At 40.0% G+C, this 63,629-nt stretch overlaps 1 non-coding gene across 1 annotated transcript; it reads right to left on the bottom strand.

The window, feature by feature from the left end:
* Positions 1-33,736: 33,736 nt before the first annotated feature.
* On the bottom strand, positions 33,737-33,843 carry LOC141654163 (small nucleolar RNA R71). The gene has a single exon (XR_012547729.1). It is a non-coding gene; the product is annotated as a small nucleolar RNA R71 (small nucleolar RNA).
* Between the last annotated feature and the right edge of the window lie 29,786 nt (positions 33,844-63,629).

The raw sequence follows: 63,629 nt of genomic DNA, 5'->3' as shown, positions 1-63,629 counted from the left end.
ATGTTTGCACATTGTGTAATGCACGTAACCTTCGTTCATCCAAGAGGACGAGTTCTTCATATCTATCTCTCTTCCAATCAGCTTCCGGGATTTGACTTTCGAGTAGAATACGCAAGGATGGGATTTCCAATTCAACTGGTTGCACGACTTCCATGCCGTAAGTCAAATAGAAAGGAGTAGCCCCGGTGGGCGTCCTAACGGATGTGCGATATCCCCATAAAGCAAACGGTATCTTACTTGGCCAATCTCGATAATTGTCAATCATTTTCTTGAGGATTGTGACAACGTTCTTGTTGGCTGCCTCTACCGCGCCATTAGTTTGTGGTCTGTATGGCGAGGAATGGTGGTGTTTAATCTTGTACTTGTCTAGCAATTATTCAGTCTCAGCCAGGAAATGTGATCGATTGTCACCGATGATCTCATGTAGGCAACCATATCGACATATGATATTGGTTTGTATGAACTTTGCCACGATTTTGGCTGTGAGACTAGTGTAGGACGCTGCTTCTACCCATTTGGTGAAATAATCGATTGCCACCAAAATGAAACAGTGACCTCCTGTTCTGGCTGGGGTGATCTTCCCGATGATGTCGATTACCCAAGCAGAAAATGGCCAAGGAGATGTCATGGTGTAGAGTAATGAAGAAGGGACATGTTGCACATTCCCGAAGATTTGGCAGTTGTGGCAATGTCTGACATATTTGATGCAATCGTATTCTATTGTGGTTCAGTAATATCCCTAACACATGATTTTCTTTGCCATCATTGGTCCACTCATGTGAGGGCCACATTCTCCATCATGGACTTCTTCCATCACTTTCTGTGCCTGTGAACGATCAAGGCAACGCAAGATTACACCAAGAGGTGTTCTTTTATACATTTCTCCCTACATAAGGACGTATTGAGAGGCGAGTAGGCGTATAGCACGTTGTCCTCTCTTATCCATATCTGGTGGATAGGTGCCATTGAGCTTGGAACCAGGGCTCCCCTGGGTTTTCTTCTTCGTCTGTGATTTGTTGCACATAAGCTGGTTCTGACCGTCGTTCGATGCATAAAGGCCTTTTTACCATATCATCTGGCATATTTATCAAAGATGCGAGTTTTGCAAGAGCATCTTCAAATTGATTCTCTTCTCGAGGTAGGTGTAGATAAGTCACTTGATCGAAGAATTGGGCAACTTGGTCTATTCTGGCCTGATAGGGTGCTAGACTTTCACTTCGAATTTTCCAAGACCCCGTAATTTGGTTGATGATCAAGGATGAATCTCCATGTACTCGAAGATTCTTGATGCCTAAGCCTACTGCCGCGTGTAGTCCAATGAGGCAAGCTTCGTATTCTGCTGCGTTATTTGTCACCTCGAAGTCGAGCTTGACAGAGAGTGGTGTATGATCACCTTCAGGAGAAATGAGCAACACTCCTATTCTAAATCCTCTTAGGTTCGACGCTCCATCAAAATAAAGGTCCAATGAGTCTACATTGGTTTGGAGTATATCCTCATCCGGAAATGACCAGGTATCTATCGTTTTGGTATCGTTGATGGGATTTTATGCGAAGAATTCGGCGACGGCACGCCCTTTTATGACTTTCAGAGGCATATATTTGAGGTCGAACTCTAAGAGCATCATGGTCCATCTTGCTAAGCGTCCATTGAGGATGAGTTTTTCGAAGAGGTACTTGACAGGATCCATTTTTGAGTAAACCTTGACTGAATAGCTAAGCATGTAATGACATAGCTTCTTTGTTGCCCACACAAGAGAGAGGCATGTCTTTTCAAGTGGTGTGTACTTGCATTCATACTCCAAGAACTTCTTGCTAAGGTAGTAGATAACTCTCTCTTGTTTTCCGACGGTTTGCGCTAGCATAACCCCTATGGCTGTTTCAGTTACTGTGAGATATAAACCAAGAGGTTGATCTCATTGGGGAGGCATGAGCACTGGTGGTTTGGCTAGTATCTCCTTGATTTCGTCGAACGCCTTTTGACAGTCGTCATGCCATATGGTGTGATCTGTTTTCTTTAGCTTTTTGATGATGGGTTCACAGATCATGGTGAGTTTCGATATGAATCGACTTATATATTGCACCTTGCTTAGAAATCCTCTAATCTCCTTCTATGTCTGAGGCTGTGGCATTTAAATTAGAGCTTTGATTTTGGAAGGGTCGATTTCTATACCTTGTTGACTGACGACATACCCCAGAAGCTTGCCTGATGTCACCCCAAATGCACAATTCTGAGGGTTGAGCCTCATGTTGTACTTTCGTAGTCTTAAGAATAATTTGCGAAGGTTATTAATGTGCCCCTCTCTATCCTTAGATTTGACAATCATATCGTCCACATACACCTCGACTTCCTTATGGATCATGTCATGTAGGAGTGTAGTTGCGGTGCGTTGATATGTAGCTCCAACATTGATTAACCCAAACGGCATAACTGTGTAGCAATAGGTGCCTCATTGAGTAACAAAGGCAGTCTTATGCATGTCTTCTACGGCCATTTTGATCTGATTATATCCTGCATACCCATCCATGAAGGACAACAACGCGTGATCTGCTGTATTATCCACCAATATGTCGATATGTGGTAGAGGAAAGTCATCTTTGGGACTCGCTTTGTTCAAGTCTCTGAAATAAACACAAACACGGATTCTCCCATCCTTTTTGGGCACGGGTACTATGTTGGCAACCCAGTCTGAGTACTCAGAAACATTGATGAACCCGGCTTTGAATTGTTTATCGACTTCTTCTTTGATCTTAAGAGCCCATTATGTCCTCATTCGACGAAGCTTTTGTTTTACAGGTTTGAAACCTGGTTTGATTGGAATTATGTGTTCGGCAATATCCCTGTCGATCCCTGGCATGTCTTTGTAGGACCAAGCAAAAACGTCTTTGAACTCGTGTAGGAGGTCTAAAAAATTGGCCCTTTCAGTGGGGCTCAAGGTTGTCCCTAGCCCGAGTTCTTGGGGTTCTAGTTCGGTTCCTACGTTGATGGGTTCAGTGTTCTCTATAACTGGTGCCCCTTCCCCCTCTTGTAGTATTTCTTTAGCTATGTAGGGAGGTAGTTCGATTGAGTCTGGGTCTGGGTCATCCTCATTATCATCGTAAATAGAATTGCATTCAGAATAACACAAAGAGTAAGCAGAATCTGATTTATTCATATTAAAATTTGAAAAGAGTTGAAACAAAGAAGCCATCTGTTCAGTAGTCAGTGGCGGCAAAGGGACAGCTGTCGGGACATTTCTCAAACTATTGTTACTACATGATGCTATGCTAGGAGAAACAAGGGGAGTGGGAATGACGACAGGAGGAGAATCTCTTGGGACTTCTCTAGACTCCGACTCTGATTCCGACTCTGACTCTGACTCGAATTCGTTGTCTTCTGGTTCTCCTTTGAACATCTCTCCTCCTCCAGTGGTGAGCTTGAAGAGTCTCCCTTGGTTGTTGGTCCATTTAATCGACCTTCTCTATCCTTTTTGCTGATTCGAATTGGTTTCAGTGCCTAGCGTGGCAATGATCTCATCTATGATGCTTTCGACTTCTTTGATTAAGGGAAGATCCTGGAGGTAGACGTCTTCCTCGCTATCTGTCCATATCCCGTTGATTACCTCCTCTTTTGGGGAGATAAGATGTGAGCAATCTAAGGTAGATTCGTCACTTGTAATCATCAGAACTCCAAGAGGATTCTGAGTATTGTTAGGCTTACCTCCAGGCGGTATTGGTAGGCGACCGTCTTCAATCATGTCCTGAAGTACATGTCTTAGCTTGTAACATTTTTTGTATTGTGTCCCTTACTTCTATGATATTCACAGTACGAATTCTTGTCCCAGAACTTGGACTTCTTTTCTGGATCAGGTGAAGGCCCTATGGGTTGGAGCTTACCCTGTTTCATCAATCTCTTCAAAGCATTGGAGTATGTATCGCTAATGTTCGTGAATTTCCTTTGTGAGTTATTCTTCTTTGACGATTCGAGGAGGTTAACCTCATCAGTCTTGCTAGTAGAGCCGTAGGAACGACTTGTTGAGCCTTGATATCCACGACCTACCGTTTTGGACAAGAGTCCTTTACGGATGCCATCTTCAATTCTTGTCCCTAGTACAGTTAAATCCTTGAAGGTCTTAATGTTTTGGTACCTCAAGTCACTTGCATAAATGGGCCTCAGGTTGTCCACAAATTTTTCTACGAGGGTAGCTTCATCTGGACGCTCGACAAGTTGGGTACTAGTCTTGCTCCACCTACTTAGGAAGTCGGTGAAACCTTCTTTCTCATTTTGGGTAAGAACCTCTAAAGTGCGCATATTGACTTGGATTTTGGCGTTATCCGCGTATTGTTTAGCGAACTCGATTGCGGCATCATCCCAGGTGGCAATTTTCTTGTGCTCTAAGGAATAGAACCATGGTATAGGAATGGTGTCGAGAGATGAAGGAAAGATCCTTAAGAACATCTCGGGTTTGATGCCTTTTATAGACATGTAATCTTTGAAAGCACGAATATGGTTTAAAGGGTTTTCATTTCCCTTGAACTTCGGGATATCAGTCATGTTGAAGTTGGTTGGTAACTTGGCACTCACGGCCTCATACTTGCGATTGTTCTCCCTATAAATATCATCTCCTTTGAGGTACATCAATTGTTCCTCCAAGTATTGGAGTCGCTTCTCAGCTTCAGTAAGACCTACTGGAGGGTTGGTTTCTGGTTGTCCAACATAAGGTGGAAGGTTGTCATTCACACATTGGCTGGGAATGTCATCTTCTAAAGGAGGTAGTCTAGTTTCTACCGCAACAATTCGGTTCTCGATGGCATTAAGGCGTTCATAAGCTTGTTCTTGATTTTTTTTGGAGACGAGCGAGCGCAGCTAGGATCAGATCATTACCATTCGGTGGTTGTCCATTGACACTTGCGTGACAAGTTACGGGCATCTTGGAAACTGGATAGGAGATTTATGATGAATCAAAACACGATCGACCATTCTAGCACACTTACTCAAAGAAAAGACTCGAACTGTGAAGTGAGAGTGTGCCACTTGTGTAAGCGAGGTTTGAAAAATGGCAAAGTTTTGAAATGTTGGTCCTAGTCAACTATAATGTAGTTGTAGGAGTGGACTCGAAGTGAGGCTTTGAAATGGGCTTTAAGGCCCGCATTTTGACTCGATTTTTGGACAGCGTTTTGACTGGTTTTGCGCTAATTTAGGCCTTTTTCGAAAATATTTACGTTTTAAAAGAGTTTTTTTGATTTTACAAAATTCGTCATGGTTTTGTTTAGAAAATGGTGATCACATATGTACAAGCATTCATACAGGCATTATAACGGTATGCTGAGTGCATTTAAAGGGTTTTGGCTGAAAGGGTGGGTTGCCATACCGAGCAATCAAACCCGGGGTCTGTGGCGAGGCTCGTACCAAACAGGAGTAAGGCCGACTCCTAGTCCATTTCCTCGAGAAGTGAAAGCCTTTGATACAAATAGGAGTAAGCATCATGGTATGGTTGACGTCAATCGCTATCCATCCTTAGGCCCAAATAAGAATTTGGACCGTCCAGACGGGACGATTGGTCGAATGGGTTTGGTTGGGCCTAGGAAGGCCGAATAAAACGATCTAAGAAGACCGAGTCATGAAAACCGACAACTGTCTCATATAAACTATTCCCTAACCTTGTTCAAGTTTCACCCTTGGCAACACGTAAGTGTATTACTCCCCAGCGGAGTCGCCAAACTGTGGACACGGGGGCCCACGGGGTCGCTTGGGAAAACAAGCGTTTGCATTTGTGGAGTCGCCACCAATTTATTGTGGAAAATTGGAAACCGTTCGAATACTTCGCGTCATGTCAAGACACAAAGTAGTGACATAGACACTAAGAACTCGTTACCCTTAGCATTCTATGTCTAGAATGACTCTCGTGGATGCCAATGAACACGGATGTTCACAGAGATCTGGAGTAAGGGGTGAGGGTACGTATTCGGAAGCTCTTTTGATCGAACACCTAATCCCGCCCGCCTCGATAGCGGCCTCTACTAATTATTAGGGAAAATCATCTATACTTGATATGTTGTCGATTATATGCATGCAATGCAACATCCAATAAATTAATTCTAGCACGTCAAGATTAACTAAGTCGGTGAACAAGTAATTAACACTTATTAATGTCGAAGTAGGGTTTAGAATTAGTTATATGTGAAAACAAGTAAATAATCATACAATACGGTAATTAAATAAATAACGATAATTAAAATTACAATAATTACAATGGATTAATTGATTTACGTCAAAATTACATTTAAAACGGATAATTTTAGAAAAAGAAGAAAAATAAATTAAAGAACAGATTAACGGTGATAATACGATTAATAGTCGATTAATACGTAAACTACCGAATTAGGTCAAAGCAAGAACGGAAGTTCAGAGACAGAACTCAACCCGGAACAGGCGCAGCAGAGCTGCGTCCCTTGGAAGAGGCGCAGTGGTCACTGCGTCTGTTCGTGAGGTGGGTTCTGGCTGTGAAGCTTGAACTGCATATCGTTAATGTTCATTGGTGAATTTAATGATCGGTTATTGATATCCGACTCGAGTAGAAGTAATTTAACAGGTTATTTACATGTGAATGGGTCATAAAAGCGATAAAGAACGGACTCAAATTAATTAGAATGAATTAAAGACAAATTACAAATTAATTACGAATTAATTACAACTCAAGCAAGTTATTGTTGGTTAAAACGAATTAGGTTAATTTAAAGATGGAGACGGTGTGATAAATAGATGAAGAACATGTACCAAAATTCGAATTCCAGAAACTTGATATGAATAAATCGAGCTTCTAAAATCCGGGTTTGATTTAATGACGGAAACCCGCAAATATTGACTATTTGGGATCTAAGTCGGGTTAAAAGTGATAAATTATTAATGAACTATGTATTAAAATTAGTATACGAACGAAATAAAGGAAAAATAAGAAAAGACGAAAGAAAGTAGACGAGTTAACAGAGGACGAAAGAAGAAGAAGAAAAGCAGGAACTGCGGCAACCTCAGGAAGAGGCGCAGCAAATGCCGCGGCTCTTCGAAGAGGCGCAGCAGTTGCTGCGTTTCTTCTCGACATCTGTCTCCCGTTAATCCGTAAAAGGGTTTGAATAAAAGGTTTTATAAATCGGTTTTAAATATGCTTTCGACGTAAATCTTACAATAACTGATACAAAAATAAAATACAATAATAAAAGTAGGATTTACACCCTCAGACTTACATGTTTGATGAAACGAGATTGACTAAGTTAACGATTAGTGATTGCTCGACTCGAATGTACGACGAAAGTGCCCTCGTAAGAGGAATTTAAACTAAATTGATTAAGTTGATTGAGTGGAGTTGGTCAAATTGGTCGGTCATGCAAAACGAGGGTGGTACTGACAAGGATCTGAGCTTACGTGGTCGAAAGTTCAAGCACGTAGACGCCAATAAGCAAGAGCGCGGTCTTAGAATGAAAAGGGAGAAGAGAAGGGCGGACACTCGCGTGAGAAATATGAGGAACAAAGGTCCCTATTTATACTAATCAAACGGAGGAATTAGGGTTTTGGTAAAACTTTGGAAACAAATCTCGAAAAGATCTTAAAATACGCAGAAAGGAACTAGTGAAGAGGCGCAGCAACCACTGCGGCTCTTGGAAGAGGCGCAGCAGGTTCTGCGTCCTTTCCCCAGAGGTTTCCTCCTGCGGAAGAAAGATTTTCCGCGTTTCTATTATGGAATTGCGGTAGATCTCAATTTCCTTATTATTTGAAATATAATTTCGGGAAATATTTTGGCAAAAGATTAAAAGATTGAAATATGGAATAGAAATATTCGGAACATTCCAGAATATTCTGACTCGACATTTTAAACGGTTATTAGAAAATAAAGACGGTTTTTTACACGGAGTCCAAATGAACTCTAATTACTGTCAAAACGACCGTAACGGCACGTAGATGACGACCAAGGGGTAGACACAAGTATATGAGCTATCACTTGACGTTAAACTTACGAATTGTCATAAATCGTTCCGCGTACCAAACATATGGCCCAATCATCACCGGGTGGCTTGCGGGAGGTGCAGAAATGAGGTATCTACAGTTGGATAATTTGCTTCATACGGTTTCAGCTGTCTTGAGGCATAGGCTATCACCTTCCCATTCTGCATCAGTACACACCCCAATGCATTCTTCGAAGCATCAGTATAAACTTTAAAATTCTCACTCCCTTCAGGTAAGGCTAGAATAGAAGCTGTAGTCAGGCGCTCCTTCAAGGTTAGGAATGCCGTCTTACAACTCTCATCCCACTGGAACTTATTTTCCTTCTTCATCAAAGTAGTCAAAGGCTTAGCTATTTTTGAGAAGTCTTTTACAAACCTCCTGTAATAGCTAGCCAATCCCATAAAACTTCTAATATCATCCAAATTCTTCGGTCTCTCCCACTTGGACACCGCCTCAATCTTACTTGGATCCACTGACACTCCCTCCTTAGACACCACATGCCCTAGAAAGGCAACTTTCTCCAACCAAAACTCACATTTACTCAGCTTAGCATACAGGTTATTCTCCCTCAGGGTCTACAACACAATCCTCAAATGCTTCTCATGTTCTTCCTTATCCTTAGAATACACTAGGTTATTATCAATAAAGACAACTACAAACTGATCCAAATAGGGACTAAACACGCGGTTCATTAAGTTCATGAAGACTGCCGGTGCATTAGTTAACCCAAATGGCATAACAACAAACTCATAGTGTCCGTATCTAGTCCTGAACGCAGTCTTTGGAATATCTTCATCTTTAATTCTCAATTGATGGTATCCCGATCTCAAATCAATTTTAGAAAATATCCCAGCCCCACTCAACTGGTCAAATAAATCATCAATTCGAGGCAAAGGGTACCGATTCTTTATTATCACATTATTTACCTCCCTATAATCAATACACAACCTCATGCTCCCATCTTTATTCTTAACAAATAACACAGGTGCTCCCCAAGGTGACACACTCGGTCTCACATAGCCTTTATCCAACAACTCCTCTAACTGCTTTTTAAGCTCCTCTAACTCCTTAGGTCCCATCCTATAAGGTGACTTAGAAATTGGTCCCGTCCTAGGTTTCAAGTCAATGCCAAAATCAATATCCTTATGAGGTGGTAACCCCGGAATCTCGTCTGGAAAAACGTTCTGGAATTCTTGCACGACGGGCACAGTTGTCGCCCGTGGCACTTCCTCCCTCGTGTCCCTCACATGACATATAATCAACTGTCCTCCCTTCCTCAACAAGATTTTAAGGTGATTGTTGAGTTAGGTTTTATTTTTGGTTTAACTAAAAATCCCTTATAAGACACTTTTACTCCCTCAGGTCCACTCAAGGTGACCTTCTTTTGATGACAATCTATAAAGGCTTTATATTTACCCAACCAATCCATCTCTAAGATTACCTCAAAACCTCCCAATGGAAACTCAATTAAGTTTGTAAGAAAGACAACTTCCCCTATTTTAACCGACACATCTTTATAAACACGATTACAAGGTATAGAATCCCCTGAAGGTATATCAACTAGGTCTTTTATCTCATTAAATATTTCTAATTTCATAGTCCTAGCATGCTCACTTTAAATAAAAGAGTGTGTAGCTCCCAAATTAAATAAAACAAAGGTAGGCTCAGAATTAACAAGAAAGGTACCCGTGACAACATAAGTATCCTCCTCAGCACCTTCCTTTCCCATCATAAATAATTTCCCACTACTCTTAGCTCCACCCTGGCTTGCTGATGCTGACCTATTCTACTGATTTCCACTGTTCATTATCTTCTGAAAATTACCACTTCCATTGCCTTGGTTGTTGTTGAAGCAATTCTGATTAGAATAATTATTGATATTTATTTGATTGCTCCTACCACCTGATATTTGATTATTCCCATAGCCTGATGTAGGAGTACGGTAACCTGCACCCTGATTCCCATTTCCAAATCCTCCTCCCTGCCTCACCAAATTAGTTCTACAATCAAACTTCTTGCGACCCATCCATCCACACCTAAAACAAGTTACATTGGTTGCTCCACTCTGACCAAACCGCCCACCACTGGCACGGTTCCCATCGCTTGATGTCGTGCCTCCTGAGAAAAAGGAATGGTATTGGTTTGCATTATGTTTCTTCCCACTTCCTGCACTATCATTTGTAGTCTCAGTCTTCCTCTTTTTACCCTTCTCTTTCTTCTCTTCCTTTAGCATATCTACAATTCTTTCAGCGTGCCCAACTCTCTAATATACATCTTCCATTTTACTTGGTTGACCAGCTCCGAACCTCTTCTTGATTGTTGTTGTTAATCCCATTTCAAATCTAAATGCCAATATCTCATCACTAAAATTTAAATCATCTACATACTCTACAATTCCATAAACTTGTTATTGTAAGTCTCCATTGTCATCTCATCGGTCATCCTAAAGGAATCAAATTCGTCCCTCATCTTGCTCCTGATATGCTCTGGAACAAACACTACTCTCATCAACTTCTTGAATCCTGACCACTTCACATAAGCACTTTCATTATTGGCAGCAGCTTCTCTTACAACCTCTTTGCTACGATTCCACTATAAACCAGCTTTTCCCCTCAGATAATAAGCAGGTTGATCTACTTGCAACTCCGCCGGACACTTTAGCAGCTCAAAAAGGTTATCAAACTCCCTGTGCCAATCTCCCAGTAAAGATGGTTCACTTAAACCGTCATACTTCGTCGGGCTGTGCCTCGCAATAGAAGCACTCACCTTAGCTGGATCCTGAGCTAACCCCTTTGACTTTAATGCAATAGTCAAAGCTTCATTCATAGCAATAAGAGGATCCACTTCCTCCTGAGACATAGTGGTAGGTGTAGATGTAGCTTTGTTTGGAGGCATGGTTCTGATATAAAAATAAAATGAAACACATAAGCTTCTGCTTAGGAATTTAGGCATAAGGTTTTTAAATATTATCCCTGCAAAGAAAACAACATGTGGTTGCTTGGACTGGCCTAAGACCAGCCAACCACGTTACTCTACTCATGGCCAACACCGTCATGCTCCCCCACGGCCTAGTCGTACATTTTTTTATTTTTGGTGAACTGTGAATATATTATATAGATAATCATTCAAGGATTACATCAAAATCACCACCATTACTGACATACACATTACAAGCAAATAAAAGATCTAAATTGCAAGTAACTGACATTCCCAAACATATTTTTGCACAAGTTCAATCTTGATAGGCCTTCGAAAACGTGCTTGTAGCTCAACCCATCAAACGAAAATCTATCACTTTTATCTTTAAATTACAACGACTAATCATGGTTTCGGGATCACATAAACCGCATATCACTAGACATAATATTTCTACTTCATATAACACCCATTCATGTAAATCATTCATGCCATCAACATATTCATGCTTGTATATACAAATTCATTCAATAATTTAATTCACCACTTGATGCATATGATCATCCAATTTACGAAAATTCCAAGAAATATACCATATCACACGGCCCTAGGCCCAAACATCGTCACATATTACTTACCTCAATCCGCATCCTGCAACAAAGTTAGAAATTTCTAATTGACCCTTAAGACAGAAAATACTTTCTAACTACCCCACTCGTTCAATTTCTCTCAAGGTAACCGGTTAAAAACTGAAAGGGCCAGAAGTTCGGTGTGAGTGGGCCCTTTTCTCAACCCAAGCCTAAGGAGGCTCCTAACAGGTTCTATCTGGGTTCATTTTATTAGACTCATCCTAAGTTCATTGGGTTCATTTGTTTTAGGCCTGAGGAACTTGGCTCTGATACCACTTTGTAACACCTCCATTTATTTAAGAGCCTTCACTAGGCATTCCTAGATAAATGAAAATATTACCATCTCAGTTGCCTGAGGTAGTGATTATAAAGGTAAACGAAACCACAATACTTTAAATAAATATAACGTTAAATGGCCTTATACATTATTCCAAATTAAATAACTGTAATTAATTAAAATACAACTTCAGCGAAAACTAATTAAAAATGAATAATAAATAATGAATGTTCGTTCTAGGTAATCTAGACTGTTAAGTAACCGTCAATGCCTCACGCCCTTCTGCTCTCATCTAAGACAGCTCTATTACCTGTCAATCAATCTGCTCCCCAATAATTGGTTCATCACAGATGTTTAACGAATATACTGTCAACCAAACGGTTGAGTAGGAATAACAATCTCAAGACAATAATAACAACGAAGTAATGTATGCAATGCAATGCTAATGCAAAAATGCTCATCTCCCTCAACCTCATGTTGAGTACACCACCACGAAGGTATATAAACGGTGTCTGCCGAATTAAATCCAAATACGTCACCCGAAGGCTTTACCACGACGTCTGCCAGTAAGTTTATTATACACCACCCGAAGGCTCTTACCATGGTGTCTACCAGTAAGTTTGTAATACAACACCCGAACGCTCTTACCATGATGTCAGTCAGAATGTTTATAATACATCACCCGAGGGCTCTTACCATGATGTCTGCCGGTATCTCAATTGATCAATGCTTATACTAATGAATGCAACCATGATAATAATCATTAACCAATCATAAATAATAATCCATCCATCCAATTGATGAAATATGCAAAATACTCATACAACCAAATAGAGCAAATAAGACAGTCAAGTAGAATTGTTATCCTACCTTTTCAGTAATCCAATAAAGAAAGCAATCTAATACAAACAACAATTATAATTATTAATTATTTATTTAAAAAATTCAACTAATTATAATTCAATTACGTTAATTATATTTCCGTATAATTATAATATAAAATCCCGCTTTAAAAACGAAAACCCAAATACCCATTAAACCGTCTCAACCCGTTAACACCCAAACCCACAACACCCATACCAATACACGGGTTAAACCCGTGTTCAACCAACACTTAAAACCCGCATCAACCGACACCCTACGGCCACCACTATCATAACCCAACACATCCACCGCAAGCCACCAACAACACGCTCCCATACACATAATAACCACCACCCACAGCTCACACAACCATGGCCTAATCATCCCCTTCAGCCGACACCAACAATACACAACTCCCTTACACCGCCACCACGCACAACCACTGGCCACCACCGTGGTCTCCTTTGACTCATGATAGTCCCACCAGCTGCCGTCAGCCGTGGGTGAAGTCATGGTCAAGACACGATACCCCAAACATGGTTTTAAGATAACACAACGCAAACACCAACAATGATTCGATTCTCTGGCAACCACTGCATAAGGTGACGACTTTAACCACCCTACCACCACCACGACGGTCGCCAAACACCAGAAAACCACCCCAGTATGCCCAGATCAAGTCGAATACAAATAAGGGTCAAAACCCGTCTTAACCATACACGACTACAACCCAACAACCCCCATTAAAATGCCCTATAAACCAACCCACGGCGGCCAAGGATAGTCCCACTAGGGTCACGGTGGTCCACGGCAGGTCCAAGGTCAACGGCATAGTCAATGGCAGATTATACGGTGATTATATGACGATTAAATTAAATAGAACGTGATAGATATATTATGAGATGGTCTTACCTTGAGGCGATAATATGTTATGAAATTCCTCTACTTCCTCCCTTTAGATCTTTCTCCCTTTGTTTTTAGTGAATTATTATGTTTATGATTGTATATAATCTTATGTTAGGTCTACCTTGTATATATAGTATTAGAAAGGAAAGTGGGAAGAAACTTCCTATTTCCAATTATATTTATTATTATTGCATATTACTATTATGTACATATTATTATTAGTATCGTATTGTTGTATTACCGTCACCATTCACTCATGTCACACGTAAATCACAACAAAGCCCGACTCATCATTATTTAGTTATTTTATTTCCGTCTCACAACATAATTATCTAATTAATATAATTATTAATTACCTTTTAAAATACATTTAAATATTAATTCATTTGTTAACATTACGTGAAGAATGTGAAAAACATATGAATTTGTTTTAAATTCATGTGTTTGTAAAGTGAGGTGCTTTATGATGATATATCATAACGTCACTTCACAATGTAATATAAAGGATTGAAATCCTTTGGAAAAAGTATCTCACAAAATCTAATCAAACAAAGTGACTAAAAAGTCGGGGTTTGAGGGTGAGGTGGAGTACAACGTGTGTTTTTATACAATATTTTAGGAGGTTACTCTAGGGGTGATATTAGTGGCATTGACTAATATTACTGGAGGATTATAGGTTGTTATCTTATATTATTGTGGGTTTCGAATTGGTACTAATTCGGGACGGTAACGTTGTACTGGTACTATATTATTATAGTGGATTCTAATCTATTTGGCTAGTGAGTTTTACTTCCGGTTTGAAAGGTTTTGCCTTGGGTTTGACCCTAAAATATCTTCTCATCTTAATATTGCTTATATTTATTTACTTTTACGGTTTAATTGTCGATTGGTTGCTTCCGTTGCGCGTGGGAGATTGTTGCTAATTTCCCAACAGTGGTATCAGAGCCACTAGGCTCGGTCTGGTGGCTGGTTTAATTGGCAAGGATGTCCAATATGGGGTCTCAATTTGCAGTACCAAATTTTGATGGTAAAAGTAGTTTCACCCTTTGGCAAAGAAGGATGAATGATCTCTTAGTACATCTTGGCTTGACTAGAGCTTTGAAAGAAGATGATCGTAATCCGGAGAAGATGAGTGATGCCTAATGGAAAGAGGTTTGCATAAAGTGTGCAAGTACCATAAGGTTGTGCATCTCAAATTGCGCCATCAATTGTGTTCTTGATGACGAATCTCCATCGGTGATATGGGAAAATTTGGAGAAGCTCTACATGGTGAAGAGTTTTACCAACAAGTTGCTTTTGAAGCGATGGTTGTATCGATTACGGATGGAGGAGGATGAAAATTTAATTGGGCACGTAAATGTGTTCAATGGACTGTTAAACAAGTTAAAAAAGATCGAGGTGAAGCTTTAGGAGGAAGATAAGGCGTTACTACTGACACGTCTGTCGCGTACCTGTCAAAAATAACCAACTGGCTCTAACTAATATAGCTAGGGAAGTCGGGTCGAATCCATAGAGAGGTAGGAATTTGTCGGCTGAATTTAAGTTCGTCCAAGTAACCAATTTGGGGGTTTATAAAATGTGATTTCTAAACTAAGAGGATAAGGAAAAGAGAAATAAAAGGAAGGAGTTTAACAGATAAAGAGAATAGCTAAGACAAACGGTTCACCATAATCATCTGGTCGAGTAATCTAGGTCCCAGGTCAATGCAGTACGGTCTAAGGGGTAGCGAACGTCACCTTTCGGTCCTTAATTCACCCTAAAGTGTAAACAGTTTAACTTTCGCCCTCGCTGCAATGCTCTATTGTTCGCTACTAGTCTGCCTCTTCCAACCTTTCGGTCCAGGTCAAGGTCCACTAAGAATAAGGGTCTAACTGCGTCGACTCAATTAGGCAATTACAATTAATTGTAGCATTTAAACAACAAAGACGACACCAACATTAACCTAGTAAATCGACTACTCTCCCTTCATATTATGGATCCCCTATAGTCTTAGCATAGGGAAATTAGCTACTCATGATTGTCGGACTAACAATTACAATAACCAAATAATTAAGACTAAACATGATGATGAAATTAATAAGAATACGATGGAACGATTATAAAACAAAGAGAAGAAGGATTTTAAGCAGTAATAAGATTAAGAAATAAACTAGATTGATAATACCGAATCCGAGTAGCAAAGTGTAGAGAGTAAAAGTCCAAAGAATGGTGACAAAAAGTGGCAGTGAAATCAACCAAGTGAAGAGATGAGTAACGTAATTACTCCTCTTCAGTCTTATACTAAAATTCACTCTCAAACCTAATCTATGGACTGATTACAAAAGCCCATAAATAATTAGGCGGAGATTAACTAAAACACACGACACCACTCGATCGAGCAAGAATAATCTACTCGATCGAGCAATATCATCACCAAACCACTCGATCGAGTAGATGTGACCCACTCGATCGAGCACCACTAGCATAAACTCCTCGATCGACCCCTCAAACAACTCGATCGATCAATCTTGAGTGTATAAAGCATTCGATCGAAAGCGCTTAACCACTCGATCGAGCTAGATAGGCACGTTAGACCTTGAATTGCTTCCCAAACTCGGCTCATGCGTCTTCCAAGTGTTAGATTTCCAAGCTCCAGCTCCTTATTTTCCATGAATGCATGCAATTGGGACAGTTAAGGCTCGATTTAGCTTCTCTTCAGTCAATTCCTGCAAATTACAATAAACGGACCAAAGTAGAATATTCGGGGGTATTTGTAGCCAGATGCTACATAAAAAGCACAGAAATGCGTGTAAAAATGAGGTGAAAACCTTATATAAAAGACACGCATCAAATCTCCCCAAACCAAACCTTTTCTTGTCCCCAAGCAAATATGAATGCAACTAAAGGATGAACAATGGAACGGGACCAACGCATCAGCTACAAAGCACCCACTAGAACCAATTTAATGCGATAACATGACAAAGTAGCAGTAAAAAGTGCAAACGAGTTAAATTAATGTTTCAAACTTACTGAACCATCGACCTTGCAAGACTCAAAAGGTATCGGACTCTCACGGGTCGCTCGTCACTCAAAAACAGGCACAAGGTGAGTAAATATGTGAAAGATAGAAAGAAGTAAGACACTCACCTAACTCGACCTATAAGAACATGCATGCAGTCAACATGAATAAAGTCTCTACAACCGTACATAAGCATTCCAACCATACTAATGACCAAGACACGTGCCGAGGACTTACATTTGGGTAAGTGAGGTAGTGGGTAAGAAGGGGCTAAAATGAATTTGGATATGTGGGGTTAGTAGCCAGGCTAGCAACATCAGATCCAAATAGTAACTGCATCCCAACTTCGTACTTATGACGTCAAGATGAAACGGTGCAAAATTATGCACTAAACTCACAAACACCAAATACCGTCAACTCCCCATAAAATATAGATAAGGCATGGGAGTGTGAATCATTATGTAATTCTGATTCTTTTTCAAAAATAATCTTCCTGCTTTTTTCTTTTTTTTTTTTTCTTTTCTTTTTTTCGCATTTCTCGTTCTTTTTTTTTTTCTTTTTTTTTTTTTAACAATTCGACGATTTCCTTCTTTCTTTCTTTCCCTTCAATTCCTCCACCATCTTCTGAAATCAGATGAAATAACCATATCGCAATATACATTCCAAGAACTACTCATTACTAGCTCAGCTAGGGTAGGAAGTATTATAGGAAGTAGTTGATAGGACAAAAAGGGCAATTTGGCTATGTGAGGCTCATGGGTAGAATGAAATAAAGGGAACTGCCTCTCCTAACACGTGTCACCATCCACAAACCGAATGCATACAGGTATTAAGAAGACTAGACTCATGCTTATGCAAATTGATGTTACATGTCTTAGAGAGAGCACTACTCACATCCTAAATGAAACCGGTCATGAATGTCACCAGTTTATAAAGCTCTAGCCTCAGAATGTAATGTAGCTTGCCGACATAGTGAATCAAGTCTATTCGTTCAGGTAAGGAAGAAACAAAAACTCGTAGATTATGCACATAATCACGCCAACTAAATGTCAAGAAAATGCAAGGCTCAAATAAGGGTTCAAAGTAGCGTCAACGTTCAAACGTTCCGACTCAAATCAAACATGAATTTTTTTTTTTTTGAATTTTATGATTTTTTGGATTAAAACAAACAACAATGCATGCGGAAATAATAAATATGGAAGCAGAATTGCAAGAAAACATGCAGACATGGATATGGATGCATACCTCCCTAAACCAAACCGTACAATGTCCTCATTGTACTAAAAATAGGGGAAGAAATGCAAACTTGAAAGGAAAAGGAAAAGTGGAGTCGGAAAACTTACAACACGTCGTAAGGAGGGACCTCCCCAAACCGACCATGAACATGGGAGGTCAAAGAAAGTCAAACAGTGGCTCCATCGACGTAAAACAGCAGCTGGAGGTCATAACCATTCGATCGAGTACCTGGAACAACTCGATCGAATGAACCGGTGCATTAGAATAGCTCGATCGAATGAAGAATCACTCGATCGAGTAAACACGGGTTTGGATCTGGTCGATCGAGGACATTTTCACTCGATCGAGTAACGGCGGCATCAGAAAGTGCTCGATCGAACAACAAATCATTCGATCGAGTGCTTTGACCTGCAAAAGACGCATTAAACGCAAGGAAAGTACAAAGGAGGTTTATAAAACAACGTCTAAAGTTCAACGTAAAGCTAAAGAAAAATAAATAGTTCAACAAAAGTACAAATAAAATAGTCCGGGCTGCCTCCCGAAGAGCGCTGGTTTAAGAGTTCCCGCACGACCTTTCTGGCATCAGTTAACTGGCGCGTCGAGCTCGTCGAAGCGCAAGACTTCAACGCGGTTGTCCGCTTCACTCGCCTCGTGGTAATGCTTCACATATTGGCCATTCACCTTGAATCTATGACCCTCTGAATCTTCAAGCTCTACGGATCCAAATTTGGTAACAGCTGTCACCGTATATGGACCGCTCCATCTGGATTTCAGCTTGCCAGGAAATAGTCTCAGCCGGGCATTAAATAGCAGCACCTTCTGCCCCACATGAAACTCCCGAGGTAAGATTCTCTTGTCATGCCATCTCTTCGTCTTTTCCTTGTAAATGCGCGTGCTGTCATAGGCATTAAGCCTAAACTCCTCTAATTCATCTAGCTGCAAAAGACGATTCTGACCACACAATTTAGGATCATAATTAAGCTCACTAATTGCCCACCAGGCCTTACATTCCAGCTCAACAGGTAAGTGACACGATTTCCCATAAACTAACCTATAAGGTGATGCACCAATTGGTGTCTTAAAGGCAGTTCTATAAGCCCATAATGTGTCATCTATCTTAAGACTCCAGTCCTTCCGTGATTTAGAAACTACCTTAGACAAGATCTCTTTCACTCACGATTAGAGACCTCTGCGACCACTAGTTTGGGGACGATACCCCAAACCACGCCGGTGTTGGACACCAACTCTAGACAGTATGGAAGTGAGTTTCTTTTCCTTAAAATGCATCCCTCCATCACTAATGACGACCCTAGGGACACCAAAACGGGGGAATATGATCTTTTTAAACATCTTTATCACGGTCTTACCATCACAATGAGGTGAAGCAATTGCCTCAACCCATTTTGACACATAGTCTACACTACTAAGATGTACCTGTTACCTTTTTGGACGGAACGGTCCTTGAAATCAATGCCCCGGACATCGAAAACCTCAACCTCTAGGATGCCGTTTTGTGGCATCTCATGTCTCTTCGAAATGTTCCCCGATCGTTGGCAAGCATCACAAGTGAAACAAAAGACTTGGCGTCGAAACAAAGAAGGCCAGTAAAAACCAGACTGAAGTACCTTAGCCACGGTGCGCGATGGACCGTGGTGGCCACCATATGAAGAGGAGTGACAGCCTTCCAGGACTATTTTGGTCTCCCACTGCGGAATACACCGTCTGTAGAGACCGTCTGCACATTCCTTAAACAAGTAAGGGTCATCCCGGATATCGCTTAGCGTTATATAGAAAACACTTCTTTTCTTTGATAAGAAAGGTCAGGGCGACTACCACGACAACGAAGTTAGCTATATCTGCATACCAAGGTTCTTGGTTAACAATAGACGACACAACAAAGAAATAAAGTATCGTCAGGAAAAGAATCATCAATGGGTAGAGAATCTTCCCCTTCTTGTCGCATCAGCCGCGACAAGTGATCAGCTACAACGTTCTCAGCTCCTTTCTTATCCTTAATCTGCAAGTCAAACTCCTGAAGAAGGAATATCTATCTCAGTAGCCGTGGTTTAGCCTCCTTCTTAGCAAGGAGATGCCTCAAAGCTGCATGGTCAGTAAAAACAGTGACTTCTGACCCAACTAAATAAGTACGAAACTTCTCTAAGGCATAAACTACAGCTAACAACTCCTTCTCAGTGGTAGTGTACTTCACTTGAGCCTCATCCAGAGTTCGGCTCGCATAGTAAATAACGTTCAAGGCTTTGTCCTTTCTCTGGCCAAGCACCGCTCCTAGTGCATAGTCACTCGCATCGCACATGATCTCAAACGACAAGTCCCAATTGGGAGGCTGTATGATCGGCGCGGAGACTAAGGCCTGCTTTAACCCGTTAAAAGCGAAAAGACAAGCGTCGATAAACACAAAAGGGGCATCCTTAAGCAGCAATTGTGTGAGTGGTTTAGCAATTTTGGAGAAATCCTTGATAAACCGACGGTAAAAACCGGCGTGACCAAGGAAGCTCCTCACCCCCTTAACATTAACAGGAGGTGGTAATTGCTGAATCACTTCCACCTTTGCTTTATCAACTTCTATTCCCCTATCAGAAACCAAGTGCCCTAAGACAACTCCCTCGTTGACCATAAAGTGGCACTTCTCCCGATTCAGCACCGATTGACCTCAATACAAACGTTAACACTTTCTCAAGGTTAGACAGATAAATCGGAAAAATCACTTCCATATACACTAAAGTCATCCAAAAAACTTCCATGATAGACTCAATATACTCGAAAATATCCCATCATACACCTTTGGAAGGTAGCGGGGGCATTGCACAAACCAAAAGGCATTCTCGCGATACGCAAAACGCCCTTAGGACGGGTAAATGTAGTCTTGGCCTGATCGTGCAGGTGGATAGGGATCTGAAAGAACCACGAATACCCGTCTAAATAGCAGCAAAATTTATGAGAAGCTAACCTTTCTACCATTTGATCAATAAAAGGAAGGGGAAAGTGATCTTTCTTAGTGGCGGCATTTAGCTGTCTGTAATCTATGCACATCCGCCAACCAGTCACTACTCGAGTAAGTATTAATTCATTCTTCTCATTCTTAACTACGATTGTCCCTCCTTTCTTCGGGACCACCCTTTGGACTCACCCATTTAGAATTACCGACGAAATAAATAATACCTGCGTCTAGCAGCTTCATTACCTCAGCCATCACGACATCCTGCATCTTCTGGTTCAGCGTGCGCTGACCCTGTCTGCAAGGTTTGTGATCCTCCTCCAGCTCTATCATGTGCATACAAATATCGGGACTAATCCCCGTGATATCGTCCAGTGAATAGCCCATTGCCTTCCTGTTTTTCTTGAGCACAGCTAACAAAGAGGTCAGCTGCTCATCACTAAGCTTGGCACTGACAATGACTGGATATTTCTCTGTATCGTCTAAGAAAGCATATTTAAGATGAGAAGAGAGAGGCTTACGTTCCGGTACCTTTACCTCAATGGAGCAAAGAGTGCTGATCATTTGTTCCACCTACTCTCCGTCATGCTCATCTAAATCATCAACAAGCAAATCCAACGCAGCGTCATCGTCCTCTGGGCTATCTGCACACTCATCAAAAAGCATGAGAGCTTCTAGTGGGTCCTTCATAAAAGAACCCGACCAGAAGTCATAAATAGACTCATCAATAATATCGACCGAATAACAAGTGTCCTCTATCATTGGGTGGGCTAAAGTCTTGGGCAAAAACCGAATGTGATAGCGTCATCCCCTCATCGCAAGAGTCGACGCCCTTGTCGACATCAATAATGAACCCCACTGTACAAAGGAATGGTCTTCCTAAGATAATTTGGGTCCTGTGTCCTCACCTATATCCAAAACAATGAAATCTACTGGGATGTAAAGCTTGCCTATTTTCACAGGCACATCCTCTAAGACACCTAAGGGTCTCCTAACAGATCTATCAGCCATCTGTAGGGTAATGTTGGTCACTTTGAAGTGACTCATCTTCAGTTTCTTGTAGACAGGAAGGGGCATGACACTAACACTGGCACCTAAATCGCAAAGGGCCTTATCAATAACCATATTGCCTATGACACAAGTGATAGAAAAACTGCCCGGGTCTTTCATTTTTGGAGGGGCCTTATTTAACAGCAAGTTACTAGACTCTTCCATAAATGAAATCGTCTCAAATTCACTCAAGTTTCTCTTACGCGTCACGATATCCTTCATAAACTTAGCGTAAGTGGGTACCTGAGTAACAAGTTCGGAAAAAGGGACAGTTACCTGGAGGTTCTTCACGATGTCCACGAACTTACCGTACTGTTGCTCGATCTTTGCGTCCTTTAGACGACTTGGGAAGGGTACCCTGGTAGCGATGAGTGGTCCCGCAACCTTTTCTTTACCCTTATCAATGCGTGTGACACGGTGGCGGTATTAGATAGTGAATTAGGATTTCCGCCACTTGAAGTACTGGATCGAGTACTTTGATCGCTCGATCGACCACGTTCTTCACTCGATCGAGTGATTTCTTCAGCAGAGTTGCTCGATCGAGTAGTACTGTCGCTCAATCGACCAACTTGGAATTCTGCGCTTCTCGATCGACCGCCATTGTCACTCGATCGAATGACTGGATGATTATAACCGCTCGATCGAGTAGATGAGTTGCTCGATCGAGTGGTTACTGCACACGCAGCAAGTATTTCCTGCAAAAACTCGTCTAGATCATCATCCGTCAGTCATCATCACCGTCAAAACCTCGTCTTCTTCATGAGTAAGGTCATTTTGAAAGTTCATTGCCGACGGATCACAAATTGGAAGAAGTTTGGCTTGGTCTGTCGCGAATGTTAACTGCGCGACTTGTTCTTTCAATTCCGATATAACCGTTTCAGATTGCTGTGACATCTTTGACATACTCATCATAATGGATTTTAACTCGGCGATTTCTTCTCTTGCAGAGGGAGAGACCGGTTGTGGTACTGGAGTAGAAGGGGTAGAATCATTCTTGATTTCTTCATACAACTGGGAGAAGGGAACTCCCCTTTGTATTTCTTATATGCAAGGGCGCGCTCTACACTTGCCATGCATTCATAAAGATCGTGCCCTTCCTCGCCACATCTACCACATGGCTCTGTATGCTCTGTAATCGTAGGCATATTGGAAAACAACCTTCAAAGCAACAATAATCTGCAAAACCGATCAAAACCTTGCGAAAAATGAGATCGGCCTCAAGGAATAAATTCCTTGAGACAAAAGACAAACTTAATTAAAGCAACAAAATTGCGCCACCTCCCCAAGAAACGGCGCCAAAATTTGACACGTCTGTCGCGTACCTGTCAAAAATAACCAACTGGCTCTAACTAATATAGCTAGGGAAGTCGGGTCGAATCCACAGAGAGGTAGGAATTTGTCGGCTGAATTTAAGTTCGTCCAACTAACCAATTTGGGGGTTTATAAAATGTGATTTCTAAACTAAGAGGATAAGGAAAAGAGAAATAAAAGGAAGGAGTTTAACAGATAAAGAGAATAGCTAAGACAAACGGTTCACCATAATCATCTGGTCGAGTAATCTAGGTCCCAGGTCAATGCAGTACGGTCTAAGGGGTAGCGAACGTCACCTTTCGGTCCTTAATTCACCATAAAGTGTAAACAGTTTAACTTTCGCCCTCGCTGCAATGCTCTATTGTTCGCTACTAGTCTGCCTTTTCCAACCTTTCGGTCCAGGTCAAGGTCCACTAAGAATAAGGGTCTAACTGCGTCGACTCAATTAGGCAATTACAATTAATTGTAGCATTTAAACAACAAAGACGGCACCAACATTAACCTAGTAAATCGACTACTCTCCCTTCATATTATGGATCCCCTATAGTCTTAGCATAGGGAAATTAGCTACTCATGATTGTCGGACTAACAATTACAATAACCAAATAATTAAGACTAAACATGATGATGAAATTAATAAGAATACGATGGAACGATTATAAAACAAAGAGAAGAAGATTTTAAGCGGTAATAAGATTAAGAAATAAACTAGATTGATAATACCGAATCCGAGTAGCAAAGTGTAGAGAGTAAAAGTCCAAAGAATGGTGACAAAAAGTGGCAGTGAAATCAACCAAGTGAAGAGATGAGTAACGTAATTACTCCTCTTCAGTCTTATACTAAAATTCACTCTCAAACCTAATCTATGGACTGATTACAAAAGCCCATAAATAATTAGGCGGAGATTAACTAAAACACACGACACCACTCGATCGAGCAAGAATAATCTACTCGATCGAGCAATATCATCACCAAACCACTCGATCGAGTAGATGTGACCCACTCGATCGAGCACCACTAGCATAAACTCCTCGATCGACCCCTCAAACAGCTCGATCGATCAATCTTGAGTGTATAAAGCATTCGATCGAGCAGTTAACCACTCGATCGAGCTAGATAGGCACGTTAGACCTTGAATTGCTTCCCAAACTCGGCTCATGCGTCTTCCAAGTGTTAGATTTCCAAGCTCCAGCTCCTTATTTTCCATGAATGCATGCAATTGGGACAGTTAAGGCTCGATTTAGCTTCTCTTCAGTCAATTCCTGCAAATTACAATAAACGGACCAAAGTAGAATATTCGGGGGTATTTGTAGCCAGATGCTACATAAAAAGCACAGAAATGCGTGTAAAAATTAGGTGAAAACCTTATATAAAAGACACGCATCAACTACTATGAGACTTATGTGGATACTATTCTTTGCGGGAAAGACACCATTACGATGGAGCAAGCACAAACAACTTTATTGTCCTTTGATGCGAGGAAGAAAGATAAAGTTGAGGTACAGAGCGACAGTACAGGTACAGGTACAATTGCTCGGGATAGGAGAGGTCGATCGTTTAACATGGATGATGGATCAAAGCATGGCAGGTCTCGATCCAGGAATGCTTCTAGGAATAATTATGCGAAGTGTTTCAAGTGTGGTGACCTTGGTCATATTAAACGGTTTTGTCCAAAGAAATGCGGGAATGAAGAAAACAAGGGAGACACCAACTTGGTTGCCGGTGAAGAAAGTAGTGGTTGCTTCCTTACCGACGGTAGTGACATATTTGCGGTCACGGATGTGAATGACGTGTCTTCCAAGGAAGAATGAATACTAGATTCCAGTTGTGTCAACCACATTTGCACCCGGAAGGATAGTTTTGATGAGCTCCAAGAAGGCATGGTGATGCGTGTATTTTATATAAGGTTTTTACCTCATTTTTACACGCATTTCTGCACTATTTATGTAGCATCTAGCTACAAATACCCTCGAATATTCTACTTTGGTTCGTTTTATGTAATTTGCTCGAATAAACCAAAGAGGAGCTAAATCGAGCCTAATTTGTCCCAATTGCATGCATTTATGGAGAATGAGGAGCCGGCGCTTGGAATCTAACATTTTGGAGACGCGTGAGCTGGTTTCGGAAGCTGCTTTAATGTCTTACGTGCCAAGATAGCTCGATCGAGTGATTTATTACTCGATCGAATGCTTTATATACTCCAAGTTTGCTCGATCGAGTGGTTTATTTCCACTCGATCGAGTAGTTTGTCCTGCTTTAGATTATTTTCCGCCTAATTTCGTATGGGCTTTTGTAATTAGTCCATAGATTAGGTTTAGATGGATTTTTCGTATAAGACTGAAGGAGTAAACAACGTAACTCCTCTCTTCTGCTCTCTCTCATTCACTTTTTCTCTACCCTTGACTACTGTTCTTGGATTTTGTTCTTGCTTTACACTTTGCTACTCGGATTTGGATTTACGATTGGTATTATTATTCTTCTTTCATCTTTTAATCATAATTATTGAATTTGTGTTGCTATCCTTCTCTTATTATTCCATCTCTACCCTAATTCAATCTTCATTAGTATTGTTATCATGTTTAACTCTCTTTATTATCTATATGTTATTGTTGTTAATTCAATGGTGATGAGTAGCTAATTCCCCTCTGCTAAGACTAAAGGGGATCCATAATTATGAAGGGATAGTAATCGATTTATTGGGTTAATGCTGGTATAATCTTTGTTGTTAACTGCTGCAATTATCTGTATCTGTCTAATTGAGTCGACGCGATTAGGCATTTATATCATAGTGAACCTTGACCTGGACCGAAAGGTTGGAAAAGGCGAGACTAGTAGCGAACGATAGGGCATTATAGTTAGGGTGAAAGCTAAGCTATTTATGCTTTAGGGCGAATTGAGACCGAAAGGAGATATTCACTGCTCCTCAGACCGTACCTGCATTGACCTGAGACCTAGATTACTTGACCGAATGATTATGGTGAACCGTCTGTCTTAGCTGTTTTCTCTTCTTGGTTAATTTTTATTCTCTTACTCTTTCTTCTCTATCCTTGTCTTTAGTTTAGATCAAACAATTAAAAACCCCCCAATTTGGTTACCTTGACGGACTTCGACAAAGCTGACAATTTCCCATCTCCCTGTGGATTCGACCCGACTTCCCTAGCTATATTAGTTAGAGCCAGTTGGTATTTTTGATAGGTATACGACTGCCCTATCAAATTTTGGCGCCGTTGCCGGGGAGGTGGCGCAATTCTGTTGCTTTATTTAAGTTTGTCTCTCGTCTCAAGGAATTTATTTCTTGGGACTGATCTCATTTTTGCAATGTTTTTGATAAGTTTTGCAGGTAATTTATTTGCTTTGTAAAGTCTATTTGCCAGAATGCCTAAATTAGCCAGCCATTCAGAGCCTAATGTGGATTCGCTTCCAAAAGGTTTCCTATTACCCATTACTGATCCGGGAAACATTGGAATCCACCCATCTTACATACAGCTGGTAGAGAGAAATATCTTTAGGGGGGTACCGGAAGAAGATCCATGCAGGCATATAGAGTTGTTTACAGAGTACTGCTCTACCATTCCTCTTTCTGCTGGGGTGACACAGGACAAAGTTAAGGGATCTCTTTTTAGTTTTTCTTTAGCTGATGATGCCTGGGAATGGTTGAGAGATCTTGATAGGGAGGCAGCCGGTGTAACCGACAGGAGTTCCCTTGCTTTGGCCTTTTACAGGCGATATTTCCCACCACAGCGTAACAATACCTTGAGAGCTCAGATTAGTTCTTTTGAGCAGCTACCTACTGAAGATTTGAATGGGGCTTGGACTAGGTTCAAGAAGCTTGTCCGCTCTGTGCCCCATCACGGATTAAAACGTTGGTTCCTTTGTACTCAGTTTTATAACGGACTATATCGGAGCTAGAGAGCTATTCTTAACAGTGTAGCTAAGGGGAGATTCACAAAGAATGTTGAAGATGACCAAGGGTGGCGTCTCATTGAGGAGATGGCTATTCACTCTCTGAATATGGAAATCCCCGAGGTAGTAAGCAAGTTAATGAGTTGGCAGCAGCTGCAGTGGAAGGTCCTAGCAAAAGTCTAGGTAATGTGGAGATTACAGAAGCTTCAGGCGAGAGTGCTCGGGTTTGTTCGATTACTGAGTATGTGGAGCTATGTGGTAGATGTGGTATGGAAGAGCATGGCCCTATTGGATGCCTGGCAAGTACAGAGCGTGTCCTTGCTTATCAGAAATACAAGCAAGGAGTTCCTTTTTCTCAACTGTATGAAGAAATAAAGAATGGTCCTACTCTTTCTACGCCAGCGCCGCAGCCGGTTTCTCCTCCTGCAAATCAGGAAATTGCCGAAATGAAATCCTTTATGTTGAGCATAACACAACAGTTTGATGAGAAGTGCAATAGGAAAGAAACTGTCATAGCGGAATTGAGAGAACAAGTCGCGCAGTTAACACTCGTGAAAGATCAAGCCAAGCTTCTACCGATATGCAATCCAGCCAATGCAACGAATCTCCAAGTTGGCCTTACCTATGAAGGGCCAAAAGTACCAGAAGACGGGGTTTTGATAGCTGAAGATACCCCAGAGGATGATATAGATGAGTTTCTGGACGAAATTGTTGCTGCGTGTGGTCCAGACACTCGATCGAGTGATAATTATGGTCGATCAAAAAGTGCTCAGATTGAAGATGGTCGATCGAGTGATATTCTTACTCGATCGAGTAAGTTTGCTGAAGAAATCACTCGATCGAGTGATAAAAATGCTCGATCGAGTAAGGCAGAAAAATGGAGTGGTCGATCGAGTGAGGAAAGTGGTCGATCAAGTATTTTTCAACATGAAATCACTCGATCGAGTGATAAAAGTACTCGATCGAGTACCAGAAGCGGCGGGGATCCTATTTTATTATCTAATTCCGCTACCGTGTCATCTCCCCTGCTGTGGAGACGTCACACATTGATAAAGGTAAAGAGAAAGTTGCGGGTCCACTCATTGCTACCAAAGTGCCCTTCCCAGGTCGTCTGAAGGACGCAAAGATCGAGCGACAGTACGGTAAGTTTGTGGAGGTTGTGAAGAACCTCCAGGTAACTTTCCCTTTTACCGAACTTGTTACTCAGGTACCTACTTACGCTAAGTTTATGAAAGATATCGTGACGCGTAAGAGAGATTAAAGTGAATTTGAGACGGTTTCATTTATGGAAGAGTCTAGTAATTTGCTTTTAAATAAGGCTCCACCTAAAATGAAAGACCCGGGCAGCTTTTCTATTACCTGTATTATAGGCAATGTGGTTATTGATAAGGCTCTTTGTGACTTAGGAGCCAGCGTCAGTGTCATGCCCCTATCTGTCTGCAAGAAACTGAACATGAGTCATCTTAAAGTGACTAACATTACCCTAAAGATGGCTGATAGATCTGTTAGGAAGCCTTTAGGTGTCTTAGAGGACGTGCCTGTGAAAATAGGCAAGCTCTTTATCCTAGTGGATTTCATTGTTTTAGATATAGCTGAGGACACCCGGACCCCAATTATCTTAGGAAGACCATTCCTTTGTACAGATGGGGCCGTTATTGATGTCAGACAAGGGCGTTTGACTTTTGCAGTAGGGGATGACGCGATCACTTTCAGTCTGCCTAGTACTTTGGCTCGACCAATGATAGAGGATACTTGTTATTCGGTTGATATTATTGACGAGTCTATTTACGATTTCTTGTCGGGTTCTTTTATGAAGGACCCACTAGAAGCTCTTATGCTTTTTGATGAGTGTGCAGATAGCCCAGATGACGATGACGCTGTGTTGGATTTGCTTGTTGATGATTTAGATGAGCCTGAACTCACCGAAGCTGAGGGAGAGCAAGTGGAACAGATGATTAGCACTCTTTGCTCCATTGAGGTAAAGGTACCGGAACGTAAGCCTCTCCCTTCTCATCTAAAAGATGTTTTCTTAGACGATACCGAGCAATATCCAGTCATTGTTAGTGCTAAGCTTGATAATGATCAGCTAACCTCTTTATTAGCTGTACTTAAGAAAAACAGGAAAGCACTGGGTTATTCACTGGACTATATCAAGGGGATTAGTCCCGATATTTGTATGAACAGGATGGAGCTGGAGGAAGATCACAAACCTTGCAGACAGGGTCAGCGCAGACTCAACCCGAGAAGATGCGGGATGTTGTGATGGCCGAGGTAATGAAGCTGCTTGACGCAGGTATTATTTATTCTGTTGGTCACTCTAAATGGGTGAGTCCAGTACAGGTGGTCCCGAACAAAAGGAGGGACAACTGTAGTTAAGAAAGATAAGAATGATTTAATACCTACTCGAGTAGTGACTGGTTGGCGGATGTGTATAGATTACAGACAGCTTAACGCCGCCACTAAGAAAGATCACTTTCCCCTTCCTTTTATTGATCAAATGGTAGAAAGGTTAGCTTCTCATAAATTTTTCTGCTATTTAGACGGGTATTCAGGGTTCTTTCGGATCCCCATTCACCCCAGCATTTATCAAGCTAAGACTACATTTACTTGTCCTCAGGGCGTGTTTGCTTATCGCAGGATGCCCTTTGGTTTATGTAATGCCCCTGCCACCTTTCAAAGGTGTATGATGGGGATATTTTCAGAGTATATTGAGTCTATTATGGAAGTTTTCATGGATGACTTCAGTGTTTATGGAAGTGATTTATCTAACTGTCTGTCTAACCTTGATAAAGTGTTGCAGCGCTGCATTGAGGTTAATCTTGTGCTTAACTGGGAGAAGTGCCATTTCATGGTCAACGAGGGAGTTGTTTTAGGGCACTTAGTTTCTGATAGGGGAATAGAGGTTGATAAAGCAAAGGTGGAAGTGATTCAGCAATTACCACCTCCTGTTAATATTAAGGGGGTGAGGAGTTTCCTTGGCCACGCCGGCTTTTATCGCCGGTTTATCAAGGATTTCTCAAAAATTGCTAAACCACTTACACAACTGCTACTTAAGGACGCCCCTTTTGTGTTTACTGATGAGTGTCTTTCTGCTTTTCACAGGTTAAAGCAGGCTTTAGTCTCCGCGCCGATCATACAGCCTCCCGACTGGGACTTGCCGTTTGAGATAATGTGTGATGCCAGTGACTATGCATGATACCTGTCGAAGTGAGTATCAAAAATAATATTTATAAATTCCAAACTACTACTAGCAAGTGGTAGTAAGGGTCGATCCGCAGGGAGGTAGGGAGATAATAGTTGTTTCTAATTTTAGTCTAAGGGTAACAATGAGGGGGATTTTGATATGAATTAATTCTAAAACCAATAACATAAATTAAATAAATAAATAAAAGTTGCAAAAGATGTAAACAATGATAAAAGAAAAGCTAAGACGGTCGGTTCACTATAGCTGCGATAGCACATAATCCTAGGTAACTTCGAAATACGGTCGCGAAGGATGGGGAAAACAAGTCCTCTCGGTCCATGTTAAATAGTAGCTACCTCTCGGCCTATGCTACTAATCCCTAAGTCTCATTAATACCAACTCTCGTTCTTGATTAATGATTCCTAATGCAAACTAAATCACGATATCTCTCGATCTTAGCAATTTAGTCGTTTTAATTCGTTAATTATTGCCCATTCCTATCTCTCGATCTACGGGATGGTCAAGTTTGAGCATCTATCAAGTCTCCTCTCGGTCTCATTGAATGATAAAGCACTTAAAGAAACAAACAAAGCAAAACCAGACGCGTAACCAGTCGATCGACCATGGGTACCGGTCGATCGACCATACCGTGAATCGAAATCGCCTATAATTTATGCCATCTACGCTATAGCTCCCCTACATCTTAGCGGGGTTGATTTAGCTACTCATACTCATGATAAAAACAGCAATAATATTGTCAAACAAAGCTAACGAATTCATATTTAAATTAACTAAGCAAATGAATAACATAAAACAATAATATGGCTTTGGGAAATCTAAACTAACAATTCTAACTACGGAGGAATTAAAGCAATAAACTGAACAGAAGAAACCGAAGAATACCGTAAGGAGGATTGAATAGGAAAAACCAAACTAAGTGCGGAAAGTAAACTTTATTGACGGAGAATTAAACTAAAACAATCTTTTAAGAAGAACCCTAATTAATTCCTAAAATTCGATGATCATAAACTGATGCCTCTGGTTACGTTATATAGAAATATTTGATGTGACCATAATTAGCGCATATTTAGCCCCCGAATTAGCCTTGTTCCCATGCTTTTTAGTGCATATTTGGGTCATTTCTTATCTTTAGTTCTTTGTTTTGCATATTCTTTGAGATTTTGATCCCTTGGTAGGAAAGGAGTAAGAATCTTGCATTTTCATGGCAAAACGAGACTAAATTGATCGAATTCAATGACCAAGCATCAAGAAGAGACAAGATTAGAAGGCCTTTGTACATATTATAGTAGAAGAGCAATGTTGAGAAAGGATCCTTGAGTCCCCAAGGAAATCCCCAAGGAATTTATGAAGAAAAGGGAAGAAAAGAAGAAGATATGTTGCTGAGTGACAATCCGAGCGGATTGTCACCAATCCGTCCGTCCCAAAAAGAAGACAATCCGAGCGGCTTTGCCCTATTCCGCTCGGATTCCACCTCCACAATCCGCCCGGATTCCCTTGAATCCGCTCGGATTCCAACGCCAGAATCCGCCCGTCCCGACCTTATTCCGCCCGGGATTCGGCTCCAAAGACGAATTGTCTTCTCCAAGCTACGAAGAAAGAAGCCCTTCTCTCGAAAAATACCGGCTCCTCCTTGCTCAATCTAAAAAGTGTAATTACTAGTTTAGCCCTTAGTTAACCCTAATGCATCCTCCCTAATTTCCACTATAAATACCCCATTAGTCTAATTAGAGGAGCATGTTCTTCTTATCAATAATTAGTGTAGTTAATATCAATCAAATCTCTCTTTAATATTGTAATCAAGTATTAATCAAGTTTTAATCCAAGTTTTAGTTCTTTAATCTCTCTTTTGTTCATCCTTTATTTTGGGTAATTGAATATTATTTGGGTTATTGTTGGGAGATTGACAACCTCTCAGTCAAGCATTCAAGAACTTCTTTTATCTTTGCTTTATTATTGGAATCATTAGTAGGTATAATCTCTTAATCCCTTTTTAATTATTGTTAATTACTTTCATTTATTCATCATGTTTCATATTGTTGGTATGATTGACAACCTTGCTAGCATGATCAACATGATAATGAGTGAGTAGTCTTTTAGCTAGGGTTAATGGGTGATTAGGGGAAACCAACATGGGGAATGATTCATGCTTAAATTAATATGCTTTCATGTTTTATTCGCTTGCTTGTTTTGATCTCAACTCATGCACATGTTATATTTGATGAAATGCTAAGCCTATGAATCCTTGCATTTACTATCATCTTCTATCTTTTCAATGAGACTTGTAAGACATAACCCAACTCGAGTCTCATTAGACCATGCATGTTGTTGAGTAGGGAAGATTAAGTCGACTTGTAGGTGTTGTACAATCTAATCGATTCGGCTCCGGGACCCAAACTTTCCTAGGATTGTAAGATATAACCCAACTCAATCCATCACAACAATAATTGTTTGCTTATAAATTGAGAACATGTTTGTATGATCATATCCCATGATTCCCCTATGATCCCATGACACCCTAGTGCCTTTAATCAATTGTTTACACCCCTTTAATTCATCTTGCTTGTTTATTTTCATTGTTATTTTAGTTTAGTGACCTTCTACATCAACCCCATTTGTGACACCCCTTAGACACCACTAGTTGCAATAGAAATCTCATTTCAATACCCGTCCCTTGGGATCCGACCTTTACTTGCCTCTTTACTAATTGTAGAGTTGTTTGTGAAGCTATAAATTGTGTTTTGATTCGACCGTGACCCAACGACCACATCTTAATTTGTGAACACTAAGCGGACTCGCATCAAAAATGGCGCCGTTGCCGGGGACGGTGTTTACTTGATTTAGATTTCTTTTTATTGTTATTAGTTGTGTCTTTCTTCGCCTTGGGGAAGTAAAACTCCTCAAGGTTTGTTCTAATTGTTTTCGAGTTGTTTGATATTTTGCATGTCTAGAAGGTTACAAGGTGATTTGTTACCTTTTGACCGTGAAATCGAAAGAACCTTGACGAACAATAGGAGACTTGTTAGGAGGAATTTAAGAGGTATTAGTGAAGTTGTTCAACCCACTAGTGAGTTTGTCAATCCTTTCGCAATAGAAGGAGAAGAGAACCCATTACACAATACCCCACAAAATCCACCTACAATGCCAAAATTCTCGTCACACTCCATACCCACCGAGGAGAATCTACCAAATGGTACTCCTACACTGCAACATCTAACCGGAAATTTTATTTCCAAGTCCGCCTTCATCCAATTAGTTGAGAGGAGCCAATTTGGGGGGATACCTAGTGAGGACCCTCATTCTCATATGGAAACCTTTTGCGACTATTGTGATGCAATCTCTCAAACGGGCGTGACTCAAGACCAAATTAGATGGGTCTTATTTCCTTTTTCCTTAATCGGCACCGCAAAGCAATGGTTGAAGGGCCTTGATAAGGCCACCCTTGGAATAGATTCTTGGAAGAAGTTGGCTCTAGCTTTCTACAAAAAATTCTACCCACCGGAAAAGACTAACATTCTAAGAGCTCAAATTACGGGTTTTAAGCAAAGGGATGAAGAATATTTGTATGAAGCTTGGGAGCGGTTTAAGGGAATTTGTCGCTCATGTCCTCACCATGGACTTAGCGAATGGTTTTTGGTACAACAATTTTGGAATGGTTTATATGAAGATTCTAGGAACATTCTCAATATGGGATCAAATGGAATGTTCACCGAAGTTGATGACAATCAAACATGGAACAAGATTGAGGAAATGGCGGTCCATAACTCACAATATAGTAGACCTCGTAAGGCTACTAGAGGAGGAAAGCATGAAGTGGACTCCGTTACTCAATTGGGTGCTCAACTTAGTGCTCACATTGACACAATCAACTTGAAGTTTGAACAAGCCATGGCTAGACTTGAGGAAAACTCAAAATCATCAAAGCATCATGTTAATGCCATGACGGCATCCTCATCAATCCCAAGTGGGATATGTGAGAATTGTGGAACTTTGGGACATGACCAAGGTGAATGTAGGGGAACAAATGAACAAGTGAATGCTTTCCAAGCATACAAGAGTGGTACCCCTTATTCCAACTTTTACAATGAAAACACCAAATTCCATCCAAATCTCTCATACAAAAGCCAAAATGTTCAAAACTCTCAAACAACATACACTCCACCACCCATGAGAAACCAAAATCAAAGACCCTTTTACAATCAAAACCAAGGTTACCAAAATCAAAATCCATACAATCACCAAAATGACCAAGGCTTTGATGTCCAAAAAGCGGTCCTCCAAATGCAAAAGAATCAACAAGAATTTTTCACTCAAATGCAAAAAGATAGCCAAGCAAAGGAAACCACCATCAACAACATTCTAGCTCACACCAAGATGTTGGAAACACAATTGACTCAACTAACATCTTCAAGCTCACAAAGACAAAAGGGGCAATTACCACCTCAAAGTAATCCCCCTAGACATGAAACGGTTAGTGCCATTCACTTGAGAAGTGGTACAAGGTATGAAGCACCAAAGAAGCAAGTTGAGGATGAAGTTGTGGAAGCTAGTGAAAAGGAAGAAATTGTGCAAAACTCCAAAGATGGAGAATCACAAAAGAAGAAAGTTCAAAGAAAAATGAAGACAAGGCCAAGGAGAAGGAGCCCATTGTGATTAGACTCCCTTTTCCAAGTCATCAAGCCAAGCCCAAATTTGATGATCAACTTGGAAAGTTCATGGAAATTGTGAAGAATTTGGAAGTCTCAATTCCTTTCACGGAATTAATCAATCACGTGCCGGCCTATGCGAAATACATGAAAGATATCCTCACAAAGAAGAAGTCGATCCGGAAGCTTGAGACTATCGCCTTCACTAAGGTGAGTAGTGCAATACTTCAAGGGAGTTCACCTCCAAAGTTAAAGGATCCGGGAAGCTTCTCAATACCGTGTACCATTGGCGACACAACGATCAACAAAGCCTTATGTGATCTAGGGGCTAGTGTGAGTGTCATGCCGTACTCGGTGAGTAAAAGGTTGGGGATGGGAGAGCTTAAATGCACCAATATCACACTCCAAATGGCCGATAGATCGACGAAGACACCATTAGGGATATGGGAAGATGTCCCCGTGCGAATTGGGAAGTTTTTCATCCCGGTGGACTTTGTCATTGTTGATATGGAGTAAGATTCCAACATTCCAATCATCCTAGGAAGACCTTTCCTACACACCGCGGGTGCGGTGATTGATGTGAAACATGGTGAGCTCACTCTAGAAGTGGGAGATGAAAGCATAACTTTAATCTTGACAAGACTATGAGAGCTCCTCGTTTGCATGAACCATGTTTCATGATTGATCATTATAGCCGAAAGGATGAAAGAAAGAAATCGGAACTCCAATGGAAGAAGAAAATTGAAGATGCTCCATTCAAAGAGCAAGTGAATTGTGACAAGGAGAGCTTGCAAAGCTCATCAAAATCAATCAAGGAAGAAGAGGATGGCCTCATTGGCCAAGAGAAGAAATTGGGAGAGTCGTCTCCATCTAAGAAAGAGATTTTCAATGAGCAACTTAATGAAGTTTGTGGTCTTTGGGACGACGAATTTGAAGGGATTTTTAATCCCTACATTGGTAATGCCATCGATCAAGACCAACAACAAGGGCCAAGGTCTATTGAAGATCTCTACCATGATAATGAACAAGCCTTCGATTACTTCTTTAAGGTGTTGAGCAACATCAACAACACCTTGGACATGCCCCCTTGACATCTCATCAAGAATGAGAGTTTGGTGGAGTCCTCCCTAAACCACCACTTGTAAATATTTCTAACTCCCTAACTTACATTTCAATTCTTGTATTGCATTTTTGTCATCTTTGGATTTTTATTTACTTTGATCAAAATAATTGTCATGTTTGAGAGAAGTGAGGGAGGGACTAGCAATTTCAATTGATGTGTAGTGCTTTTAGATTAGTGTGGGGATGACAATTGCCTAGGCTATCCATGTCTAGTAGTGCCCCCACAATGAAGAACACAAGACTTGAAGAAAGAATGGAAGAATGGTAAGGGAAATGCATTGTGCACGGATGGAACTGAATCCGTGTACACAGGGGAAGAATCCGAGCGGATTCCACAGAATCCGCCCGCCTTAAAGAATCCGAGCGTATTGCAGAAAAGACGCCCGTCCTAAACTGAGTTGAATTTTGAAAATTTCTTGACTGTGACTGAATCCGGGCGTCCTGAGCAGAAATCCGCCCGTCTTGAAGAATCCGCCCGTCTTGAAAGAAAGACGTCCGTCTTTGCAGTTGAGGAAAACAAGCAAAATTTTCTGGACTGAAATCCGTCCGTCTTTAAGCAAATCCGCCCGTCCTATATCAAGCAAATCCGAGCGTCTTCATCAGAATCCGCCCGTCTTTAGGCGAGTTTTGTAAAGCCCAGAAAGAGCAGAATCCGCACGGATTGGGCAGAATCCGCACGGATTGCCCCTGCAGATTCGAAAATTTCGGTCTCTTTAAAGCCCCTCCCACCTTCATTCATTCATTCATTCATTCATAAACACTACCCACAACATCAAAACCCTCATCCTCTCCATCACAAAAACAAAAACCCTCAACAACATTCACCAAAAACAAATCAAATCATCCTTCCAACAACAAATCAATCACTCCTTCTTCAATAAAAATCAAAACCAAGCACAAAATCTTCAACCTTTGAGTCGATTTTTGATTTCATAAAGGCAAAGCCTTTCACTTTCAAATCGATTTGGGTATACTACAAATTGAAGATTTTTCATTATTTTCTTGGTTAGTTCATCAATGGCAAGGACTAAGGGAGCAACAAAGGCAACAAAGGCACCAAAGGCTAAGGCACTCTCACAAAGGCAAAAGGCTCTTCAAACAAAGAAAGCATTGGCTATGGTGGTAGCAACACCAAACTTGGAAGTGCAACAACAACAACAACCTTCTATGGGAGCAACAACACCTTCTACTCCGGTAATTGATCAACTTTTGCATTATCCGGAGTTAACTTTTATTTCCGATACCCATAGAAATACCTTTGTCAAGTTTGCTATGAAGTCATTAAAATCCACCAAATTTATATGTGAAGATACCTTAGAAAAATTGGGTGTTCTTGAGCAAACTAGAGCCTTTTTCAATGCCATGGGGTTGAAGAAATTGTTTGAAACAAAGGAGTTGACATACCCCTCCCTTACCTTGGAATTTTTAAGTTCTTTGAAAGTCACCAAAGTTGAGAATAGGGAGAATCTCGAGTTTCGTCTAGCTAATGTTAGTAGACGCATTACCTTTAGGGAATTGAGTGAAATTTTGGGTCTTAGTGATGAACCGCGTTATTTCAAGAATTATGGAAAGTATGACCCCGAACCTCTTTGGGAGGCAATCTCCGGGAAGAAATTTGAGGACTTTCATGCGAGTCGTGCTCTTTTGGTCCACCATCCGGGCATAAGAGTATGGCACAAGGTCGTGGGTAACACCATAATTGCTAGGAAAGATACCAACCATTTCACAAAACTTGATTTTATTCTCCTTGAATCGGCTTTGAACATCGGAACAGTACACACCAAGCCTTACAATTCTTTGAGGCTCTTGGTAGATAGATGGCTCAACATTGATTGTGGGAAGAAGGGCACAACCGTTATTGTCAATGGCGGCCTAGTCACTATCCTAGCCAAGCACTTTGATCGTAACTTCAATAAGGATAACAAGTACAAAGCAAAGGAGGGTGGCCATCTTGTTGATATGCATACTATGATACACAAGTTCAAGTGGGTTGCCCATAACCCCCTTGACACTAAGTATGGATGGCTCACTAGTGAAGCTAGATCGTTCACCTTGCCTTCAAAGATTTGTCGTCTAAATGTCCACCGGACCAATTATCTACTTCCCCTTTCTAAAGAGGCCGAGTATATTATTCAACAACAAAAGGGTGATCTTGAAATGCCCTCCTCTTCCATTGTCATACCACCTTACCCATTTGAGTATGAAGAGTTCAAGCCGGAAGGAGTTGAAGCTAGGAAAGACTATGTGACTCTTCTCATGCAAGCAATGCACAAGCAAGCCTTTGAAGATCGGAAGAATGCTTACTTGGCTCAATATCCACCCCTCCTACACTTAGCTAGGCAAGGACTACTTGATCCATCTTGTCCTTTGCCTAATTGGGCGGATAGAGAAGTCCTATTTCCGAGTGCATCTAGGGTCGTTTTGGGTGACAATGAGGTTGTTGGTAATGATGAAGAAGTTGATGACAACATTGATGAAGAAGCAAGTGAAGGAGAAAAGGATGGTGAAGATGATGATGAGGAAGATGAGGAAGAAAGTGAAGAAGAAAATGACAAGGGAAGTGGCAATGTGACCACTTATAATGAGGGAAGTGATGGTGATAGCATGATGGAAGATTAGCAAGCCTTGGAGACTCCTACCCTCTCATGGTTTGTCTATTTCTCTCTTTGTATTTTCATTAATTTTGATCATTGTTGGAGTAGTCCTAGCCCCATTAGAGGACTCACACCTCGGTACCATTGAGGTGTTCTCATTTTATTGTTCCCATTTTTAAAATCCAAAATGACAAATTAGTTTCATGTATAGCATAGTGTGTGCATGAACTACACCCATCCTTGGACATTAGCAATAGTGTCTCACTCGGTTTGGGGAAGTTAATGCATACACAACGGGAGGTAATCTAAATTATCCTCTCCGTCATAACAAAAACCATGCATCATGTAGTGTAGCTTAGTATAGATTGCATTTAGTATAGAAATCATGCATCATCTTTGCATAATTTCCATCATTTTGGCCATTGAGGACAATGCCCATATTAGTGTGGGGATGGGAATTCTAACATTTAACTTTTATTCAAAAAACCCAAAAAAATTGAAAAATCTCAAAAATCATAAAAATTTGAAAATTGAAAACCCAAAAACATGTTTATTTCCTTTTGTAGTCTTGTATATATTGTCTTGTATATATTGTGTTTGTTCTATCCTTGTTCACATTGATTGACTACGCCACATCCGAGACATGAAGATATTGAAGACCGCATGGTATGATCTTTCCAATCTCCTTTTTCCTCTTTATGTTAATGACTATGTGGCTTTATTTTGATTGATGCGGTATAACAATGTGAACTTAGGACTTGCATTTAGTTTATATGTCATATTAGTTGATAGAATCACTTGCATTAGGATGTTTATATTAGTTGCATCATGGCATGTAGTTGCATGTTAGAAATGTTTTGAAAAATGCCTATTTAGGAACTTTGACAAGAGCAACTAAGCCATTACAAATATTTGTTCAACTTAAGACTTTGCCTACTAGAATGGTTGTAAAACACCCTAGATAGTGTCATACTAGTGTCTTTTGACCCATGACCCAAGGCCTAGTCAAGGGTTTGCATGTGAGTCACCTATCCAACCCCGTGATGCGATGTGGACTTGGTTAACTTGTCTAGGTGACCTTGTTTGACCTTGTGGTAAGGCAACCCAAAAATATTTTCTATCAATAAGCTTGAAGTGCTCATTTCAAAGAAATTTTGTCATGTGGAAGTAATGTAATGCCAAGGAAACCTCAAATGTTATGAATTGTTGAAAGTTGAGAAATTTAAGTTGTTTTGATGGAGGCGTACCACTTCGATGTGCTTTGGTGCGGGATCCATTGAATTGGGCCCCCATACGGTTGTGAATTCGGCCGCCCAGAGACAGAGTGACTATCACCCCGAAAAGCTATTGTCTAGAGGTTAACCGGTTGCCTAATAAGCGATTGGCGAAAGCAAAGGACACTAGCCCGGAAGGGACAAACCCCATCTTAAATTTTTGAAATGTGAAAGTAAAATGAGGACAATTTTGAATACTAGTCATATCCACCCGTTGTGAATAAAGATTTGAGCATTTCATTCCCAAAAAGCCTTTTGTCAAGCCACTTGGTCGAGTTTGGGACGATCCATGACCTTTACTTTTGTAGAGAATTCGAGACTTGTCATGTCATATGCTACTAGCATCATAGGGATCATCATTCCACCACCATCCGATCGCTCTTGACGAAAGCATTTGGAAATTGAGGACGAAAGTAGTCTAGTTTAACAACATTTGGAGGTGATTTAGTGCCATCCTCTTAGACTTAGTAATTTGTTGAAATTAGTATTTGTGAAGGATTACATGCTCTTAAATTTGTTCCTCTTTAGTGCCTCCGCCACTTGATGAGGAAGTGGCTATTCTTTTTGTAGATGCATCCATTATGTGATTTTTGTGTGCTTAATGTTTGGATGTGTCGCCATTTTGGCAAGACCCACCTTGCCTTGCAAGAAGGCATCCTACCTCATGGTTGTCTTGTTGTGAGTTGAAGGGGCGGAGTGAGACCCGCTAATTGTCTCATATCGGCTATATTATTAGGATAGGTTAGTATTGGTCCTAGTCTTTGTCACCTCTTTACTCGAAACGAGCAAAGGTTCGGTTTGGGATATTTGATGTGACCATAATTAGCTCATATTTAGCCCCCAAATTAGCCTTGTTCCCATGCTTTTTAGTGCATATTTGGGTCATTTCTTATCTTTAGTTCTTTGTTTTGCATATTCTTTGAGATTTTGATCCCTTGGTAGGAAAGGAGTAAGAATCTTGCATTTTCATGGCAAAACGAGACTAAATTGATCGAATTCAATGACCAAGCATCAAGAAGAGACAAGATTAGAAGGCCTTTGTACATATTATAGTAGAAGAGCAATGTTGAGAAAGGATCCTTGAGTCCCCAAGGAAATCCCCAAGGAATTTATGAAGAAAAGGGAAGAAAAGAAGAAGATATGTTCTTTGAGTGACAATCCGAGCGGATTGTCACCAATCCGTCCGTCCCCAGCGACAATCCGAGCGGCTTTGCCCTATTCCGCTCGGATTCCACCTCCACAATCCGCCCGGATTCCCTTGAATCCGCTCGGATTCCAACGCTGAATCCGCCCGTCCCGACCTTATTCCGCCCGGATTCGGCTCCAAAGACGAATTGTCTTCTCCAAGCTACGAAGAAAGAAGCCCTTCTCTCGAAAAATACCGGCTCCTCCTTGCTCAATCTAAAAAGTGTAATTACTAGTTTAGCCCTTAGTTAACCCTAATGCATCCTCCCTAATTTCCACTATAAATACCCCATTAGTCTAATTAGAGGAGCATGTTCTTCTTATCAATAATTAGTGTAGTTAATATCAATCAAATCTCTCTTTAATATTGTAATTAAGTATTAATCAAGTTTTAATCCAAGTTTTAGTTCTTTAATCTCTCTTTTGTTCATCCTTTATTTTGGGTAATTGAAGATTATTTGGGTTATTGTTGGGAGATTGACAACCTCTCAATCAAGCATTCAAGAACTTTTTTTTATCTTTGCTTTATTATTGGAATCATTAGTAGGTATAATCTCTTAATCCCTTTTTAATTATTGTTAATTACTTTCATTTATTCATCATGTTTCATATTGTTGGTATGATTGACAACCTTGCTAGCATGATCAACATGATAATGAGTGAGTAGTCTCTTAGCTAGGGTTAATGGGTGATTAGGGTAAACCAACATGGGGAATGATTCATGCTTAAATTAATATGCTTTCATGTTTTATTCGCTTGCTTGTTTTGATCTCAACTCATGCACATGTTATATTTGATGAAATGCTAAGCCTATGAATCCTTGCATTTACTATCATCTTCTATCTTTTCAATGAGACTTGTAAGACATAACCCAACTCGAGTCTCATTAGACCATGCATGTTGTTGAGTAGGGAAGATTAAGTCGACTTGTAGGTGTTGTACAATCTAATCGATTCGGCTCCGGGACCCAAACTTTCCTGGGATTGTAAGATATAACCCAACTCAATCCATCACAACAATAATTGCTTGCTTATAAATTGAGAACATGTTTGTATGATCATATCCCATGATTCCCCTATGATCCCATGACACCCTAGTGCCTTTAATCAATTGTTTACACCCCTTTAATTCATCTTGCTTGTTTATTTTCATTGCTATTTTAGTTTAGTGACCTTCTACATCAACCCAATTTGTGACACCCCTTAGACACCACTAGTTGCAATAGAAATCTCATTTCAATACCCGTCCCTTGGGATCCGACCTTTACTTGCCTCTTTACTAATTGTAGAGTTGTTTGTGAAGCTATAAATTGTGTTTTGATTCGACCGTGACCCAATGACCACATCTTAATTTGTGAACACTAAGCGGACTCGCATCAAAAATATTACGTAACTCTTATTCCTAAACCTAATTACAATGGGCTTTGGAATTATCGATCTTTTAACTTGCGCAACAGCTCGTGGGGTGGTCGATCGACCAAGAGTGCTGTACAGAATTTCATTCTGACGATTCCTGCAGCACGCACCGATCTTAAAATAGCTGCCATTTCTTTGTTACTTGGTCAAATCAGGCGTTCTACACGGCGTTGGAAAGCTAAGAGGATAAGATTTCACCTCCAATTTGAATCACTCGATTATCAGCTCTAGAACTCGAGATATGGCCATCTGAAGCAGGCTGCAATATCGTGAAGTGCTTCTTTGCTTGTTAAACTCGTACGCACCCATGCTTTTGCTATCTTTAGGCCTTGAAACGCGCACCAAGCTCATTCCTCGAGTCAATACTTCATGTCAAATCCTATTCTAAACACTCCGGGGCAGATTTGGTCCATTTTCCGCCATATTCTTCACATTCCTACAAAATCACACGAAAAGGAAGAAATACACGAAACAAGGGAAATAGTAGCATAAACTACTTAATTGAGCTCTGAAATGCGTGTGAAATGAGGTGCAAAACATCATATATTAGACACGCATCAAACTTCTCCAAACCAAACCCTTGCTTGTCCCCAAGCAAGAACTAGACTCGATCTTAGAACCTAATGGAACGAGTTCAATCTCAGAGCGAATTGCAACAAGTAAAGCCCAAACCAATTTAATGCACAACTAACAATCAATTAGCATCGTGAATCATGCAAATGAGTTATGGAGTCGTTAAAAACTGCTGAACCGTCAACTATAGAGACTTATCAAATTGGACTCTCACGGGTCGCTTTGAGTCACTCAAATAAGCACAGGTGAATATATGTAAAGATAGAAAGAAGTAATTTTGTAACGACACTCACCTAACTACGACCTATAGGAACATGCCTGCAATCTAATATGAAAATAATCTCTACAACCGTACATATGCATTCCAACCAAACCAGTGACCATGACACATACCAAGGTAAATATGGATATGTGAGGTAATGGGTAAGAAGAGGCAAAAATGAATTTGGATAAGAGGAGTTAAAACCAAGCTAATAACTACATGTCCAAATTATAACAACATCCAACTTCTTGCTCCAGATAAATCATTACAAAACGGTGCTAATGAGTAGCACTAATCTCACAATCTCCACAGAAAGTCAACTCCCCAAATGATAATAATAAAGCATGGGAGCAGAAATCGCCATTTGATAAAGACTTGAATTATGCGATTTTGATTTTTTTCTTTTCTTCCTTCTTTTCATTTTTTTCATTTTTTTCATTTTTTTTTCAATTCTATTTTCTCTTCCTTTCTTTCCTCCTTTCAACATTCCACCAACCTTCTCATACAGAGCAATATAACCAAGATGCAATAAACACATTCCTACAACTACCAATACTAGCTCGGATAGGGTAGGCTAAATAGTGGTATGTAGCTTATGGGACGAAAAGGCAAATTTGGCTATGTGAGGCTTATGGGTAAAATGAGAAAAGGGGACCTCTACCACATGTGTCAACAAACCACAAACCGAATTCATACAGGTATTAAGCAGATTAAGTTCATATTTATGCATATTGATGTAACATGTCTTATAAGGAGTAACTACTCACATCCTAAATAAACTGGTCATAAATGTCACCAGTTATAGGCTCTAAATCTCAGAATATGATGTAGTTTGCCAAAAATCAAAGTCAAGTCTAAAGCTCAGCAAGATATTTAACGAAAACTCGTAGACTATGCATATATGATTCTACTAATAACATGTCAATTAGCAAGGCTTAGGGATAAACAGCTGCAAATGCAATGTCATCATTGAAATACTACCGTTCCGACTCGACCTATATGCTAAATAAACGTGCAATTTTTCGAAATTTTTGAAATTTTTCAATTCAATTTTTTTCTTTTTGTTTTTTCAATTTTTCTATATAAATAGGAAATGAAATAAACAATGCAAACTGAAATACAAAAAACGTGAAACAGAAATGCAATAAAACATGTGAATGCAATGCAAAACCCTTCCCCAAACCAAATCACACAATGTCCCCATTGTGCAAAATCATATAAGAAAATAAGCAAAGGAAATGGGAGTTGCGGAATTATAACTAAAATTGACATAAAAGAAGGACTCGGAAACTCACAAGACTTTAAGCACAGCAAAAAGGAAACCTCCCCAAACCAGCGTGAGCTAGGAGGTTTTAGTAGCCAGCAGTGCTACCAACAAGTACCTGAAAAGACAAAAGTACCGCGCATAATTTCCGAGAAGGCAATTTATGAAACGCAAAATTATGTGCACAATAAGGAAATGGAAGGAAATAGAAATAAATCGGAGAATAAAGTGGAGAAAAGACTCCCTCAACTCCGTAAATCGACCAAACACAGCAGGGGAATGATCGAAAACAGTATGTACAAGAATGACGGACGGTCGATCGACCACCACCTTACCCGGTCGATCGACCAAGATGACGGAAACAAAGCTCCTGAATCTGTAGCACTCGATCGATCGACTAAGATGGCGATCGATCGATCGAAATAATCTTGTAACTTCCTGATTTCTTCGAATTAGCTCAATAAATTGAGCTAACAAGGTCTATAAACCTGCAAATACACATAATAACGCGCCCAAAAATTGCGCAAAACCCAAAGTAACAGTCTAAAGTTTATAAAAATCCTAAGCAAACCAAACTAAGCGAAGTTTCGCGCACACGAAAAACGATAAATAGTCTAAAAGCAATAAATTGTCTTAAAAAGGTCTAAGAAACGAATCAACGGAAACCGCGAAAAATCTCCGACCAAGGCTTCTATCTACATGAAGTAGCTTTCGCAGTGCTCATCTCAGAAGCTGGACTCCACTCTACTCCGACTGGAATACTCAATGGATCATCTCTAGCATCTTCCCAAGCATGACCATCATCTTCTAGCTCCTCACACTCAAGATCCGACTCCGAAATTTTGACTGGCTCCTTCTTCTTGGGCTCCTCATCTGGCTCCTCGTCAGTGCCATAGCTTAGAAATCCCAACCCGCCTCTCTGAACAATGGGCTCCTTCACAGCTGGAGCGATTAGCGGTTCTTTCTTCCCCAAACCGGTTCCTGTAACATCCAAAACAAGAGAATCGTCCTCCAATTTGCTCCCAATCTGGGGCGAAGGTGTCATAACAGGAATAGGCACAGGTACTGAGGTAGGCATATCAGAAAGCACAAAATAAGATTTCTTTTCAGAAATCATATTACAGGTCATGGGCCACATGGGGTCTTTCTTCCTAGGGGACTGGGCAAACATAATAGAGTGCTTCCTTACCTTAAATCTCAAAGTTCTTTCCCCTACATCAATTACTGCACCAGCAGTGTGCAGAAACGGTCTTCCCAAAATAATTGGGGTGTTGACATCTTCAGGAATGTCCAAAACAACAAAGTCAACAGGAAAAAAAACTTTTCAATTTGAACAGGCACATTCTCCAAGACCCCTACTGGTTGAACTGCAGAACGGTCAGCCATTTGTACAGTCATAGCAGTAACAGTGAATCTAGTTAATTTCAACTTCTTATCCAGACTCAAAGGCATAACACTGATACTAGCCCCTAGATCACATAATGCCTTCTCAATTGAGAAGGTACAAATACTACATGGGACAGAAAAACTACCTGGGTCAGACAGTTTATGAGTGGCAGTGTGAGTTAAGTACGAACTAGACTCTTCAGTTAAATGCACTGACTCCACAACATTCAAAGACCTTTTCTTAGCTAGCATCTGTTTCATGAACTTCATATACACAGGTACTTGATTAACTAGCTCTAAGAAAGGAATTTGCACGTTAAGACGACGCACGACATCTTTGAATTTACCGAATGTTACCTCATCTTTGGTTGGCACTAGTCTTTCTGGATAAGGGGCTGTCAGAAGTAGCATTGCCCTCTCCTCTAGGTCTCTCATACCAGCGTCAGTGGACTTAGGCTGAAAATCCACTACTTTGTCTTTGTTGTAGCTTGACCCCTCTTCAGACCGTCTCAAAAATGAACCATTAATCGTTGTCGGGTCATATTTCGGAACTGGGGCTGACCCATCAGCATTCGGGTCTTGCCCCAATATTTTCGGGGCGGTCGTACCCCGAAACAAGTGGCCCCTCAAGTTATCGGGCATTGGAGGACGAAAAGAATCACTTTCAGCAACGATGTCAGTCGATCGACCATGAATGTCAGTCGATCGACTGACCTCTACAGGAACAGAAGATGTGTCTTTGCGCGGACTGGTCGATCGACTGGGTATGTCAGTTGATCGATTGACATACCTGCTGATCGTCTTTTTCTTTCCTTTGCTCGTTCCTTTTTCAGCAGCTTTCCGGGTCCATCGAGAGCAGACCCGCTCCTCAGCGTTATTGCATGTACGGTCTCAATACGCTGATTCAGAGAATGAAATTGACTCGGTATCTCAGCTGCATTCTTGTCTAATGTAGCAATTTGAGATTTCAGCTCCATGATTGAGACCTCATTTGCCGCATTACTTTTCTGTACCTCTACCATAAGCAGCTGCACTAGACATATCAACTCTGCAACTTCATTATTTGACTCTTGCTGTGATGGAGTGGATGGTGGTGGGGCTTCATAAGGAGGCACATATGGTTGATGCGTTGAAGTAGGAGCGTAATTATACGAATTGTCAAGCTGAAGTTGATGAAAAGCAAACATCTTCTCCTTAGGGTGCCTGCATGCCTCAGATGTGTGTCCCCTTCCGCCACATCTCCCACAAAACGGCACCTGCTGCTCTTGAGAATGGAACATGGGTGAACCCTTCTGAAGTACTGTAGATAGGACCTGTAAGACCTAACAAAACAACACTAGAGGAAATGGTAAGAACTGCCTCAAGGTACTCAGTCTTCCCTTGAGGCGAAACACAGACTAAAATAAAAAACAACTAAACTAGCGCTGCCTCCCCGGCAACGGCGCCAAAATTTGATACCTGTCGAAGTGAGTATCAAAAATAATATTTATAAATTCCAAACTACTACTAGCAAGCGGTAGTAAGGGTCGATCCGCAGGGAGGTAGGGAGATAATAGTTGTTTCTAATTTTAGTCTAAGGGTAACAATGAGGGGGATTTTGATATTAATTAATTCTAAAACCAATAACATAAATTAAATAAATAAATAAAAATTGCAAAAGATGTAAACAATGATAAAAGAAAAGCTAAGACGGTCGGTTCACTATAGCTGCGATGGCACATAATCCTAGGTAACTTCGAAATACGGTCGCGAAGGATGGGGAAAACAAGTCCTCTCGGTCCATGTTAAATAGTAGCTACCTCTCGGCCTATGCTACTAATCCCTAAGTCTCATTAATACCAACTCTCGTTCTTGATTAATGATTCCTAATGCAAACTAAATCACGATATCTCTCGATCTTAGCAATTTAGTCATTTTAATTCGTTAATTATTGCCCATTCCCATCTCCCGATCTACGGGACGGTCAAGTTTGAGCATCTATCAAGTCTCCTCTCGGTCTCATTGAAAGATAAAGCACTTAACGAAACAAACAAAGCAAAACCAGACGCGTAACCAGTCGATCGACCATGGGTACCGGTCGATCGACCATACCGTGAATCGAAATCGCCTATAATTTATGCCATCTACGCTATAGCTCCCCTACATCTTAGCGGGGTTGATTTAGCTACTCATACTCATGATAAAAACAACAATAATATTGTCAAACAAAGCTAACGAATTCATATTTAAATTAACTAAGCAAATGAATAACATAAAACAATAATATGGCTTTGGGAAATCTAAACTAACAATTCTAACTACGGAGGACTTAAAGCAATAAACTGAACAGAAGAAACTGAAGAATACCGTAAGGAGGATTGAATAGGAAAAACCAAAACCAAGTGCGGAAAGTAAACTTTATTGACGGAGAATTAAACTAAAACAATCTTTTAAGAAGAACCCTAATTAATTCCTAAAATTCGATGATCATAAACTGATGCCTCTGGTTACGTTATATAGAAAATATTACGTAACTCTTATTCCTAAACCTAATTACAATGGGCTTTGGAATTATCGATCTTTTAACTTGCACAAGAGCTCGTGGGGTGGTCGATCGACCACTTGGACCAGTCGATCGACCAAGAGTGCTGTACAGAATTGCTTTCTGACGATTCCTGCAGCGCGCACCGATCTTAAAACAGCTGCCATTTCTTCGTTACTTGGTCAAATCAGGCGTTCTACACGGCGTTGGAAAGCTAAGAGGATACGATTTCACCTTCAATTGGAATCACTCGATTATCAGCTTAGAACTCGAGATATGGCCATCTGAAGCAGGCTGCAATATCGTGAAGTGCTTCTTTGCTTGTTAAACTCGTACGCACCCATGCTTTTGCTATCTTTAGGCCTTGAAACGCGCACCAAGCTCATTCCTCGAGTCAATACTTCATGTCAAATCCTATTCTAAACACTCCGGGGCGGATTTGGTTCATTTTCCGCCATATTCTTCACATTCCTACAAAATCACACGAAAAGGAAGAAATACACGAAACAAGGGAAATAGTAGCATAAACTACTTAATTGAGCTCTGAAATACGTGTGAAATGAGGTGCAAAACATCATATATTAGACACGCATCAATGCACTAGGAGCGGTGCTAGGCCAAAGGAAAGACAAAGCTTTGAATGCAATTTGCTATGCGAGCCGAACTCTGGATGAGGCTCAAGTGAAGTACACTACCACTGAGAAAGAGCTGCTAGCTGTGGTTTATGCCTTAGAGAAGTTTCGTTCTTATTTAGTTGGGTCAGAAGTTACTGTTTTTACTGACCATGTAGCTTTGAGGCATCTTCTTGCTAAGAAGGAGGCTAAACCACGGCTATTGAGATGGATACTCCTTCTTCAGGAGTTTGATTTGCAGATCAAGGATAAGAAAGGAGCTGAGAACGTTGTAGCTGATCACTTGTCGCGACTGATTCGACAAGAAGGGGAAGATTCTCTACCTATTGATGACTCTTTCCCTGACGATACTTTAATTGCTGTTATATCGTCTATTGTTAACCAAGAGCCTTGGTATGCAGATATAGCTAAATTTTTTGTCAGTGGCAAGCTGCCGCCTGACCTTTCTCATCAGCAGAGGAAGCGTTTTCTGTATAACGCTAAGCAGTACTTCTGGGATGATCCTTATTTGTTTAAGGAATGTGCAGACGGTCTCTACAGATGGTGTATTCCGCAGTGAGAGGCCAAAGTAGTCCTGGAAGGCTGTCACTCCTCTTCCTATGGTGGTCACCACGGTCCATCGCGCACCGTGGCTAAGGTACTTCAGTCTGGTTTTTACTGGCCTTCTTTGTTTGCTGATGCGAAGTCTTTTGTTTCAGCTTGTGATGCTTGACAACGATCGGGGAACATTTCAAAGAGACATGAGATGCCACAAAATGGCATCTTAGAGGTTGAGGTTTTCGATGTCTGGGGCATTGATTTCCAAGGACCGTTCCCGTCTAGTAAAGGTAACAGGTATATCTTAGTGGCTGTAGATTATGTGTCGAAATGGGTTGAGGCAATTGCCTCTCCCCATTGTGATGCCAAGACCGTGATAAAAATGTTCAAAAAGGTCATATTTCCCCGATTTGGTGTCCCTAAGGTCGTCATTAGTGATGGGGGAATGCACTTTAAGGAAAAGAAACTAACTTCTATCCTGTCTAAAGTTGGTGTCCAACACCGGCGTGGTTTGGGGTATCTTCCCCAAACCAGTGGTCAGGTTGAGGTCTCTAATCGCGAGTTGAAAGAGATCTTGTCTAAGGTAGTTTCTAAATCACGGAAGGACTGGAGTCCTAAGTTAGAGGACACATTATGGGCCTCTGAATCGCTTTAAGACACCAATTGGTGCATCACCTTATAGGTTAGTTTATGGGAAATCATGTCACTTACCGGTTGAATTGGAATGTAAGGCTTGGTGGGCAATTCGTGAGCTTAACTTTGATCCTAAGTTGTGTGGTCAGAATCGTCTTTTGCAGCTAGATGAGTTGGAAGAATTTAGGCTTAATGCCTATGATAGCTCGCGCATTTATAAAGAAAAGACGAAGAGATGGCATGACAAGAGAATTCTACCTCGGGAGTTTCATGTTGGGCAAAAGGTGCTACTGTTTAATGCCCGATTGAGATTATTTCCTGGCAAGCTGAAGTCCAGGTGGAGTGGTCCTTATACGGTGACAGCCGTTACCAAATTTGGATCCGTGGAGCTCGAAGACTCTGAAGGTAGTAGGTTCAAAGTGAATGGGCAATATGTGAAGCACTATCACGAGGCAAATGAAGCAGACAATCGTGTTGAAGTCTTGTACTTCGACGAGCTTGACGCGCCAGTTAATTGATGCCAGAAAGGTCGTGCGGGACCTCTTAAACCAGCGCTCTCCGGGAGGCAGCCCGGACTGTTTTATTGTACTTTTGTTGAACATTTTATTTTTCTTTAGCTTTTTGTTGAACTTTAGACGCTGTTTTACGAACTTTTTATGCTCTCCTTGCTTTTAATGCGTATTTTGCAGGTCCAGTCACTCGATCGAGTAGTTTTTCTACTCGATCAAGCACTTTTGGGGAATTATTCACTCGATCGAGTGATATATATGCTCGATCGACCAAATGCAAAATCACGTTTACTCGATCGAGTAGTTTTCTACTCGATCGAGTCCTTCCAGCTACCAGTTTACTCGATCGAGCAATTCTAAGCTACTCGATCGAGTGGTTTCGTCTTCCAGTTGCTATTTGACGTCTATGGAGCTACTGCTTGACTTTCTTTGACCTCCCATGTTCATGGTCGGTTTGGGGAGGTCCCTCTTTACGACGTTTTGTAAGTTTTCCGACTCCACTTCTCTTTTTCTCTTCAGTTTGCATTTCTTTCCCTATTTTTGGTACAATGAGGGCATTGTACGGTTTGGTTTGGGGAGGTATGCATCCATATCTGTGTCTGCATGTTTTCTCAAATTTTTGCTTGTGCGTTTATTTATTTCGCATGCATTGTTGCTTTTAATTCAAAAAAATCATAAAATTCAAAAAAAAATTCATGTTTAATTCGAGTCAGAACGTTTGAACATTGACGCTACATTGAATCCTATCCTTATTTGAGCCTTGCATTGTCTTGACATTTAGTTAGTATGATTATGTGCATGATCTACGAGTTTTTGTTTCTCTCTTATCTGAACGAATAGACTTGATTCATATATCGGCAAGCTACATTACATTCTGAGGTTAGAGCTTTATAAACTGGTGACATTCATGACCGGTTTCATTTAGGATGTGAGTAGTACTCTCTTTAAGGCATGTAACATCAATTTGCATAAGCATGAGTCTAGTCTTCTTAATACCTGTATGCATTCGGTCTGTGGATGGTGACACATGTTAGGAGAGGCAGTCCCCTTTTATTTCATTCTACCCATGAGCCCCATATAGCCAAATTGCCTTTTTGTCCTATTAGCTACTTTATATAATACTTCCTACCTTAGCCGAGCTAGTGACGAGTAGTTGTTGGAATGCTCTATTGCAATATGGTTATTTTATCTGATTTCAGAAGATGGTGGAAGAATTGAAGGGAATGAAAGGAAAAATGATGAATGAAAAAATGAAATGAAAAAAAAAGAAAAAAAAAAAGAAAAAAAAAAGTAAAGAAGAAAAAGAAAGAAAGGCCATGTGAATAAGAAACGAGAAATCGTATGGATGATTTTCACTCCCATGTTTTATCTATATCTTATGGGGTTGACGAGTTTTTGGTGTTTCGTGAGTTTAGTGCATGAATTTGCACAGTTTCATCTTGTTATTTTGTGTATGAAGTTGGGATGCAGTTCAAATTTGAATTCGTTGTTGCTAGCCTGGCTATTAACTCCACATATCCAAATTCATCTTAGCCCCTTTCTACCCATTACCTCACTAACCCAAATGTAAGTCCTCGGCATGTCTCTTGGTCATTAGTATGGTTGGAATGCATATGTACGGTTGTAGAGACTTTATTCATGTTAACTGCATGCATGTTCTTATTGGTCGAGTTAGGTGAGTGTCTTTACTTCTTTCTATCTTCCACATATATACTCACCTTGTTCCTAGTTTTGAGTGATGAGTGACCCGTGAGAGTCCGATATCTTTTGAGTCTTGCAAGGTCGACGGTTCAGTAAGTTTGAGATATTGATTTAATTCGTTTGCACTTCTCTTTTGCCGCTTTGTCAAGTTGTTGCATTAAACTGGTTTTAGTGGGTGATTTGTAGCTGATGCGTTGGTCCCGTTCCACTGTTTATTCTTAGTTTCATTCATATTTTGCTTGGGGACAAGCAAAGGTTTGGTTTGGGGAGATTTGATGCGTGTATTTTATATAAGATTTTTACCTCATTTTTACACGCATTTCTGCACTATTTATGTAGCATCTAGTTACAAATACCCCCGAATTTTCTACTTTGGTTCGTTTTATGTAATTTGTAGGAATAAACCAAAGAGGAGCTAAATCGAGCCTAATTCGTCCCAATTGCATGCATTTATGGAGAATGAGGAGCCGGCGCTTGGAATCTAACATTTTGGAGACGCGTGAGCTGGTTTCCGAAGGTGCTTTAATGTCTTACGTGCCAAGATAGCTCGATTGAGTGATTTATTACTCGATCGAATGCTTTATATACTCCAAGTTTGCTCGATCGAGTGGTTTATTTCCACTCGATCGAGTAGTTTGTCCTGCTTTAGATTATTTTCCGCCTAATTGCGTATGGGCTTTTGTAATTAGTCCATAGATTAGGTTTAGATGGATTTTTCGCATAAGACTGAAGGAGTAAACAACGTAACTCCTCTCTTCTGCTCTCTCTCATTCACTTTTACTCTACCCTTGACTACTGTTCTTGGATTTTGTTCTTGCTTTACACTTTGCTACTCGGATTGGGGTTTACGATTGGTATTATTATTCTTCTTTCATCTTTTAATCATAATTATTGCATTTGTGTTGCTATCCTTCTCTTATTATTCCATCTCTACCCTAATTCAATCTTTATTAGTATTGTTATCATGTTTAACTCTCTTTATTATCTATATGTTATTGTTGTTAATTCAATGGTGATGAGTAGCTAATTCCCCTCTGCTAAGACTAAAGGGGATCCATAATTATGAAGGGATAGTAATCGATTTATTGGGTTAATGTTGGTATAATCTTTGTTGTTAACTGCTGCAATTATCTGTATCTGTCTAATTGAGTCGACGCGATTAGGCATTTATATCATAGTGAACCTTGACCTGGACCGAAAGGTTGGAAAAGGCGAGACTAGTAGCGAACGATAGAGCATTATAGTTAGGGCGAAAGCTAAGCTATTTATGCTTTAGGGCGAATTAAGACCGAAAGGAGATATTCACTGCTCCTCGGACCGTACCTGCATTGACCTGAGACCTAGATTACTTGACCGAATGATTATGGTGAACCGTCTGTCTTAGCTATTTTCTCTTCTTGGTTAATTTTTATTCTCTTACTCTTTCTTCTCTATCCTTGTCTTTAGTTTAGATCAAACAATTAAAAACCCCCCAATTTGGTTACCTTGACGGACTTCGACAAAGCTGACAATTTCCCATCTCCATGTGGATTCGACCCGACTTCCCTAGCTATATTAGTTAGCGCCACTTGGTATTTTTGATAGGTATACGACTGCCCTGTCACGTGGCTAGGAAATTGAGTTTGGCTGATAACTCAATAGTTGATGTCATGGGTGTTGGGGTGGTGAAAATCAAAATGTCAAATGGGGTGGTGCGGACTTTGGACAAGATTGCTAATGTTCCAAAGTTGCGGTGGAATCTAATCTCACTTAGTCAACTTGACTCTGAAGGTTATGCATGTAAAACTCATGGGGGAGTAATGAAAGTTTCTAAGGGTTCTATGGTCCTCATGAAGGGGGAGCTTCGTAGTGGTTTATACCATTTGGGTGGACATGTAATAAAAACCTCAATCACAGGACAGCTGAAATGGAAAAGTCGTACACGTGTTTCGTTTGCGGAAGAGGCGATGAAGGTATATTGTTTTCAGGTTACAGACGGGCGCAAAGGGAAAATTCCTGCTGGTAGAAAGGTGGAGAGCAAGAGGTTTCTCTCCGGAGTCAAGTAACGTCTTTGACTGGGTTTAGGTTGTACGCGGTGCATTGGCCGTGATAGTAAGTTAGGGTGAGGATCGGATACTAACTCGGGTGTACAGTTGGTAATTTCAAAAGGCCAATGGTTGATTCCTCGGTGGTGATCTCTGGTGTTGGAGGGGGATATTTGTTTAGTAACATTCAACACAAGACTTAATGGGAAGTGTTACATGTATTAATGAAATATATGTAACATTATGTTATGTTAAATGAATATTAATTTATTTGTTAACATTACCTGAAGAATGTGAAAAACATCTAAATTTGTTATTAATCCATGTGATTGTAACGTGAGGTGATTTATGATGGTATATCATAGCGTCACTTCATAATGCTATATAAAGGATTGAAATCCTTTGAAAATATTATCTCATAAAATGTAATCAAATAAACTGACTAAAAAGTCGGGGTTTGTGGGTGAGGTGGAGTACAATGATTGTTTTTATACAATAATTTAGGAGGTTACTCTAAAGGTGATATTAGTGGCATTGACTAATATTACTGGAAGGCTAGAGATTATTATGTTTATTATTGTGGGTTTTGAATTGGTATTAATTCGGGATGGTTACGTTGTACTGATACTATATTATTATAGTGGATTCTAGTCTATTTGACTAGTGGGTTTTACTTTCGGTTTGGAAGGTTTTGCCCTTGGTTTAACCCTAAAATATCGTCTCATCTTAATATTCCTTATATTTATTTACTTTTATGGTTTAATTGTTGATTTGTTGCTTCGTTGCGCGTCGGAGATTGTCACTAATTTCCCAACAAAAAGAAAGAAATTAGAACACCCTGAATCCCCGATTAATGAATAGGCGAACAAAAAAGCGAATGGAGGTTAACGAATAACGAGCCATGAAAACAAGGGTTATCTACTACTTTCGAAATTTCCAATTTTGAAGGATGAATGTGTAGATTTTTTCAAGAACCCTATAAATTTTAGAAGAAAAATTTATTTTAAGATTGAGTAAAAGTTACGTTAGTAGTTGAAAATTTGATATGGAAAATTAAAGGAGTTAAATTAGGAAAACTAACCTAATTTTATTCTTTACTAGTTTGACACCCATGCATTGCAATATATGTATATATCCGAAGTCTAATTACTCGTTTATATTTAATTAAGATATCTTTTTCAAATAAAATGAAACATAAAATACTTTTTTTAATGAAAAAAAGGTTGTAAGGTTTAATATATGTATGTTATTGTTGTAATTGACGCGTGTCGTTAATACAAACTCTTATAAGAGTTCTCTAAGACAATACTTAAGAGACTCAAAAGATTTTGGATTGATACCTAAGTTCAATGATATTCTTATTTATAATCAGGAGATCACCCCACCTTATGATAATCTCTTGATGTTGGACAATTCAACTATTTATACGTAGTATATTCATCACACCTACATTTATAACACCCCAATTTATTCAGGAGCCTTTAGCAAGACATTCCCAAATAAATAGGACTGTTACCATCTCGGTTGCCCGAGTTAGTGAATAACAAAATAAAACAAATCAAAGTACTTTATATAAAATTTAGCGATTAAAGGTTTATTACAATTTAACCAATACTAAATAAACTTAAATAAAATTAATTACAACTCACAGCGGAAATTAAATAAACTGAAATATTAAAACTATGTGATCTAGACTTCTAGGTAGACTAGCCGAATTCCTCACGCATCCCCATGAGCTCCCAAGTCAGCTAACTCAAGTACCTGTCAGTCAATCTGCTCCCCAAGAATTGGTTCATCACAGGTGTTTAACGAATACACGGTCAATCCAACGGTTGAGTAGGAATAAATATTAACAATAATAATTAACAACATATAATTCAATTTCATACACATGTCACTACTCCCTTAACAACGTGCTCCATCTCATGACAAAGCACACATCCTTTAACAACGTGCTCATATCACCATGGTACCTCTCCCTTAACAACGTACCTCCTTTCCTGTGCAATAATACCTCTCCCTCAACAACATACATATTTCTGTTCATCTCAGAGTACAACTCCTTTAACAAACGTACATCTGACCACAACACCTCCCATCACAATTCCACATTCATACGAACAATCAACAATAATAATTAATCTCATCTCGTCATAATTCCACATCCACAATAATAATAATAACAACAACAAAGCACAATTTAATTTCTCCTCTTCCAACAATTACAACAATATCAATATGTAAACAATTCATCTCAATATAACATTCACAATAACATACAATAACATACACGGAACACATATGAAAGTTGAGTAAGAATTATCCCTACCTGATAAGCAAGTACTCGAAATAACGCAATCCAATTAAATAGCAAAGAAATCCAATTGTTTACGCTCCACGACAAATTTGTCACTTTGAGACAATAATAAAGCTAAATTCTTCTTCTCTTTCTTCTGTAGAACTCCCTCTCCCCTTTATATGATATTATTATGTGAATAATAACTATAGGGTAGGTCTAACTTTGCTTTTATACTAGTAGAAGGTAGTCTTAGGAACATATTAGGAAACTTACCAATTTTATATTATGTATTGAATTATTATTATTATTATTATTATTATTATTATTATTATTATTATTATTATTATTATTATTATTATTATTATTATTATTATTATTATTATTATTATTATTATTATTATTATTATTATTATTATTATTATTATTATTATTATTATTATTATTATTATTATTATTATTATTATTATTATTAATATAAATATTATTATAATTATAATAATTATTATAATTATTATTATTATTATTATTTTATTTTATTTTATTATAGAAGGATGCGCGCAGCTTTCATTAAAATTAAAATAAAAGTTTACATGAAATTGGTGGGGAGCCGAGAGACAATCTGGGCTCCCACACCCTTAGCAACAGCAAAGCTAAGTCTAGTGAAAATATAAGCGGCCACCCGAGCCCCCGCATCCTGAGACACCGAGAATTTCTGGATCCGCTTGAGCAAGGCAACAACATCCGAACCCAGCTCCCCCAAGTGAAGAGAAAAAGAAAGGAAGGAAACCATAACCAGCTACCGCGCATAAATCCCCATACTTAGCACACTTGCGCTGAGCAGCATCAGCGACAACCCGGCCGGGCACAAAATCCATCATCCCAGTCTGAGTAAAGGGAGAAGACCCTGTCAAATCGACGCACACATCACGCCCTCTGTCCCAGGAATAAAGCAGCAAATCCGCAGGACGAAGGGAGCCACCATGTCCATCAACCAAACCGATATCGACCTCCTTATCCGTAGAAATACCAGACCTATAGCAGATGTCGAATAAGGTGTCACGAACGAGGTTGTGTCGATGCTTAACACCCACAGTACCAGTACAAGAAACAGCGTGGTCCCCGTAAACATCATCAGCAAAAACCCGAGAGCAAGCAGGACAAGGCCTAGATACCGTGAATAACGGAACACCCAGTGGATACCCAAGCACACTACGGTAAGTCCTCCCGTTCATAGTCTGACCCAGCCCAGAGATAGGAACCGCACGCAACCCATCAGAGGAGTGAGCACCCTGCTAAGACTTTGTTATACTACGGTTTTATGAGTATTTGGGTACTCTATCGAGTGGGGCTTACTCTGTCGAGTAAGTTGGATTTTATGCAAATAGGGTACTCGATCGAGTAAGCTTGGCACTCGATCGAGTAAGGGTCACTCGATCGAGTAAGTGACTTACTCGATCGAGTAAGTCGGTTAAGGGGTGATTTGCGACGGGTTTGTTAATAATGCGGATTAATATATATTAAGTTCCGTCATCTTCTTTAAACACTTTTGCAAAACCTAAATCACAGTCAAGAGAGATTTCAAGTTACGTTGTCTTGTTCCTTCGCATTATTAGCAAATCCCGGAGTTAGAAGTGTCGGTTTCCGTTGTTCTTTATACCGTTGTGATCCTTGCGTCGTGGGTAAGTTCTACATATCATTTTTATATCATTTGGTTAATGTTGGTTAAACCCTAATTTGGAGATTTGGGGGTTTTTATGATTATGTGGTCACGGTAGTGATAATATGTGTGTATGTTTAGGAGGAGGCTTTTTTGAGGAGAGATTCTGAGTCAGCTATGTGATCGTCTGATTTTGTGTTGCTTTCCAGGTAGGGTTTCGCTACTCGGTATTAATTACATGATGTGTGTGGCGGTTGTATTGTGATTATTGATTATTTATATTGCTGGTGATTGTGACGGTTGTTGGTTTATATCGTTGATTGTTGTTGTTGTATAACTGTCTGTGATATTCGGGGCGCGTCCCTGGCTGAGTGGAGTCGCTTGCGGGAGTGGCTTCACGCCCTTGGTTCGCCTCCTGTGGAACCCGCCACAGGAGGGATGTGCACATTAAGGAAACTTGGGTTTATCGCTCAGTGGTTGATGAGCGGGGATTTGGTGGGTACGGCTGCGGTCCCCCACTGGCGGTGTGGAGTACTTGTTGCGATGGGTACTCTGGCAGGACTACACACTTTAGTGTGTAGTCAGTTGTGTGGAGATTGATTATGGAGACCGTAGACTAATGTGTTGATTGAGCTGTTTGGCATTTGTTTCGCTGTGGTTTGTATCGTGTAATTAGTATTGACCCCGTTTAATTGTTTTAAAAACTGTGGTGATCCATTCGGGGATGGTGAGCAGTAATTGAGCAGCTATGATATGACGCATATGGGATAGCTGGGATGAGTCATCACGTGGCTGTTAGAAGAGTCTTCCGCTGTGTCAGACGATGTCTTATAGTTGTGATAGTTTTGCTAGTAGACATTTTGAGTACTTTGTATTTTAGTTAACAGTTTTGGGTTTTGAACATGTAATCACTTAAACCGTATTTTATCTTTAAGTTATGTTTCTTCATTGTCTTATGATTACCATTGCCTCGGGTAACCGAGATGGTGACGTTCTTATACCTAAGTGGTCCTGGTAAGGCACTTGGAGTATGGGGGTGTCACAGACTTCCACAAAGCAAGCTGACGAGGTGTCAAAGAGAAAATAGACTCTGAAGCAGCAGCAACCGTCGCGAAATATATATCTGCCAATTTCTTCATAAAGTTGGGGGCAGCAATTTCACCAGGGTTACGTAAGATAGCAGAACCGGTAGTCTCAGAAAACACCCGTACAGCAGCATCGAAAGAAGGGCCAGCATCAACAATACCAGAGGGCCGTAGGAGCTGAGCCTGCAAATCAGCAGACTGCAAACGGGAAGCAAGAAAAGCATAATGTAACACATCCCCCGCCGCATGAACACCAAGACCACCCAGGTGAAAAGGGAATATAGCAAAGCGCCACTGCCAATCCCCAAAACCAGGGCCAGACGCGGTGACTATACGTTCCAAGCTGGAACGAAGAGCAGTATCAAAAGGGAGATGGGCCAAACCAAAAACACTGGGGGAGCAAGTACGAAGATTTAACATCATTCAATTTTGATCTAAGGGACAAGATTTAACTTCAAAAATGTTGTTGATGGGGATTAAACCCACGACCTCTTGGTTGAAAAGCACTTACTTTTACCACTGTGACACATGCATCTTGTTGTTATTTTCGTATCTCTTTTAATATATATCTTTGTTAAGACCTGAGTTAAAACAATATGTATCTCTAATAACTATTAAATGTACTTCTAGTTTATATTTAATGTACATTCAGTATAAAATCAATGTACATGATGAGTTAATTAAGTGTACTTGATAAAAATTGAAAAACATATTTTATGTACTTATGTTAATTATCCTTTGTATCTATACTTTATATTTAATGTACCTCCAATATATATACTGTGTCCCCGATGAGTAAGTGAAATAAAGTTAATAAATAATTTTAGTAAATATGATATGTAGCTATAATTATTAAAATGTACATTTATTATATATTTCATGTCCCTTCTATATTATTAAAATGTACTTGAATAAGTATTGAAACATGCCTTGTAACTAATTAAGATATACATGGTATGTAACTTTAATATTTATTATATGTACCTATAATATATATTTAATGTGCCTCTTATATAAATAAAATGTACATAATAAAAAATCGAGTCATAATTGATAACTAATTAAAATAAACATGATATGTACCTTTAATAAGTATTATATGGACCTATATTATAAATTTAATGTACCTCTCATATACATAAAATGTAAATGATTTATTCATCCGTGCAAGATAATTAATTAAAATAAACATGATATGAATCATTAATCGTTAATAAATGTACCTATTTTAGATATATTTAATGTACCTCCTAAACAAATTAAAGGTACTTGATGATTTGTTGAAACGCGATTGATAAATAATTTAAATAAACATAAATACTTTGATATGTACCCATAGTTATTATAAGATGTACCTATATTATATGGTCAATGTACGCCCTACATATATATATATATATATCTAAGATGCACATAACGAATTAATGATATGTATTTGAAAAGTAATTGAAATATACATGACATTGTGGACAGCGGGCCGCCCACGGGGGCGCTTGGGAGGAAAAGAGAAACAAGCGTTTGCATTTCTGTATGGAGTCGCCACCAATTTTTATGGGAAATTGGAACCGTTCGAATACCTCGTGTAATGTCAAGACACAAAGTAGAGACATGAACACTAAGCAATCGTTACCCTTAGCATTCTATGTCTAGAACGACTCTCGTGGATGCCAATGAACACGGGTGTTCACAGATATCTGGAGTAAGGGGTGAGGGTACGTATTAGGAAGCTCTTTTGATCGAACACCTAATCCCGCCCGCCTCGATAGCGGCCTCTACTAATGATTAGGGAAGTTATTTGTACTTAATATATCGTCGATTATATGCATGCAATGCAACATCCAAGTTTTAATCCTAGCATGTGAGAATTAACTAAGTCGGTTGACACGTAATTAGCAAACAATTGGGTCGAAGTGGGATTTAATGCTCAATTACATGTGAAAACATACAAACAATAAAAGAAACACAATAATTATGAATTACAATAATGAAAATTACAATAATTACATTGGGATAGGCGATTTATGTCGAAAATACCTTTAAAACGGATAATTTAAGAAAAAGGAATAAAAGAACAAAATAAATTAAAGAATTAAACAGAAAGCGATATTACGGATAATAGTTAGTTAATATGTAAACTAATTACACTAGGTCAAGGCAGAAACGGAGTTCAGGGACAGAACTCAGCCAGGAACAGGCGCAGCAGAGCTGCGTCCTTTGGAATAGGCGCAGCAGACACTGCGTCTGTTCCTTGGCTCAGTTCTGGCTGTGAAGCCGTAATTGCAAGCCGTTAATGTTGAGTGGTGAATTTAATGATTGATTGATGATATTTACTCGGACGAAAGTGATTAGTAGGTTATTTAACATATGAATGGGTCGTGAAAACAGCAAAACATGAAATAGACGGAATTAAACGATTTGACATAAGATGGATTAATGATAGAAGTGAAAAATATTAACAAGCTAAACAAATTAAATCAATTAATTAGGTTAGATACGATGGATTAATGACGAATATGTGATGAACACGACAAAAGACAGATGAAAACTATATCAAAGACGAATTCCAGAAACCCAATATTGATGAATTGAATCTCTACAACCCGGAATTGAATTTAATGACGAAAACCCGCAAATATTGGATTATTAGGGATTTAAGTCGGATTTAAAATGATTAAAACTTGTTAATGATGATGATTAAAATATACATGTGAATTATATGCTATCATGATGAAGAATTAACAATCAAACGAAACAAATAAGAAAATTTGACGAATAACAGAGGACGAACGAAGAAGAAAGGAAGCAGAATCTGCGGCCTCAAGAGAGGCGCAAAGAATCTGCGCTCCTTCAAGAGGCGCAGCAGTTGCTGCGTCCTTTCTCGACGGTTATCTACTGGAAATCCGTAAAAAGAGGTTTTAAAGCATGGTTTTAGAAATCGGTTTTAATGGTATTTTCGATGTAAACCTTACAATTGATGATACAATAAATAAATACAATAAATAAAAGAGAGATTTACACCCTCAGACTTACATGTTGACGAAACGAGAAGGACTAAGATATCGATTAGTGATGCTCGACGCGAATGCAAAGAAAGTGCCCTCGTAAGAGGAAAACGATTAAGTTAATTAAGTTGATTATTGTGGAGTTGGTCAAATTGGTCGGTCATTCAAACGGGGAGGCTGGTACTCAGAAGGATCCGAGCTTACGTGGTCGAAAGTTCAAGCACGTAGACGCCAAAAAGTAAGAACAAAGTCTAGAATGCAAAGGGAGAAGAGAAGGGCGGACACTCGCGTGAGAAATATGAGTATCGAAGGCTCCTATTTATACTAATCACGTGGAGGAATTAGGGTTTCGGAGACTCTTTGGAAGTGAATCTCGGAAAGATATAAAAAAAGATACGAGAAATTACGCAGAAAAGGGCCTGGGAAGAGGCGCAGCAGCCACTGCGTCTCTTGGAAGAGGCGCAGCACCTCCTGCGTCTGTTCCCAAGGGGTTTCCTCCTGCGGAAGAAAGATTTCCGTGTTTGAGTTATGGTAGGACGGAAATAATTCGGCTTTCCTTAATATCTTATGTGAATATTACGGGAAATTGTTTACTAAAAGATAAAATTTATGAAATATGGAATAGAAATATCCGGAACATTCCAGAACATTCTGACTCGGGTTTTAACGGTTATCAGAAAATGGAGACGGTTTTAGGCCCGGACTCCGAATGTACTCTAATTACTGTCAAAACGACCGTATCGGGACGTAGATGACAACTAAGAGGTAGATATTAATTTTTGAGCAATCACTTGACGATAATCTTACGAACTGTCACAAATCGTTCCGCGTATCAAACATGCGGCCCAATCATCACCGTGTGGTTTGCGAGAGGTGCAGAAATGAGGTATCTACAGAGCCCCCACTTTGACTGAGGCTTGGACAAGGCGAAAGTCAAAGTATAGCCATCAGGTCAATCGAAGATTACAACCTGACGACTATGGCGACGCGAGGCGGCTCAAGGGGTCTGAGCCAAGGACCTGTCGTCGGGAACATTTTAGAGTCTGTCGACTATCGGGGAGGGTCGTTTAAAGTCCATTAGACTA

Source organism: Silene latifolia, chromosome 4 (genome assembly GCF_048544455.1).
Source record: "Silene latifolia isolate original U9 population chromosome 4, ASM4854445v1, whole genome shotgun sequence".
NCBI lineage: Eukaryota > Viridiplantae > Streptophyta > Magnoliopsida > Caryophyllales > Caryophyllaceae > Silene > Silene latifolia.
This window is presented reverse-complemented; position numbering and strand designations above follow the sequence as displayed.